General features: G+C 51.6%; 3 protein-coding genes across 3 annotated transcripts; all 3 read left to right on the top strand.

The window, feature by feature from the left end:
- Positions 1 to 4,385: 4,385 nt before the first annotated feature.
- On the top strand, positions 4,386 to 11,068 carry LOC144274894 (uncharacterized). Its single transcript, XM_077833984.1, has 8 exons — positions 4,386 to 4,409; positions 4,930 to 5,056; positions 5,681 to 5,794; positions 6,085 to 7,192; positions 7,268 to 7,637; positions 8,061 to 8,149; positions 8,234 to 8,490; positions 8,911 to 11,068. Exons 1-8 carry the CDS (start codon positions 4,386 to 4,388, stop codon positions 9,255 to 9,257), a joined length of 2,436 nt encoding a protein of 811 aa, XP_077690110.1. The 3' UTR covers positions 9,258 to 11,068.
- A 9,009-nt stretch (positions 11,069 to 20,077) lies between these two features.
- On the top strand, positions 20,078 to 25,793 carry LOC144275276 (uncharacterized). The gene is made up of 3 exons (XM_077834471.1): positions 20,078 to 20,111; positions 20,736 to 20,849; positions 21,137 to 25,793. The coding sequence occupies exons 1-3, from the start codon at positions 20,078 to 20,080 to the stop codon at positions 23,974 to 23,976; spliced, it is 2,988 nt and encodes a 995-aa protein (XP_077690597.1). The 3' UTR covers positions 23,977 to 25,793.
- An 11,529-nt stretch (positions 25,794 to 37,322) lies between these two features.
- LOC144274150 (uncharacterized) lies at positions 37,323 to 66,411 on the top strand. The gene is made up of 4 exons (XM_077832794.1): positions 37,323 to 37,356; positions 37,981 to 38,094; positions 38,384 to 40,283; positions 63,387 to 66,411. Exons 1-4 carry the CDS (start codon positions 37,323 to 37,325, stop codon positions 64,780 to 64,782), a joined length of 3,444 nt encoding a protein of 1,147 aa, XP_077688920.1. The 3' UTR covers positions 64,783 to 66,411.
- The last annotated feature ends 215 nt before the right edge of the window (positions 66,412 to 66,626 follow it).

Genomic DNA, 66,626 nt, shown 5'->3' with positions numbered 1-66,626 from the left:
GTGGGGCCGAGGGATTCGGAGTGTGGGAACTGGCTCAGGACTGGGACAGGGATGAGGTGCAGGGGGTGAGGGCTCTGGATTCAGGTGCGGGCTCTGGGCTGGGGCTGGGGATGTGGAGGTTGACGTGTGAGAGGGGGTTCAGGGCTGGGGCAGAGGGATGGGGTGCGGAGGGTGAGTGCCCTGGCTAGGCATGTGGGGTTGGGACTGGGGATGAGGGGTTTGGGGTTCAGACTGCAGTGGAGAGAGGACTCCCCCAGCTCTCTCTCACCACAGCAGTTTGGGGCCAGGTCAGAGGCAGCTCTCCCCAGCCACGGCGTCCTGGGCCGGACTGAGGGAGGGGTTCCACTCCCTAGCAGCTCCAGTGGACCTGGGCCAAGCCTGGGGAGGGGCTCCTCTTCCTGCCTGCCTCCACGGCCCTCCATAGCCTGCAGTTCAGCTGCGTAGCCTGCCGGGAACACAGTTTCTGACCCCCGACCTCCTGTTAGCAGAGTGATTGCTAGTCCCTGAGTTCCCCCTTTGTGGCCAGGTTGTCTCATTCCCAGATAGTCTCGCATTCCTCTAGGCTGTGCTGAAAAGCATTTAGTGTTTGTACATTTTATCCCTTATGGGCCAGAATTAACTAGATGCTAAAAAGGTGGGAGAAGGGACAGTAAAATGTGGAGTTTTCGCTTCTGTGCTATTTCAGGGCAATGGGGCGAGTGCAAGAGATTCCCTCCTTCCCCTCTCACTGTCACGCTCCTCTCTCCACACAGCAGCCTCTGTCCCAGCCATGGAAAGTTTAACCTGCCTCCGTTCTATCCCTCCATCTCCCACGGTGTCATGTACCACCCTGTCCCCGGCTCTCCATGCTTAGGAGTCACAGCTTTGATGTCTGTGATCTTAGTCAGACTTTGGAGGGCTGGAGAAGGAAGTGTCACAGACCTGGAGTGGGCAGGGAAATTTCAATGAACTTCAAAGCACAGTTGGACCGTCAGATCTTAGAGCCCCGTTTCCATCTATTGGTAAAATTACTTCTCGGCTTTTTCTAGGTTTGGTCCAGATCATTTGTAGATGGGAAGGTTGTTTTCTCTTTCGTTCTCTTTCTTTTATGATGATGCTAAAACTTTTGTAACTAATACAGCTGAATAATGAGGCGAGAAGCAAAGCCGGTTTAGCCACTTCAGAAGAAAATGGGTAAATTTCTTCCCCTGATTTTGAGTCTTAAAGGATTCTCTGAGATTTCCATCAACAGGAAGAAAGGGGTAAACAAAGAAACTTACAATTCATCTGTAGTACAGTGTGTAGGTCACTTATGCCATGGAGTTCCCTGACCCCATGACCAAGCAAAGACTTTTCAAGTATAAAGGACCCGAGTACAAGAAACGGGGAAAGGGCTTCTGGCCCCATCTCTACTCAGGGCAGCAAGATCTCTTGAAAGACAACAGGAGCATCATTGAGCTGGGGAAGTGGTCTGAGCTGGAAGGCTTTCCAATGAGCTTGAACTGCTGAAATCTTTTGGGTGAGAGAAATCCTTTTGCTTGTAAGGGTACGTCAACACTCCAAACTTAAGTTGACCTGTATTAGGTTGACTTATAACCACTCCAGTAATGACTGCGGTAGATGATGTCCACGCTATCCTCCTTGGGTCGGTGGGGTGTGTCCTCACCAGGAGCACTTCCACCGACCTAGGAGGGGATTGTGGGGAACTGAGAGCCCGCTCTGCCAACTCCAGCAGCATCTCTCCCAGCAACGTGGCTGCCCTACCAGCTCTGTGTGAATTGCTCCCCATCTAGGCCCCGTTCCCTGCTGGGCTGCCCCCCCCCCGACTCCCTCTTCCCCATAAAGAGCGAGGGAGGCACCTGGAGCTTCTCCCTCCTCCGCCCCCCCCAGCACCATTCCCCTCCCAGTTTGACACCAGACCATAAATAACTACTCTGAGTGCAGTCTTTAGTTGTGCACCCACTTTACAGTAATTGCATCTCGACCAATGAATTCTTCCCTGCTGGTCAGAACTGAGTCTAACCCACCTGCCCCCTGGTTCCTTCCTCCACCATCGGAAAGCAGAACTTGTCCCTGACGCGTTCCCAGCACTTCTGGCACAGTGGGTGCTGTTAGGGTGGCCAGGTGCCCGGTTTTCAACCATGAAGTCCGGTGGAAAAGGGGACCTGACAGTGTCCGATCACATCTACTGACCAGACAGCCAAAGTCGAGTTACTGCGGGTGGGGAGGCACTGGGTCATCACTCCCATCAGACCCGACTCAGCCAGGGCTGCCTCCTACCTGCACTGGGCAGCTGCAGCACCCAGCCCCGGCTCCACAGACAAGCCCTTCCTGACCTAGGCAGGGAAGGGGGAAAGAGAAGTGCAGGGCGGGTAGGCCCTTGGAGGAAGAGGTGGAGTCGGAGCAGGGCCTTGGAGGGAAGAGGTGGGGCAGGGATGGGACCTTGGGGGGAAGAGGCGGGGCAGGGGAGGTTGCAGCACTCCTACTTGAGTGTCCATTTTTAAAATATTCCCAAATTGGCAACCCGAGTCGCTAGCTGAGAGGTTGTGAAAATTTTTAGCAAACATAGAAATACCCTTTTTCACAGCAGCGGATTTACTAACTGCCAATAAAGAAATTATGATTTTCATGTTTATAGGAGTAAGGGGATTGTTGGTCCCTTACTGAAATTTAATGGGTTGGCCATTAGTTAGCTCGTCTCCAAACCCCAAAAGAAAGGGGAAGGGCCAATGAGAAATGAAGATCCTGAGACTGACAAGGGGCGGGGGGGGCGGGCAATGCTGTAGGTCAGCCTGATTGACAGGGCAGGCAGGCCAATGAGGGAGTCAGCAGCCGGGGTCTTCTCCCTTGTGTCAGCTGGAGCTGGCTGGGCAGAGCAGAGCAGGAGGGGCTAAGGAGAGAGGAGGGCTGGGCTGGGCTGGGCTGGAGGCAGAGGGAAACTGGAGCAGCCAGGAGCAGTGAGCGAAGGGGACCCTGGGCAAAGGTCCCAGGGCAAGGAGAGGCCTTCAACCAAGATGCCTTGCAGGCCAGACTGGGTGGGGGATCATAACCCTGACAGGAAGCAGCTGACGCTAGGAAGAAGGGTCCTACTACCTGGAGCCTGAGGCCAACACCACAGTTAGTGTCCAACCCTGGGCATGCCTGCAGCACAGTCAGGGTCTGGGCAGGAGGCCTGGGACGTGGGAGGGACAGACTGTGAAGTGCCCTGGCATTCCAGAGAGGGTTGTTTGGGGTTCCCCCCCACAGAGCGTGGTGACATGTTTTCCTTTCATCTTTCCCACTTTTCTCCTTATTTTTGTATTACTTGCTGTTTAATAAATTGTATTTGTTCTTAACTCTGTGCAATGATCAAGGAAGCATCCAGAGTGGAGAGAACACCCCAGAATGGGGACAGCTGTCCTGAGTGATCACAAGGTTGGGGGTCGAGCACCTCAGGAGCCCTGGGCCCAGCCTTGGGGTTACGGGTCCAGAGTGGAAGCGGGCGGGGGGGAGGGGTCCTCGAGGTCATGCAGGCCTCTGGGTAAAGGACTCAGATCCTTTTGCTCGCCATTTCCTCTGCGGCTCGGTAGAAGTCAGAAAAGTTCCTCACACTAGGAACTCTGTGCATATTGATTGGTTTCTAGTAAAGTTAATTGGGATTATAGGGGCAAGTGTGAGAGCGGGCACCAGCGAGAGTTGCTGGCCACGCTCTGAGGCCGCCAAATTTGGTGGTGAGAACCCCTGGGCAAGATGCTCATGATGGTCCCTTGTGCCTTGGAGCCTGTGAGTGTAACAGGAGCCGGGCACAGGGCTGCTGATCCTTTGGTGAGTTGATCGCTAGGACCCAGGAGCGGCTGGGGGGCGGCTCTGCGGGGAGGATCGCGGGGCTCAGGCCCGGCCTAGGAAGTGACTCGCAGCCGCTGCGGGGACTCTGGCTCCCAGGCTCCCGGCGAGATCCCCGAGCCCCGGCGGCTGGTGCTGGGAGCCCGGAGCCCGGGCTGCAGCCGGGAGAGGGGAACCTCCAGCCGGGCCCTGCCCGCTGCTCCCCGGGAGCCTCTCCCAGGGCAGAGCCCCCAGCCCGGCCAGGGCCCCTTCCCGGCCCGGCCTCTGCCCCGGGGGCCCCCGCTCGGAGGGAAGGTAAGAGAGACCCTCCCATCCCCCCCTTGCAGCGGGGCCCCCCCCGTCACATCTGGGCTGCAGGGGGAGGAGGATAAAGAGGGGCCGGAGGCGGGTGCAGGGGATGCCGGGGGCAGGCTGGGATGGGGGCAGGGGTGCACGGAAGGGAAGATGGGGCAATGGAGGAGGATCGGGGACTGTGACATGGACACAAGCCCCTTTCTTAACCTCCCTCTCGCCCCGACAGGCTGAGGAATCAGGTCCACGTTTCACTAAAGATCGGCCAGTCTTCCAGAGGAGAGAGAAGGAAAATGGCTGTGATGGAGCCAGCTCAGGTAGGGGAGTCTCAGGGCGCTGCTGGGCGGGGGAGGGAGGAGTCAGGGTTTGATAAACCTACTGATTTACTTAGTAGGCCCATTGTGGCAGGGAAAGGGGAAGGGGACATTCCCCCATTTCTCAAGCAGGATATAACCACCTCGGCAGGGCTGGGAACATTTTCCAGGCTCCCAGTGCTGGAGCCAGACCCCACTTGCCCAGGGCTCCTGTGAAATACGAAGGGAAGCTGTCGGGATTCCTGCCCCTGTCCCCGGCTCAGAGCTCTGCTTCCTGTCCCAGTCTGTGGCTGGCAGGTGTGTGGGAAATGAGAAGATCCTGGCGTGCTCCGTGTGCTGGGGCGGACAGGGAGCTCTCACCTTCTCCACCCCCTGAAGCCTCCTGGCTGCTCTGAGCAGGGTGGGGGTGGGATTCTGCTACTCTGGCCCTCCCACCGCTTCACTTTTTTTTTTTCCTTTCCCATGAGTAGTGGGATTGTGTCTGGGGCAGCAGGTGCTGAGTGGGGGACTCTTGGTGTTTCAGACGCCGGTGACCTTCGAGGAGGTGGCTATTTATTTCACCCAGGGGCAGGGGGCTCTGCTGGACCCCGCTCAGAGAGCCCTCTACAGGGACGTCATGCAGGAGAACTACGAGACGGTGACCTCGCTGGGTAAGGGAGTCCCGTCCCCTCGGTTATTAGAAGCTGTGGGGTCTACGTGTCTTAATGTGGTCAGGTTCTTCCCTGGTCAGTTAGTGCAGAGGCGAATGGGTTCCATAATGCACAGCTGCCATGTGAGAAAAACATGCATTTCGGTGCCCTCTCCACTGGGACACGGGAGTCAAAACCCAATGGACAAGCTAAACCATCCCCACCCCTCCAGCTTTCAAAGGGGCATAAATCCGCATTGTCTTGTGTGTGTTGTTTCTTGGCTGCACATACAATCCCTGTTCATCTCCCGCCTTGGGAATAGCTCCAGGCATGGGGGGTGCTCTGGGCTCTGCAGGTTTAGAAAGTGGCAGGGTCTTAAGTGCAGACCTGTGTGTGAGTCAGCAAGGCCCCCAGAGCGCACAGATCCTGGGAACGCCTAGTGAGGGTGTAGTAATAATTCAACTCACCTCCCCAGACAACGTCCTCTGCGCAAGGGGGCTCAGTGACCCTGTTCCCATCCTCTTGGATTCCACGTTCCTCCAGCAGAGCACAGGGACAGGTTCCACTCACGGAACGTCCTTTGTGACAGATCCTCCACCAATGCTCCATGCACCCTGATCCGGAATCATTTCACCTTCTGCACAGGATTTCCCATTCCCAAACCTGAGCTTATCGCCCGGCTGGAACGAGGGGAAGAGCTGTGGGTGTCCGATCTCCGGGATTTCAGGGACAGAAGGCTTCTGAGATACAGAGGCACAGGTGAGCCCTCACAGAGAAACCATCTAGGGAATGAAGGAAAAGTTGAGAATCCCAAAATATGATGTGAGTAACGCCCTCAGTTCTTCTTCATCTCACCGAGAGCAGGGCTATGGTCAGCAGATATTGCTCACGCCATTCCACCCTTCCCGTCTCTCCTTCCTTGTAAGTGTTAGGGTGGGATGTGGAGGCAGAATCCAATTGCTCAGTCTTTGTGTTGGCTTTTCGCTCAGTGCTATTCCTCTTTCTCCCCAGCACAATGACTCCTCTCTGGATTGTGTCTCTCCCAGCAGGTGCTGAGCGAGGGAGTGAGAAGAAGGAGGGGAATCATCATGAGGCAGTTCCTGGGGAAGTGGAACCACAGGGGACCTTTTTGGGAAGAGCTGAAGGGAATTTTTCCCCTTGCTGGAATCAGGGAGAAGCCTGGGGAAATTGGCACAGGTCAGAGAGGCTTCTGATAAACCAACCCAGGAAGAAAGTGGATGAATCTATTAATGGTGGGGGAGGAGACGAGAATCCCAGAGAGCAGCAGACAAATCGCAAGGAAGAGACACCCTGGCACTGCCTTGAGTGTGGGAAAGGATTCATTGTGAGATCACAACTTGTTACACATCAGACAGTCCATACGGGAGAGAAACCATTTCAATGCTTGGACAGTGGGGAAAGCTTCAATAAGCGCAGAGATCTTAATAACCATGGGAGAAGCCACACTGTAGACAAGCCCATTCAATGTGTTGAATGCGGGAAATGTTTCAGTTCAAAGTCAGCACTAGATTCACATGAGAAAAGCCACACAGGAGAGAGACCCCACAAGTGCTTGGACTGTGGGAAAAGTTTCACTTCGAGTTCAGGCCTTGGTTATCATCAGAAAAGCCACACAGGAGAGAGACCCCACAAGTGCTTGGACTGTGGGAAAAGTTTCACTTCGAGTTCAGGCCTTGGTTATCATCAGAAAAGCCACACAGGAGAGAGACCCCACAAGTGCTTGGAGTGTGGGAAAAGTTTCACTTCGAGTTCAGGCCTTGGTTATCATCAGAAAAGCCACACAGGAGAGAGACCCCACAAGTGCTTGGACTGTGGGAAAAGTTTCACTTCGAGTTCATGCCTTGGTTATCATCAGAAAATCCACACAGGAGAGAGATCCCACAAGTGCTTGGACTGTGGGAAAAGTTTCATAACAAAGTCACACCTTGTTCAACATCAGGCAGTCCACACAGGAGAGAGACCCCACAAGTGCTTTGACTGTGGGAAAAGTTACAAGCGGAAATCAGACGTTGTTCGTCATCAGGTAATCCACACAGGAGAGAGACCCCACAAGTGCTTGGACTGTGGGAAAAGTTTCGTGCAGAAGTCATACCTTCTTAAACATAAAACAATTCACAAAGGAGAAAGATCCCATAAGTGTTTGGAGTGTGGGAATAGTTTCACAGTGAGGTCACACCTTATTAATCATCAGAGAATCCACAGTGGAGAAAGACCCCACAAGTGCTTGGACTGTGGGAAAAGTTTCACTTCGAGTTCAGGCCTTGGTTATCATCAGAAAAGCCACACAGGAGAGAGACCCCACAAGTGCTTGGACTGTGGGAAAAGTTTCACAGAGAGGTCAAACCTTGCTAAACATCAGGCAATCCACTCAGGAGAGAGATCCCACAAGTGCTTGGACTGTGGGAAAAGTTTCATAACAAAGTCACACCTTGTTCAACATCAGGCAGTCCACACAGGAGAGAGACCCCACAAGTGCTTTGACTGTGGGAAAACTTACAAGCAGAAATCAGACCTTGTTCGTCATCAGGCAATCCACACAGGAGAGAGACCCCACAAGTGCTTGGACTGTGGGAAAAGTTTCGTGCAGAAGTCATACCTTCTTAAACATAAAACAATTCACAAAGGAGAAAGATCCCATAAGTGTTTGGAGTGTGGGAATAGTTTCACAGTGAGGTCAAACCTTATTAATCATCAGAGAATCCACAGTGGAGAAAGACCCCACAAGTGCTTGGACTGTGGGAAAAGTTTCACTTCGAGTTCAGGCCTTGGTTATCATCAGAAAAGCCACACAGGAGAGAGACCCCACAAGTGCTTGGACTGTGGGAAAAGTTTCACAGAGAGGTCAACCCTTGCTAAACATCAGGCATACCACTCAGGAGAGAGATCCCACAAGTGCTTGGACTGTGGGAAAAGTTTCATAACAAAGTCACACCTTGTTCAACATCAGGCAGTCCACACAGGAGAGAGACCCCACAAGTGCTTTAATTGTGGGAAAAGTTACAAGCGGAAATCAGTCCTTGTTAGTCATCAGGCAGTCCACACAGGAGCAAGACCCCACAAGTGCTTGCACTGTGGGAAAAGTTTCATGCAGAAGTCATACCTTCTTAAACATAATACAATTCACAAAGGAGAAAGATCCCATAAGTGTTTGCAGTGTGGGAAAGGTTTCACAGTGAGGTCAAACCTTGTTAATCATCAGAGAATCCACAGTGGAGAAAGACCCCACAAGTGCTTGGACTGTGGGAAAAGTTTCACTTCGAGATCAGGTCTTATTTATCATCAGAAAAGCCACACAGGAGAGAGACCCCACAAGTGCTTGGACTGTGGGAAAAGTTTCACTTCGAGATCAGGTCTTATTTATCATCAGAAAAGCCACACAGGAGAGAGACCCCACAAGTGCTTGGACTGTGGGAAAAGTTTCACTTCGAGATCAGGTCTTATTTATCATCAGAAAAGCCACACAGGAGAGAGACCCCACAAGTGCTTGGACTGTGGGAAAAGTTTCACTTCGAGTTCATGCCTTGGTTATCATCAGCAAAGCCACACAGGAGAGAGACCCCACAAGTGCTTGGAGTGTGGGAAAAGTTTCACTTCGAGTTCAGGCCTTGGTTATCATCAGAAAAGCCACACAGGAGAGAGACCCTACAAGTGCTTGGACTGTGGGAAAAGTTTCACTTGGAAATCAGCCCTTGTTTATCATCAGAAAATCCATACAGGAGAGAGACCCCACAAGTGCTTGGACTGTGGGAGAAGTTTCACTTCGAGTTCAGGCCTGGGTTATCATCAGAAAAGCCACACAGGAGAGAGACCCCACAAGTGCTTGGACTGTGGGAAAAGTTTCACTTCGAGTTCAGGCCTTGGTTATCATCAGAAAAGCCACACAGGAGAGAGACCCCACAAGTGCTTGGACTGTGGGAAAAGTTTCAAGCAGAAGTCACAGCTTGTTAATCATCAGGCAATCCACACAGGAGAGAGACCCCATAAGTGCTTGGACTGTGGGAAAAGTTTCACATGGCGGTCACAGCTTGTTAATCATCAGGCAATCCACACAGGAGAAGGACCCCACAAGTGCTTGGACTGTGGGAAATGTTTCACTTGGAAATCAGCCCTTGGTTATCATCAGAAAATCCATACAGGAGAGAGACCCCACAAGTGCTTGGACCGTGGGAAAAGTTTCATACGGACGTCAGACCTCGTTTAACATGGAAGAATCCGCACAAGATGTAAATTTCTGTGACACATGGTAAGAAAGGGTTAAGCAACTTGTATGTAATTGACTGAGATTCAACTTTTAGAGAGAGATTTTAAAAGTGTTTCCACCTTCATGAAGCTAGAGTTTGAAATGTAAACATGTTAAAGACTTGGAAGAGGGGTAACTGTCATGGTCTACGTTTAGCTATATCTTTTTCGAGGTGAAGAATTTATGCAAAGGGTTCCTGTATTCAGAGATTATACCCATCGCCCATGTCACCTGCCCAATTCCAGCTCCCTCTCCTTGAAATCACTGGGGTTAGGGGCTGAAGGATGGAGGGAATGTTTATAGCTGAAATCACCGAAATGTGTTTTGCAAGGTTAATATCAGTGAGATCTGTTCCTCTCTCCTGCTCGGACATTTTCTCTGGGGATCCCGCAGATGGAAAGGAGCAGCTGTTACCATGTTGGGTTCCGATCCCAACGGTGACTGTCTACACTAGTAATTCTGAAACTGTGGGGCACGTCCTCCCAATGGAGGCGCAGGAATATGTCAAGGGAGGCGTGACCTCTGGCTGGGACTCTTGAAGAAGGAACTGGCATATCTGGGAGGTGGGGATAAATGCTCAGGCTCTCAAAAGCCAGGTGGAGCAGCAGGGCAGAAGTCAGGGTGGCAATGGGGTGATAAGTCTGCTGTGAACAGTAATATTGAGGAATATCACTTTTCACTCGGTCACCCTTACTTCTGTGCTGCTGCTGGAGGCCTTCAGAGCTGGGCGCATCGCCAGCAACGACTCTGCCTTTAGAGCTGGGTGGCCATATATGTGCTTGTGAGGGCGGGGGCGGAAATGACCACACACACAAAGAAGGGGGGGCCAGTGAAACACTTCTGAGAACCACTGATCTACAGTCTTATGGCCACCACGTTTACAGAAGGATAAATCTTCTCCAAAGTATGTCTTGTGAAGTTTCATAGGAAAAGTCATTGCCTGCTGAATATTATTGTCCTGTTAAAATGTATCTATCAGCGCTGTCCATGGAGCTCTGATAGTTTGCTGTACGTTTGTTACATGCTGGAAAGCTGGAAAACGCCCACAGACTAGCTCTTTAGAGACAATGGTACCTGCAGACCAGCTAGGTGCTAAGTGGCCATTAATTGCTTAGCTGGCCATTCACCAGCTGTGGAGCTGTGAACAAGAGAGTTACAATTCACCAGAAGAATGGTTGGACGCTCACTTTGGCCACAGACTGATTGTTGCCTGCCCCCTGGCTGGAGCTTGAATCTCAAAGAAGAGAATGGTATAAAAGCAGAAGGGAGAATTGCCTCCATTTTCACCTCTCCTCTCCCATCTTTACAGAAGTCAACAATATGCCTTGAAGGGCCACAGAGGCCTTGGACTGGGGAGGACACACCAAGGCGGGAAGGAAATTCGTCCTGGTTACGAAGTACTGTGAACCGCTTGCAATAGCGGGCGGGGTGCGAAAACCTGCTTGCTTCGCATTTTCCTTAGATTGGTCAAATTTGCGATTTAAAATGCATGTTTTAATTGTATAGATTTAACTAGTTCTGCCCTTTCACATCTTTCTCCCTTGTGATCCCTGAAAACCTCCTTGTTCCAGTTAATAAACTGATTTTAGTGTTTTGTCTGGACCTGTGTGTTTTCCTTGAAGTATTTGGGGGATTTGACTTGAGTGAACAAGGCTATGACCTAATCCGACCCCTTTGTGGGGGGGGATGACCCACTAATTATTGAGTTTGTCCAGCAGAGTGAACAGACTGAGCAGTCCAAGATGCAGATTCCCGGGGTGCAAGGCTGGGAGTAGAAAAGTGGCTGATGTTGCTGAGTCCTTTAGTAACTTCATGAGTGTCTGGCTAGTCACACTCGATACCGTGCAGCCAGTAGTGAGTTTGAATGCTAGTGGCTGTGTGTGAGCAGAGCGTGGAGGGGTTTGTTGTTCACACAGCGATGCAGCAGGGTGGATTTGATTTAAATCATGATTTAAATCACTAGTCTGGAAGACTCGATTTAATCCTGGTATTCTACAGAAAAGTGCATTCTTGGTTTTTATAATCTTAATAGATCATAGAATCCTAGAATATCAGGGTTGGAAGGGACCTCAGGAGGTCATCTAGTCCAACCCCCTGCTCAAAGCAGGACCGATCCCTAATTACATCATCCCAGTGAGGGCTTTGTCAAGCCTGACCTTAGAAACTTCTAAGGAAGGAGATTCCACCCCCTCCCTAGGTAACGCATTCCAGTGTTTCACCACCCTTCTAGTGAAAAAGTTTGTCCTAATATCCAACCTAAATCTCCCCCACTGCAACTTGAGACCATTACTCCTTGTCCTGTCATCTTCTATCACTGAGAATAGTCTAGAACCATCCTCTTTGGAATCACCTCTCAGGTAGTTGAAAGCAGCTATCAAATTCCAGTCTGTAGCAGTGTAGTCTGGCATTTGATAGCTGCCAGTCAGCCTCACCTCAGTCCCCGGAAAAATCATGGAGCAGGTCCTCAAGGAATCAATCCTGAAGCACTTACACGAGAGGAAAGTGATCAGGAACAGTCAGCATGGATTCACCAAGGGAAGGTCATGCCTGTCTAATCTAATCGCCTTCTATGATGACATTATTGGTTCTGTGGATGAAGGGAAAGCAGTGGACGTGGTGTTCCTTGGCTTTAGCAAAGCTTTTGTCACTGTCTCCCACAGTCTTCTTGTCAGCAAGTTAAAGAAGTATGGGCTGGATGAATGCACTATAAGGTGGGTAGAAAATTGGCTAGATTGTCGGGCTCAACGGGTAGTGATCAATGGCTCCATGTCTAGTTGGCAGCCAGTATCAAGCGGAGTGCCCCAAGGGTCGGTCCTGGGGCCGGTTTTGTTCAATATCTTCATTAATGATTTGGAGGATGGTGTGGATTGCACCCTCAGCAAGTTTGCAGACGACACTAAACTGGGGGGAGCGGGTAGATACGCTGGAGGGTAGTGATAGGATACAGAGGGACCTAGACAAATTGGAGGATTGGGCCAAAAGAAATCTGATGAGGTTCAACAAGGACAAGTGCAGAGTCCTGCACTTAGGATGGAACAATGCAATGCACCGCTACAGACTAGGGACCGAATGGCTAGGCAGCAGTTCTGCAGAAAAGGACCTAGGGGTTACAGTGGACGAGAAGCTGGATATGAGTCAACAGTGTGCCCTTGTAGCCAAGAAGGCCAATTTTGGGATGTATAAATAGGGACATTGCCAGCAGATCGAGGGCCCAGATGGGTGCCCATTTTATCGGTCCCCGATCCGAGTACTGTCCTGACACTGATTCCCCAGTCGGCCCGTGGTGTCCTATTGCAGTACCTAGGGGATCGCCCACGCCCCATAGCTTACTATTCCGTACAATTAGACCAGGTCATTCGGGGATTGGTCTCCTGTGTGTGCTCCATTGCCGCTGCAGCCCTTATGGTGGAACGGTCACGCCCTATTGTTCTGGGGCACCCTTTGCCTGTCTGGGTCCCCCACGAAGTTGAGGTTCTCTTAAAGCAGCATACAACGCAAGTGCTGTCTCCGCAGTGGGCCCACAAATACGAGCGGGTTCTGCTGGATTCAACTATTGGGGTCTCGAGACTCCATCAGGACTTCTTGTTTTCTTGTTACTTGGACTTATATTTGTTGTCCTGTTTTGTGCGTGGTACACGGGAGGATGCAAATACTGATATGGGTAGCCTGTGAAATCCCCTCTCTATTCTCGAGTTCATTACACGGATGGGAAGGCAACAGCTTCCTGGATTTAACCCATGCTATAGCACAGGGGGTTAACCGAACACGGTGTTGGGTCTGTATTCATACCCCCACGTACATAGGTCAGGGAATCCCGTTGGTAAGGGAGCCTGTCCCTCTCAACCGAACCCTCCTGGCGGGATTATGGACAGACACTCCATTTAACTGGAATGTTACAATCCAAACTTGGTCTGTTGATATGGTGGCCCAGGGTAGTTATGCTTTATGTGTGTCATGACGTAAGAATTTCGAAAATACAGTTTTTGTGGGTAACTTTGTAGGGTCCAATGATACCACCCGCATTAGCTCTGGTGCGGCAAGTCCCCCCAAGTATTCCAGGGCGCCGTGGCCGGTCCCTGAGGGATCAGGCTGGTTCTGGTTGTGCAACCACACGGCTTATAAGGTCCTCCCGGCAGGTTGGTGTGGTACACGCACCTTAGTACCCGCTGTTACAGTACACCAGGCCCTAGCCCAGGGGGAAATTGGGAACCTGGTATGGAGGAACCGAGGAAATGTCCCATCAAATCCTCTCTCTGAACGGCCTACAGGCTTTCACTCCTTTGTTCGTTGGTTTTTGCCCTGGGTGGGGGTGAGTGAATTGGAAAAGCCTACAGTTAATATTTCTGCAGCCTTAGAATTAATGGCAAATGCCACTGCAGACGCCTTGTCTACCCTTCAAATGGAGGTGACTCAGTTATCTCAGCCCCACACTGCAGAACCCCTTAGCCTTAGACTATCTCCTTGCAAACCAGGGGGCGTTTGTGCTCTTGTTAACTCAAGCTGTTGTGTCTTTGTGAATCAACACAGCAGGGTGGAAGCCGATATCCACAGCCTTATTCAGCAGGCCACCTCACTTCACCTCACTTGACGACACCAGTACCGGATTCCGTGAGGCCTGGAGCTGGCTCACCTCCTGGCTGCCAGACTTGGGGGCTTGGGGAAGGCGTATTTTGTACCTCCTTCTTATGGCTGTTTCTCTTTTTGTATTACTTTTTGTATGCCTACAATGCTGTAGTATGTGCTGCCGGCAAATTTTAATCTTGCATCGAGGTTATTCTGCCCCGATATAGTTTACTGACGTACATAAGAAAAGGAGGGACTGTCAGGGGAAATCAACCTAGTTAGCATATGTGACTCCATTTTGGGTTTCCTCTCGGCCATTAACTAGAAGCGAGCACATCACATACCAAGGGAGGAGGATCCTTCAGGGTGGACAGCTGGACAGTTTCAAGATAAGGGAAACAAAGGAGACAGAAACCAGCCGACATGCCTGAAATAGCTGCTAATTCAGCTTTTTTGCAGGGGGAAGGTGGCTGCAGGGCATTGGTGATAGATAAAGAGAAGGCCTGTTTGTTGGGTTATGCGCCCCGAGGCACACAGGCAGGATGTTTTGCCAACAGTTTATAATCTTTGTGTAACCTGTAATCGGGGTCCCGTTCAGTTTAAGAGAATGGTACCACGCTCGAGCATAATAAACCTACAAACTCTGAGACACTCTGCAGTCTGTCTTTATTTGGTTGCCTCAGCCTAGAAACAAAGTGTAAGTGTCCTAACTGGAATAATTCGTACCAGTTGCTGTGAAATATGAAGGGAAGCTGTCGGGATTCCTGTCCCCATCCCCGGCTCAGAGCTCTGCTTCCCGTCTAAGCCTGTGGCTGGCAGGCATGTGGGAAATCAGAAGACCCTCCCCTTCTCCGTGTGCTAGGGGGACAAGGCGCTCTCACCGTCTCCCAGCCCCTGGAGCCTCCTGGCCGCTCTGAGCAGGTGCCTGTGGGATTCTGCTACTCTGGCCCTTCACTCTTTTCTTTCTTTGCCATGATTACTGGGATTGTGGCTGGGGCAGCAGGTGCTGAGCGGGGGACTCTTGCTGTTTCAGATGCCGGTGACCTTGGAGGAGGTGGCTGTGTATTTCACCCAGGGGCAGGGGGCTCTGCTGGAGCCCGCTCAGCATCGGATGCGTTCTGACCAGTGTTCCCTCCGTTTTTACGTCCAAGTGCGGAATGAATTTGGTTCTACGCACCAGTATGTGACACATCATCTCCATATTGGCGCACAGAACAAAATTCACGGGGTGGGGGTGGGGCCGAGGGATTCGGAGTGTGGGAACTGGCTCAGGACTGGGACAGGGATGAGGTGCAGGGGGTGAGGGCTCTGGATTCAGGTGCGGGCTCTGGGGTGGGGCTGGGGATGTGGAGGTTGACGTGTGAGAGGGGGTTCAAGGCTGGGACGGGGGATGGGGTGCGGAGGGTGAGTGCCCTGGCTAGGCATGTGGGGGTTGGGACTGGGGATGAGGGGTTTGGGGTTCAGACTGCAGTGGAGAGAGGACTCCCCCAGCTCTCTCTCACCACAGCAGTTTGGGGCCAGGTCAGAGGCAGCTCTCCCCAGCCACGGCGTCCTGGGCCGGACTGAGGGAGGGGTTCCACTCCCTAGCAGCTCCAGTGGACCCGGGCCAAGCCTGGGGAGGGGCTCCTCTTCCTGCCTGCCTCCACGGCCCTCCATAGCCTGCAGTTCAGCTCCGTAGCCTGCCGGGAACACAGTTTCTGACCCCCGACCTCCTGTTAGCAGAGTGATTGCTAGTCCCTGAGTTCCCCCTTTGTGGCCAGGTTGTCTCATTCCCAGATAGTCTCGCATTCCTCCAGGCTGTGCTGAAAAGCATTTAGTGTTTGTACATTTTATCCCTTATGGGCCAGAATTAACTAGATGCTAAAAAGGTGGGAGAAGGGACAGTAAAATGTGGAGTTTTCGCTTCTGTGCTATTTCAGGGCAATGGGGCGAGTGCAAGAGATTCCCTCCTTCCCCTCTCACTGTCACGCTCCTCTCTCCACACAGCAGCCTCTGTCCCAGCCATGGAAAGTTTAACCTGCCTCCGTTCTATCCCTCCATCTCCCACGGTGTCATGTACCACCCTGTCCCCGGCTCTCCATGCTTAGGAGTCACAGCTTTGATGTCTGTGATCTTAGTCAGACTTTGGAGGGCTGGAGAAGGAAGTGTCACAGACCTGGAGTGGGCAGGGAAATTTCAATGAACTTCAAAGCACAGTTGGACCTTCAGATCTTAGAGCCCCGTTTCCATCTATTGGTAAAATTACTTCTCGGCTTTTTCTAGGTTTGGTCCAGATCATTTGTAGATGGGAAGGTTGTTTTCTCTTTCGTTCTCTTTCTTTTATGATGATGCTAAAACTTTTGTAACTAATACAGCTGAATAATGAGGCGAGAAGCAAAGCCGGTTTAGCCACTTCAGAAGAAAATGGGTAAATTTCTTCCCCTGATTTTGAGTCTTAAAGGATTCTCTGAGATTTCCATCAACAGGAAGAAAGGGGTAAACAAAGAAACTTACAATTCATCTGTAGTACAGTGTGTAGGTCACTTATGCCATGGAGTTCCCTGACCCCATGACCAAGCAAAGACTTTTCAAGTATAAAGGACCCGAGTACAAGAAACGGGGAAAGGGCTTCTGGCCCCATCTCTACTCAGGGCAGCAAGATCTCTTGAAAGACAACAGGAGCATCATTGAGCTGGGGAAGTGGTCTGAGCTGGAAGGCTTTCCAATGAGCTTGAACTGCTGAAAGCTTTTGGGTGAGAGAAATCCTTTTGCTTGTAAGGGTACGTCAACACTCCAAACTTAAGTTGACCTGTATTAGGTTGACTTATAACCACTCCAGTAATGACTGCGGTAGATGATGTCCACGCTATCCTCCTTGGGTCGGTGGGGTGTGTCCTCACCAGGAGCACTTCCACCGACCTAGGAGGGGATTGTGGGGAACTGAGAGCCCGCTCTGCCAACTCCAGCAGCATCTCTCCCAGCAACGTGGCTGCCCTACCAGCTCTGTGTGAATTGCTCCCCATCTAGGCCCCGTTCCCTGCTGGGCTGCACCCCCCCGACTCCCTCTTCCCCATAAAGAGCAAGGGAGGCCAGCTGGAGCTTCTCCCTCCTCCGCCCCCCCCAGCACCATTCCCCTCCCAGTTTGACACCAGACCATAAATAACTACTCTGAGTGCAGTCTTTAGTTGTGCACCCACTTTACAGTAATTGCATCTCGACCAATGAATTCTTCCCTGCTGGTCAGAACTGAGTCTAACCCACCTGCCCCCTGGTTCCTTCCTCCACCATCGGAAAGCAGAACTTGTCCCTGACGCGTTCCCAGCACTTCTGGCACAGTGGGTGCTGTTAGGGTGGCCAGGTGCCCGGTTTTCAACCATGAAGTCCGGTGGAAAAGGGGACCTGACAGTGTCCGATCACATCTACTGACCAGACAGCCAAAGTCGAGTTACTGCGGGTGGGGAGGCACTGGGTCATCACTCCCATCAGACCCGACTCAGCCGGGACTGCCTCCTACCTGCACTGGGCAGCTGCAGCTCCCAGCCCCGGCTCCACAGACAAGCCCTTCCTGACCTAGGCAGGGAAGGGGGAAAGAGAAGTGGAGGGCGGGTAGGCCCTTGGAGGAAGAGGTGGAGTCGGAGCAGGGCCTTGGAGGGAAGAGGTGGGGCAGGGGAGGTTGCAGCACTCCTACTTGAGTGTCCATTTTTAAAATATTCCCAAATTGGCAACCCGAGTCGCTAGCTGAGAGGTTGTGAAAATTTTTAGCAAACATAGAAATACCCTTTTTCACAGCAGCGGATTTACTAACTGCCAATAAAGAAATTATGATTTTCATGTTTATAGGAATAAGGGGATTGTTGGCCCCTTACTGAAACTTAATGGGTTGGCCATTAGTTAGCTCGTCTCCAAACCCCAAAAGAAAGGGGAAGGGCCAATGAGAAATGAAGATCCTGAGACTGACAAGGGGCGGGGGGGGGGCAGTGCTGTAGGTCAGCCTGATTGACAGGGCAGGCAGGCCAATGAGGGAGTCAGCAGCCGGGGTCCTCTCCCTTGTGTCAGCTGGAGCTGGCTGGGCAGAGCAGAGCAGGAGGGGCTAAGGAGAGAGGAGGGCTGGGCTGGGCTGGAGGCAGAGGGAAACTGGAGCAGGCGGGAGCAGTGAGCGAAGGGGACCCTGGGCAAAGGTCCCAGGGCAAGGAGAGGCCTTCAACCAAGATGCCTTGCAGGCCAGACTGGGTGGGGGATCATAACCCTGACAGGAAGCAGCTGACGCTAGGAAGAAGGGTCCTACTACCTGGAGCCTGAGGCCAACACCAGAGTTAGTGTCCAACCCTGGGCATGCCTGCAGCACAGCCAGGGTCTGGGCAGGAGGCCTGGGACGTGGGAGGGACAGACTGTGAAGTGCCCTGGCATTCCAGAGAGGGTTGTTTGGGGTTCCCCCCCACAGAGCGTGGTGACATGTTTTCCTTTCATCTTTCCCACTTTTCTCTTTATTTTTGTATTACTTGCTGTTTAATAAATTGTATTTGTTCTTAACTCTGTGCAATGATCAAGGAAGCATCCAGAGTGGAGAGAACACCCCAGAATGGGGACAGCTGTCCTGAGTGATCACAAGGTTGGGGGTCGAGCACCTCAGGAGCCCTGGGCCCAGCCTTGGGTTTACGGGTCCAGAGTGGAAGCGGGCGGGGGGCAGGGGTCCTCGAGGTCATGCAGGCCTCTGGGTAAAGGACTCAGATCCTTTTGCTCGCCATTTCCTCTGCGGCTGGGTAGAAGTCAGAAAAGTTCCTCACACTAGGAACTCTGTGCATATTGATTGGTTTCTAGTAAAGTTAATTGGGATTATAGGGGCAAGTGTGAGAGCGGGCACCAGCGAGAGTTGCTGGCCACGCTCTGAGGCCGCCAAATTTGGTGGTGAGAACCCCTGGGCAAGATGCTCATGATGGTCCCTTGTGCCTTGGAGCCTGTGAGTGTAACAGGAGCCGGGCACAGGGCTGCTGATCCTTCCGCGAGTTGATCGCTAGGACCCGGGAGCGGCTGGGGGGCGGCTCTGCGGGGAGGATCGCGGGGCTCAGGCCCGGCCTAGGAAGTGACTCGCAGCCGCTGCGGGGACTCTGGCTCCCAGGCTCCCGGCGAGATCCCCGAGCCCCGGCGGCTGGTGCTGGGAGCCCGGAGCCCGGGCTGCAGCCGGGAGAGGGGAACCTCCAGCCGGGCCCTGCCCGCTGCTCCCCGGGAGCCTCTCCCAGGGCAGAGCCCCCAGCCCGGCCAGGGCCCCTTCCCGGCCCGGCCTCTGCCCCGGGGGCCCCCGCTCGGGGGGAAGGTAAGAGAGACCCTCCCATCCCCCCTTGCAGCGGGCCCCCCCCCCCGTCACATCTGGGCTGCAGGGGGAGGAGGATAAAGAGGGGCCGGAGGCGGGTGCAGGGGATGCCGGGGGCAGGCTGGGATGGGGGAAGGGGTGCACGGAAGGGAAGATGGGGCAATGGAGGAGGATCGGGGACTGTGACATGGACAGAAGCCCCTTTCTTATCCTCCCTCTCGCCCCGACAGGCTGAGGAATCAGGTCCACGTTTCACTAAAGATCGGCCAGTCTTCCAGGGGACAGAGAAGGGAAATGGCTGTGATGGAGCCAGCTCAGGTAGGGGAGTCTCAGGGCGCTGCTGGGCGGGGGAGGGAGGAGTCAGGGTTTGATAAACCTACTGATTTACTTAGTAGGCCCATTGTGGCAGGGAAAGGGGGAGGGGACATTCCCCCATTTCTCAGGCAGGATATAACCACCTCGGCAGGGCTGGGAACATTTTCCAGGCTCCCAGTGCTGGAGCCTGACCCCACTTGCCCAGGGCTCCTGTGAAATACGAAGGGAAGCTGTCGGGATTCCTGCCCCTGTCCCCGGCTCAGAGCTCTGCTTCCTGTCCCAGTCTGTGGCTGGCAGGCGTGTGGGAAATGAGAAGATCCTGGCGTGCTCCGTGTGCTGGGGCGGACAGGGAGCTCTCACCTTCTCCACCCCCTGAAGCCTCCTGGCTGCTCTGAGCAGGGTGGGGGTGGGATTCTGCTACTCTGGCCCTCCCACCGCTTCACTTTTTTTTTTTCCTTTCCCATGAGTAGTGGGATTGTGTCTGGGGCAGCAGGTGCTGAGTGGGGGACTCTTGGTGTTTCAGACGCCGGTGACCTTCGAGGAGGTGGCTATTTATTTCACCCAGGGGCAGGGGGCTCTGCTGGACCCCGCTCAGAGAGCCCTCTACAGGGACGTCATGCAGGAGAACTACGAGACCGTGACCTCGCTGGGTAAGGGAGTCCCGTCCCCTCGGTTATTAGAAGCTGTGGGGTCTACGTGTCTTAATGTGGTCAGGTTTTTCCCTGGTCAGTTAGTGCAGAGGCGAATGGGTTCCATAATGCACAGCTGCCATGTGAGAAATACATGCATTTCGGTGCCCTCTCCACTGGGACACGGGAGTCAAAACCCAATGGACAAGCTAAACCATCCCCACCCCTCCAGCTTTCAAAGGGGCATAAATCCGCATTGTCTTGTGTGTGTTGTTTCTTGGCTGCACATACAATCCCTGTTCATCTCCCGCCTTGGGAATAGCTCCAGGCATGGGGGGTGCTCTGGGCTCTGCAGGTTTAGAAAGTGGCAGGGTCTTAAGTGCAGACCTGTGTGTGAGTCAGCAAGGCCCCCAGAGCGCACAGATCCTGGGAACGCCTAGTGAGGGTGTAGTAATAATTCAACTCACCTCCCCAGACAACGTCCTCTGCGCAAGGGGGCTCAGTGACCCTGTTCCCATCCTCTTGGATTCCACGTTCCTCCAGCAGAGCACAGGGACAGGTTCCACTCACGGAACGTCCTTTGTGACAGATCCTCCACCAATGCTCCATGCACCCTGATCCGGAATCATTTCACCTTCTGCACAGGATTTCCCATTCCCAAACCTGAGCTTATCACCCGGCTGGAACGAGGGGAAGAGCTGTGGGTGTCCGATCTCCAGGATTTCAAGGACAGAAGGCTTCTGAGATACAGAGGCACAGGTGAGCCCTCACAGAGAAACCATCTAGGGAATGAAGGAAAAGTTGAGAATCCCAAAATATGATGTGAGTAACGCCCTCAGTTCTTCTTCATCTCACCGAGAGCAGGGCTATGGTCAGCAGATATTGCTCACGCCATTGCACCCTTCCCGTCTCTCCTTCCTTGTAAGTGTTAGGGTGGGATGTGGAGGCAGAATCCAATTGCTCAGTCTTTGTGTTGGCTTTTCGCTCAGTGCTATTCCTCTTTCTCCCCAGCACAATGACTGCTCTCTGGATTGTGTCTCTCCCAGCAGGTGCTGAGCGAGTGAGTGAGAAGAAGGAGGGGAATCATCATGAGGAAGTTCCTGGGGAAGTGGAACCACAGGGGACCTTTTTGGGAAGAGCTGAAGGGAATTTTTCCCCTTGCTGGAATCAGGGAGAAGCCTGGGGAAATTGGCACAGGTCAGAGAGGCTTCTGATAAACCAACCCAGGAAGAAAGTGGATGAATCTATTAATGGTGGGGGAGGAGACGAGAATCCCAGAGAGCAGCAGACAAATCGCAAGGAAGAGACACCCTGGCACTGCCTTGAGTGTGGGAAAGGATTCATTGTGAGATCACAACTTGTTACATATCAGACAGTCCATACGGGAGAGAAACCATTTCAATGCTTGGACAGTGGGGAAAGCTTCAATAAGCGCAGAGATCTTAATAACCATGGGAGAAGCCACACTGTAGACAAGCCCATTCAATGTGTTGAATGCGGGAAATGTTTCAGTTCAAAGTCAGCACTAGATTCACATGAGAAAAGCCACACAGGAGAGAGACCCCACAAGTGCTTGGACTGTGGGAAAAGTTTCACTTCGAGTTCAGGCCTTGGTTATCATCAGAAAAGGCACACAGGAGAGAGACCCCACAAGTGCTTGGACTGTGGGAAAAGTTTCACTTCGAGTTCAGGCCTTGGTTATCATCAGAAAAGCCACACAGGAGAGAGACCCCACAAGTGCTTGGAGTGTGGGAAAAGTTTCACTTCGAGTTCAGGCCTTGGTTATCATCAGAAAAGCCACACAGGAGAGAGACCCCACAAGTGCTTGGACTGTGGGAAAAGTTTCACTTCGAGTTCATGCCTTGGTTATCATCAGAAAATCCACACAGGAGAGAGATCCCACAAGTGCTTGGACTGTGGGAAAAGTTTCATAACAAAGTCACACCTTGTTCAACATCAGGCAGTCCACACAGGAGAGAGACCCCACAAGTGCTTTGACTGTGGGAAAAGTTACAAGCGGAAATCAGACGTTGTTCGTCATCAGGCAATCCACACAGGAGAGAGACCCCACAAGTGCTTGGACTGTGGGAAAAGTTTCGTGCAGAAGTCATACCTTCTTAAACATAAAACAATTCACAAAGGAGAAAGATCCCATAAGTGTTTGGAGTGTGGGAATAGTTTCACAGTGAGGTCACACCTTATTAATCATCAGAGAATCCACAGTGAAGAAAGACCCCACAAGTGCTTGGACTGTGGGAAAAGTTTCACTTCGAGGTCAGGCCTTGGTTATCATCAGAAAAGCCACACAGGAGAGAGACCCCACAAGTGCTTGGACTGTGGGAAAAGTTTCACAGAGAGGTCAAACCTTGCTAAACATCAGGCAATCCACTCAGGAGAGAGATCCCACAAGTGCTTGGACTGTGGGAAAAGTTTCATAACAAAGTCACACCTTGTTCAACATCAGGCAGTCCACACAGGAGAGAGACCCCACAAGTGCTTTAATTGTGGGAAAAGTTACAAGCGGAAATCAGTCCTTGTTAGTCATCAGGCAGTCCACACAGGAGCAAGACCCCACAAGTGCTTGCACTGTGGGAAAAGTTTCATGCAGAAGTCATACCTTCTTAAACATAATACAATTCACAAAGGAGAAAGATCCCATAAGTGTTTGCAGTGTGGGAAAGGTTTCACAGTGAGGTCAAACCTTGTTAATCATCAGAGAATCCACAGTGGAGAAAGACCCCACAAGTGCTTGGACTGTGGGAAAAGTTTCACTTCGAGATCAGGTCTTATTTATCATCAGAAAAGCCACACAGGAGAGAGACCCCACAAGTGCTTGGACTGTGGGAAAAGTTTCACTTCGAGATCAGGTCTTATTTATCATCAGAAAAGCCACACAGGAGAGAGACCCCACAAGTGCTTGGACTGTGGGAAAAGTTTCACTTCGAGATCAGGTCTTATTTATCATCAGAAAAGCCACACAGGAGAGAGACCCCACAAGTGCTTGGACTGTGGGAAAAGTTTCACTTCGAGATCAGGTCTTATTTATCATCAGAAAAGCCACACAGGAGAGAGACCCCACAACTGCTTGGACTGTGGGAAAAGTTTCACTTCGAGTTCATGCCTTGGTTATCACCAGCAAAGCCACACAGGAGAGAGACCCCACAAGTGCTTGGAGTGTGGGAAAAGCTTCACTTCGAGTTCAGGCCTTGGTTATCATCAGAAAAGCCACACAGGAGAGAGACCCTACAAGTGCTTGGACTGTGGGAAAAGTTTCACATGGCGGTCACAGCTTGTTAATCATCAGGCAATCCACACAGGAGAAGGACCCAACAAGTGCTTGGACTGTGGGAAAAGTTTCACTTGGAAATCAGCCCTTGTTTATCATCAGAAAATCCATACAGGAGAGAGACCCCACAAGTGCTTGGACTGTGGGAGAAGTTTCACTTCGAGTTCAGGCCTGGGTTATCATCAGAAAAGCCACACAGGAGAGAGACCGCACAAGTGCTTGGACTGTGGGAAAAGTTTCACTTCGAGTTCAGGCCTTGGTTATCATCAGAAAAGCCACACAGGAGAGAGACCCCACAAGTGCTTGGACTGTGGGAAAAGTTTCAAGCAGAAGTCACAGCTTGTTAATCATCAGGCAATCCACACAGGAGAGAGACCCCATAAGTGCTTGGACTGTGGGAAAAGTTTCACATGGCGGTCACAGCTTGTTAATCATCAGGCAATCCACACAGGAGAAGGACCCCACAAGTGCTTGGACTGTGGGAAATGTTTCACTTGGAAATCAGCCCTTGGTTATCATCAGAAAATCCATACAGGAGAGAGACCCCACAAGTGCTTGGACCGTGGGAAAAGTTTCATACGGACGTCAGACCTCGTTTAACATGGAAGAATCCGCACAAGATGTAAATTTCTGTGACACATGGTAAGAAAGGGTTAAGCAACTTGTATGTAATTGACTGAGATTCAACTTTTAGAGAGAGATTTTAAAAGTGTTTCCACCTTCATGAAGCTAGAGTTTGAAATGTAAACATGTTAAAGACTTGGAAGAGGGGTAACTGTCATGGTCTATGTTTAGCTATATCTTTTTCGAGGTTAACAATTTATGCAAAGGGTTCCTGTATTCAGAGATTATACCCATCGCCCATGTCACCTGCCCAATTCCAGCTCCCTCTCCTTGAAATCACTGGGGTTAGGGGCTGAAGGATGGAGGGAATGTTTATAGCTGAAATCACCGAAATGTGTTTTGCAAGGTTAATATCAGTGAGATCTGTTCCTCTCTCCTGCTCGGACATTTTCTCTGGGGATCCCGCAGACGGAAAGGAGCAGCTGTTACCATGTTGGGTTCCGATCCCAACGGTGACTGTCTACACTAGTAATTCTGAAACTGTGGGGCACGTCCTCCCAATGGAGGCGCAGGAATTTGTCAAGGGAGGCGTGACCTCTGGCTGGGACTCTTGAAGAAGGAACTGGCATATCTGGGAGGTGGGGATAAATGCTCAGGCTCTCAAAAGCCAGGTGGAGCAGCAGGGCAGAAGTCAGGGTGGCAATGGGGTGATAAGTCTGCTGTGAACAGTGATATTGAGGAATATCACTTTTCACTCGGTCACCCTTACTTCTGTGCTGCTGCTGGAGGCCTTCAGAGCTGGGCGCATCGCCAGCAACGACTCTGCCTTTAGAGCTGGGTGGCCATATATGTGCTTGTGAGGGCGGGGGCGGAAATGACCACACACACAAAGAAGGGGGGGCCAGTGAAACACTTCTGAGAACCACTGATCTACAGTCTTATGGCCACCACGTTTACAGAAGGATAAATCTTCTCCAAAGTATGTCTTGTGAAGTTTCATAGGAAAAGTCATTGCCTGCTGAATATTATTGTCCTGTTAAAATGTATCTATCAGCGCTGTCCATGGAGCTCTGATAGTTTGCTGTACGTTTGTTACATGCTGGAAAGCTGGAAAACGCCCACAGACTAGCTCTTTGGAGACAATGGTACCTGCAGACCAGCTAGGTGCTAAGTGGCCATTAATTGCTTAGCTGGCCATTCACCAGCTGTGGAGCTGTGAACAAGAGAGTTACAATTCACCAGAAGGATGGCTGGACGCTCACTTTGGCCACAGACTGATTGTTGCCTGCCCCCTGGCTGGAGCTTGAATCTCAAAGAAGAGAATGGTATAAAAGCAGAAGGGAGAATTGCCTCCATTTTCACCTCTCCTCTCCCATCTTTACAGAAGTCAACAATATGCCTTGAAGGGCCACAGAGGCCTTGGACTGGGGAGGACACACCAAGGCGGGAAGGAAATTCGTCCTGGTTACGAAGTACTGTGAACCGCTTGCAATAGCGGGCGGGGTGCGAAAACCTGCTTGCTTCGCATTTTCCTTAGATTGGTCAAATTTACGATTTAAAATGCATGTTTTAATTGTATAGATTTAACTAGTTCTGCCCTTTCACATCTTTCTCCCTTGTGATCCCTGAAAACCTCCTTGTTCCAGTTAATAAACTGATTTTAGTGTTTTGTCTGGACCTGTGTGTTTTCCTTGAAGTATTTGGGGGATTTGACTTGAGTGAACAAGGCTATGACCTAATCCGACCCCTTTGTGGGGGGGGATGACCCACTAATTATTGAGTTTGTCCAGCAGAGTGAACAGACTGAGCAGTCCAAGATGCAGATTCCCGGGGTGCAAGGCTGGGAGTAGAAAAGTGGCTGATGTTGCTGAGTCCTTTAGTAACTTCATGAGTGTCTGGCTAGTCACACTCGATACCGTGCAGCCAGTAGTGAGTTTGAATGCTAGTGGCTGTGTGTGAGCAGAGCGTGGAGGGGTTTGTTGTTCACACAGCGATGCAGCAGGGTGGATTTGATTTAAATCATGATTTAAATCACTAGTCTGGAAGACTCGATTTAATCCTGGTATTCTACAGAAAAGTGCATTCTTGGTTTTTATAATCTTAATAGATCATAGAATCCTAGAATATCAGGGTTGGAAGGGACCTCAGGAGGTCATCTAGTCCAACCCCCTGCTCAAAGCAGGACCGATCCCTAATTACATCATCCCAGTGAGGGCTTTGTCAAGCCTGACCTTAGAAACTTCTAAGGAAGGAGATTCCACCCCCTCCCTAGGTAACGCATTCCAGTGTTTCACCACCCTTCTAGTGAAAAAGTTTTTCCTAATATCCAACCTAAATCTCCCCCACTGCAACTTGAGACCATTACTCCTTGTCCTGTCATCTTCTATCACTGAGAATAGTCTAGAACCATCCTCTTTGTATCACCTCTCAGGTAGTTGAAAGCAGCTATCAAATTCCAGTCTGTAGCAGTGTAGTCTGGCATTTGATAGCTGCCAGTCAGCCTCACCTCAGTCCCCGGAAAAATCATGGAGCAGGTCCTCAAGGAATCAATCCTGAAGCACTTACACGAGAGGAAAGTGATCAGGAACAGTCAGCATGGATTCACCAAGGGAAGGTCATGCCTGACTAATCTAATCGCCTTCTATGATGACATTATTGGTTCTGTGGATGAAGGGAAAGCAGTGGACGTGGTGTTCCTTGGCTTTAGCAAAGCTTTTGTCACTGTCTCCCACAGTCTTCTTGTCAGCAAGTTAAAGAAGTATGGGCTGGATGAATGCACTATAAGCTGGGTAGAAAGTTGGCTAGATTGTCGGGCTCAACAGGTAGTGATCAATGGCTCCATGTCTAGTTGGCAGCTGGTATCAAGCGGAGTGCCCCAAGGGTCGGTCCTAGGGCTGGTTTTGTTCAATATCTTCATAAATGATCTGGAGGATGGTGTGGATTGCACTCTCAGCAAATTTGCGGATGATACTAAACTAGGAGGAGTGGTAGATATGGTGGCAGGTAGGGATAGGATACAGAGGGACCTAGACAAATTGGAGGATTGGGCCAAAAGGAATCTGATGAGGTTCAATAAGGATAAGTGCAGGGTCCTGCACTTAGGATGGAAGAATCCAATGCACCGCTACAGACTAGGGACCGAATGGCTAGGCAGCAGTTCTGCGGAAAAGGACCTAGGGGTGACAGTGGACGAAAAGCTGGATATGAGTCAGCAGTGTGCCCTTGTTGACAAGAAGGCCAATGGCATTTTGGGATGTATAAGTAGGGGCATAGCCAGCAGATCGAGGGACGTGATTGTTCCCCTCTATTCGACATTGGTGAGGCCTCATCTGGAGTACTGTGTCCAGTTTTGGGCCGAACACTACAAAGAGGATGGTTCTAGACTATTCTCAGTGGTAGAAGATGACAGGACAAGGAGTAATGGTCTCAAGTTGCAGTGGGGGAGGTTTAGGTTGGATATTAGGAAAAACCTTTTCACTAGGAGGGTGATGAAACACTGGAATGCGTTGCCTAGGGAGGTGGTAGAATCTTGTTCCTCAGAAGTTTTTAAGGTCAGGCTTGACAAAGCCCTGGCTGGAATGATTTAATTGGGGATTGGTCCTGTTTGAGCAGGGGGTTGGACTCAATGACCTCCTGAGGTCCCTTCCAACCCTGATATTCTATGATTCTATACTTCTATGATTCTAATGCTCCTATCCTATCCTTTGAAAAAGCGAAAACCGGGCCTATATGGGCGCCCATTTTATCGGTTCGTTCAAGATCTGCGTGGGATAAATAGTTATAACCCCCCCACCAAGTGGTCCCTGATCCGAGTACTATCCTGACACTGATTCCCCAGTCGGCCAGTGGTGTCCTATTGCAGTACCTAGGGGATCGCCCATGCCCCATAGTTTACTATTCAGAACTTTACTATCCTAGGAACCACAGGCCAGTCAGCCTCACCTCAGTCCCCGGAAAAATCATGGAGCAGGTCCTCAAGGAATCAATCCTGAAGCACTTACACGAGAGGAAAGTGATCAGGAACAGTGAGCATGGATTCACCAAGGGAAGGTCATGCCTGACTAATCTAATCGCCTTCTATGATGACATTATTGGTTCTGTGGATGAAGGGAAAGCAGTGGACGTGGTGTTCCTTGGCTTTAGCAAAGCTTTTGTCACTGTCTCCCACAGTCTTCTTGTCAGCAAGTTAAAGAAGTATGGGCTGGATGAATGCACTATAAGGTGGGTAGAAAATTGGCTAGATTGTCGGGCTCAACGGGTAGTGATCAATGGCTCCATGTCTAGTTGGCAGCCAGTATCAAGCGGAGTGCCCCAAGGGTCGGTCCTGGGGCCGGTTTTGTTCAATATCTTCATTAATGATTTGGAGGATGGTGTGGATTGCACCCTCAGCAAGTTTGCAGACGACACTAAACTGGGGGGAGCGGGTAGATACGCTGGAGGGTAGTGATAGGATACAGAGGGACCTAGACAAATTGGAGGATTGGGCCAAAAGAAATCTGATGAGGTTCAACAAGGACAAGTGCAGAGTCCTGCACTTAGGATGGAACAAGGCAATGCACCGCTACAGACCAGGGACCGAATGGCTAGGCAGCAGTTCTGCAGAAAAGGACCTAGGGGTTACAGTGGACGAGAAGCTGGATATGAGTCAACAGTGTGCCCTTGTAGCCAAGAAGGCCAATGCCATTTTGGGATGTATAAATAGGGACATTGCCAGCAGATCGAGGGCCCAGATGGGTGCCCATTTTATCGGTCCCCGATCCGAGTACTGTCCTGACACTGATTCCCCAGTCGGCCCGTGGTGTCCTATTGCAGTACCTAGGGGATCGCCCACGCCCCATAGCTTACTATTCCGTACAATTAGACCAGGTCATTCGGGGATTGGTCTCCTGTGTGTGGTCCATTGCCGCTGCAGCCCTTATGGTGGAACGGTCACGCCCTATTGTTCTGGGGCACCCTTTGCCTGTCTGGGTCCCCCACGAAGTTGAGGTTCTCTTAAAGCAGCATACAACGCAAGTGCTGTCTCCGCAGTGGGCCCACAAATACGAGCGGGTTCTGCTGGATTCAACTATTGGGGTCTCGAGACTCCATCAGGACTTCTTGTTTTCTTGTTACTTGGACTTATATTTGTTGTCCTGTTTTGTGCGTGGTACACGGGAGGATGCAAATACTGATATGGGTAGCCTGTGAAATCCCCTCTCTATTCTCGAGTTCATTACACGGATGGGAAGGATTTAACCCATGGATTTAACCCATGCTATAACACAGGGGGTTAACCGAACGCGGTGTTGGCTCTGTATTCATACCCCCACGTACATAGGTCAGGGAATCCCGTTGGTAAGGGAGCCTGTCCCTCTCAACCGAACCCTCCTGGCGGGATTATGGACAGACACTCCATTTAACTGGAATGTTACAATCCAAACTTGGTCTGTTGATATGGTGGCCCAGGGTAGTTATGCTTTATGTGTGTCATGACGTAAGAATTTCGAAAATACAGTTTTTGTGGGTAACTTTGTAGGGTCCAGTGATACCACCCGCATTAGCTCTGGTGCGGCAAGTCCCCCCAAGTATTCCAGGGCGCCGTGGCCGGTCCCTGAGGGATCAGGCTGGTTCTGGTTGTGCAACCACACGGCTTATAAGGTCCTCCCGGCAGGTTGGTGTGGTACACGCACCTTAGTACCCGCTGTTACAGTACACCAGGCCCTAGCCCAGGGGGAAATTGGGAACCTGGTATGGAGGAACCGAGGAAATGTCCCATCAAATCCTCTCTCTGAACGGCCTACAGGCTTTCACTCCTTTGTTCGTTGGTTTTTGCCCTGGGTGGGGGTGAGTGAATTGGAAAAGGCTACAGTTAATATTTCTGCAGCCTTAGAATTAATGGCAAATGCCACTGCAGACGCCTTGTCTACCCTTCAAATGGAGGTGACTCAGTTATTTCAGCCCACACTGCAGAACCCCTTAGCCTTAGACTATCTCCTTGCAAACCGGGGGCGGGGTTGTGCTCTTGTTAACTCAAGCTGTTGTGTCTTTGTGAATCAACACAGCAGGGTAGAAGTCGATATCCACACCCTTATGCAGCAGGCCACCTCACTTCACCGTGTCACCCTTGACGACACCAGTACTGGATTCCATGAGGCCTGGAGCTGGCTCACCTCCTGGCTGCCAGACTCGGGGGCTTGGGAAGGCGTATTTTGTACCTCCTTCTTATGGCTGTTTCTCTTTTTGTATTACTTTTTGTATGCCTACAATGCTGTAGTATGTGCTGCCGGCAAATTTTAATCTTGCATAGAGGTTATTCTGCCCCGATATAGTTTACTGACGTACATAAGAAAAGGAGGGACTGTCAGGGGAAATCAACCTAGTTAGCATATGTGACTCCATTTTGGGTTTCCTCTCGGCCATTAACTAGAAGCGAGCACATCACGTTCCAAGGGAGGCGGATCCTTCAGGGTGGACAGCTGGACAGTTTCAAGATAAGGGAAACAAAGGAGACAGGAACCAGCGGAGGTGCCTGAAATAGCTGCTAATTCAGCTTGTTTGCAGCGTGAAGGTGGCTGCAGGGGATTGGTGATAGATAAGGAGAAGGCCTGCTTATTGGTTTAGGCCTCCCCCCCCACCCCCCGCCCCGAGGCACACAGGCAGGATGTTTTGCCAACAGTTTATAATCTTTGTGTAACCTGTAATCGGGGTCCCGCTCTGCTTAAGAGAACGGTACCACGCTCGAGCGTAATAAACCTACAAACTGTGAGACACTCTGCAGTCTGTCTTTATTTGGTTGCCTCAGCCTAGAAACGAACTGTACGTGTCCTAACAGGAATAATTCGTAACAGTTGCTGTGAAATATGAAGGGAAGCTGTCGGGATTCCTGTCCCCGTCCCCGGCTCAGAGCTCTGTTTCCCGACTCAGCCTGTGGCTGGCAGGCGTGTGGGAAATGAGAAGACCCTCCCCTTCTCCGTGTGCTAGGGGGACAAGGCGCTCTCACCGTCTCCCAGCCCCCGGAGCCTCCTGGCCGCTCTGAGCAGGTGCCTGTGGGATTCTGCTACTCTGGCCCTTCACTCTTTTCTTTCTATGCCATGATTAGTGGGACTGTGGCAGGGGCAGCAGGTGCTGAGCGGGGGACTCTTGCTGTTTCAGATGCCGGTGACCTTGGAGGAGGTGGCTGTGTATTTCACCCAGGGGCAGGGGGCTCTGCTGGACCCCGCTCAGCATCGGATGCGTTCTGACCAGTGTTCCCTCCGTTTTTACGTCCAAGTGCGGAATGAATTTGGTTCTACGCACCAGTATGTGACACATCATCTCCATATTGGCGCACAGAACAAAATTCACGGGGTGGGGGTGGGGCTGAGAGATTCGGAGTGTGGGAACTGGCTCAGGACTGGGACAGGGATGAGGTGCAGGGGGTGAGGGCTCTGGATTCAGGTGCGGGCTCTGGGATGGGGCTGGGGATGTGGAGGTTGACGTGTGAGATGGGGTTCAGGGCTGGGACAGAGGCATGGGGTGAGGAGGGGTGAGTGGTCTGGCTAGACATGTGGGGGTTGGGACTGGGGATGAGGGGTTTGGGGTTCAGACTGCAGTGGAGAGAGGACTCCCCCAGCCCTCTCACACCACAGGAGTTTGGGGCCAGGTCAGAGGCAGCTCTCCCCAGCCACGGCGGCTCCTGTGGTCCTGGGCCGGGCTGAGGGAGGGGTTCCACTCCCCAGCAGCTCCAGTGGACCTGGGCCAAGCCTGGGGAGGGGCTCCTCCACGGCCCTCCATAGCCTGCAGTGCAGCTGCGTAGCCTGACAGGAACACAGTTTCTGACCCCCGACCTTCCATTAGCAGAGTGATTGCTAGTCCCTGAGTTCCCCCTTTGGGGCCAGGTTGTCTCATTCCCCGATAGTCAAGCATTTACTGCTTCTACATTTTATCCCTTATGGGCCAGAATTAACCAGATGCTAAAAAGGCGGGAGAAGGGACAGTAAAATGTGGAGTTTTCGCTTCTGTGCTATTTCAGGGCAACGGGGTGAGTGCGAGAGATTCCCTCCTTCCCCTCTCACTGTCACGCTCCTCTCTCCACACAGCAGCCTCTGTCCCAGCCATGGAAAGTTTAACCTGCCTCCGTTCTATCCCTCCATCTCCCATGGTGTCACGTACCACCCTGTCCCTGGCTCTCCATGCTTAGGAGTCACAGCTTTGATGTCTGTGATCTTAGTCAGACTCCGGAGGGCTGGAGAAGGAAGTGTCACAGACCTGGAATTGGCAGGGAAATCTCAATGAACTTCAAAGCACAGTTGGACTTTCAGATCTTATAGTCCCGTTTCCATCTATTGGTAAAATTACTTCCTGGCTTTTTCTAGGTTTGGTCCAGATCATTTGTAGATGGGAAGGTTGTTTTCTCTTTCATTCTCTTTCTTTTATGATGATGCTAAAACTTTTGTAACTAATACAGCCGAATAACGAGGCGAGAAGTGAAGCCGGTTTAGCCACTGGAGAAGAAAATGGGTAAATTTTCCTCCCCCTGATTTTGAGTCTTAAAGGATTCTCTGAGATTTCCACCAACAGGAAGAAAGGGGTAAACAAAGAAACTTACAATTCATCTGTAGTGCAGTGTGTAGGTCACTTATGCCACGGAGTTCCCTGACCCCATGACCCAGCAAAGACTTTTCAAGTATGTAGGATCCGAGTACAAGAAGCGGGGAAAGGGGTTCTGGCCCCATCTCTACTCAGGGCAGCAAGATCCTTTGAAAGACAACAGGAGCATCATTGAGCTGGGGGAGTGGTCTGAGCTGGAAGGCTTTCCAAAGAGCATGGACTGCTGAAAGCTTTTGGGTGAGAGAAATCCTTTTGTTTGTAAGGTCAACACTGCAAACTTAAGTTGACCTGTATTAGATTGACTTATAACCACTGCAGCAATGACTGCGGTAGATGATGTCCCCACTGTCCTCCTTGGGTCGGTGGGATGTGTCCTCACCAGGAGCACTTCCACCGACCTGGGAGGGGCAATGTGGGGAACTGAGAGCCCGCTCTGCCAACTCCAGCAGCATCTCTCCCAGGAACGTGGCTGCCCTACCAGCTCTGTGTGAATTGCTCCCCATCTAGGCCCCGTTCCCTGCTGGGCTGCCCCCCCCACTCCCTCTTCCCCATAAAGAGCGAGGGAGGCCACCTGGAGCTTCTCCCTCCTCTGCCCCCCCCGGCACCATTCCCCTCCCAGTTTGACACCAGACCATAAATAACTACTCTGAGTGCAGTCTTTAGTTGTGCACCCACTTTACAGTAATTGCATCTCGACCAATGAATTCTTCCCTGCTGGTCAGAACTGAGTCTAACCCACCTGCCCCCTGGTTCCTTCCTCCACCATCGGAAAGCAGAACTTGTCCCTGACGCGTTCCCAGCACTTCTGGCACAGTGGGTGCTGTTAGGGTGGCCAGGTGCCCGGTTTTCAACCATGAAGTCCGGTGGAAAAGGGGACCTGACAGTGTCCGATCACATCTACTGACCAGACAGCCAAAGTCGAGTTACTGCGGGTGGGGAGGCACTGGGTCATCACTCCCATCAGACCCGACTCAGCCGGGGCTGCCTCCTACCCGCACTGGGCAGCTGCAGCTCCCAGCCCCGGCTCCACAGACAAGCCCTTCCTGACCTAGGCAGGGAAGGGGGAAAGAGAAGTGGAGGGCGGGTAGACCCTTGGAGGAAGAGGTGGAGTCAGAGCAGGGCCTTGGAGGGAAGAGGTGGGGCAGGGATGGGACCTTGGGGGGAAGAGGCAGGGCAGGGGAGGTTGCAGCACTCCGACTTGAGTGTCCATTTTTAAAATATTCCCAAATTGGCAACCCGAGTCCCTAGCTGAGAGGTTGTGAAAATTTTTAGCAAACATAGAAATAGCTTGGCACCGCTGGAATCGAGAGATGCGAGGAGGGTAAGAAGCACCCACACCTGATCACCTATCTTTAGTGTACACATATTTTGAAATAGAGCTCTATACTTTGTTTTCTTTCTTTGGGATTGTGGTTCCAGTTTTGTAACTTGTTTGTGTGTGTAACATCTCTACATTTAAATAAGTAGGCACTAGCAATTTTGTAACCACATGATTAGAATCTAGTTTAATAAATTTTGGTAACCATTTGTGCATAAGCCTGACTTGTTTCTCTGGTTTACTGTAAAGCAGCCAACACAATTAAAGAACCTCAGCCGTTTTGGCTATAAAGCCTGGCCTTTAGGTAAGAGAACTAAGAGCCTAGTGTTGAGTTGTGCCGCCTCCACGGGGCAAACTCTTGGGGCGCCTGTCAGTCAATCCTGACTGCCCACTGCGAGCTCTGAGCTCTAGCAGTTAAAGTCACGGGTGTTTAGGTCCTTGGGGCATCCGTCAGCCTAGCCCGGGCTGCCCGCCGCGAAGGGACAGTGCGTCCTAGCGGTTAAAGTCACGGATGGTATAAAACGGGCATAGCTGGCACCTCACCAAACATCCTTGGCCATCGACTAACAAAGGGCCAATGAGAAATAAAGATCCTGAGACTGACAAGGGGCGGGGGGGGCAATGCTGTGGGTCAGCCTGATTGACAGGGCAGGCAGGCCAATGAGGGAGTCAGCAGCTGGGGTCCTCTCCTTTGCGTCAGCTGGAGCTGGCTGGGCGAGAGCAGAGCAGGAGGGGCTAAGGAGAGAGGAGGGCTGGGCTGTGCTTGAGGCAGAGGGAAACTGGAGCAGCAGGGAGCAGTGAGCGAAGGGGACCCTGGGCAAAGGTCCCAGGGCAAGGAGAGGCCTTCAACCAAGATGCCTTGCAGGCCAGACTGGGTGGGGGATCATAACCCTGACAGGAAGCAGCTGACGCTAGGAAGAAGGGTCCTACTACCTGGAGCCTGAGGCCAACACCACAGTTAGTGTCCAACCCTGGGCATGCCTGCAGCACAGTCAGGGCCTGGGCAGGAGGCCTGGGACGTGGGAGGGACAGACTGTGAAGTGCCCTGGCATTCCAGAGAGGGTTGTTTGGGGTTCCCCCCCACAGAGCGTGGTGACATGTTTTCCTTTCATCTTTCCCACTTTTCTCCTTATTTTTGTATTACTTGCTGTTTAATAAATTGTATTTGTTCTTAACTCTGTGCAATGATGAAGGAAGCATCCAGAGTGGACAGAACACTGGGGACAGCTGTCCTGAGTGATCACAAGATTTGGGGTCGAGCACCTCAGGAGCCCTGGGCCTAGCCTTGGGGTTAGGGGGGTCCAGAGTGGAAGCGGGCAGGGAGGGGTCCTCGAGGTCATGCAGGCCTCTGGGTAAAGGACTCAGATCCTTTTGCTTGCCAGTTCCTCTGGGGCTTGGTAGAAGCCAGAAAAGTTCCCCACACTAGGAGGAGTGTTCCCTCCTCTTACCTCTGTGCATATTGATTGGTTTCTAGTAAAGTTAATTGGGATTATAGGGGCAAGTGTGAGAGCGGGCACCAGCGAGAGTTGCTGGCCACCCTCTGAGGCCGCCAAATTTGGTGGTGAGAACCCCTGGGCAAGATGCTCATGATGGTCCCTTGTGACCTCGGAGCCTGTGAGTGTAACAGGAGCCGGGCACAGGGCTGCTGATCCTTTGGTGGGTTGATCGCTAGGACCCAGGAGCGGCTGGGGGGCGGCTCTGGGGGGAGCGATCGCGGGGCTCAGCCCGGCCCAGGAAGTGACTCGCAGCCGCTGCGGGGACTCTGGCTCCCGGCGAGATCCCCGAGCCCCGGCGGCTGGTGCTGGGAGCCCGGAGCCCGGGCTGCAGCCGGGAGAGGGGAACCTCCAGCCGGGCCCTGCCCGCTGCTCCCCGGGAGCCTCTCCCAGGGCAGAGCCCCCAGCCCGGCCAGGGCCCCTTCCCGGCCCGGCCCCTGCCCCGGGGGGCCCCGCTCGGGGGGAAGGTAAGAGAGACCCTCCCATCCCCCCCTTGCAGCGGGCCCCCCCCGTCACATCTGGGCTGCAGGGGGAGGAGGATAAAGAGGGGCCGGAGGCGGGTGCAGGGGATGCCGGGGGCAGGCTGGGATGGGGGCAGGGGTGCACGGAAGGGAAGATGGGGCAATGGAGGAGGATCGGGGACTGTGGGGCTGAGGGGAGCGAGGTCGGGAATGGGGGAAGACGTGAGTGGGGGGCACAGCGAGGGAAAGGGGGGATGTGGGGAGGCGGGCGGAGAGAAGCTCTTCTCAGCTTTGGGAGTGATCAGGGGACTAACCCCTCAGGGTGCAGCAGCTACACGGAAAAAAACCCAAACCCCCCTCAACCCCCCACCCCCACGACAAACACACCCGGCTCTGAGTGTGTTATTGTCAGACACCCCTGTGGTGGTGGGGTCCTTGTGCCCTGAGTGTTGGGGGCTGCCCAGGGCCCTGGTCTGATTTCCCTGTAGGGTTCAGATCTCAACTACACCAGAGTCAGACCGGAGTCACTGCTGGCTCAGGCAGGGGGGTGCACGGATGGATCAATGGGATCAGCCTCTTCCTGCCTGTCCCTGCGGGCTGCCGGGGGAGTCCAGGGCAGCTCAATCTTCAGGTGATGCCACCAGAGGGCTCCAGGTATTGCTAAGGGAGAGGGGTTTACACTGCAATGGGGGGAAATCTCCCAAAGTGGCCCTTTTGATTTTTCCCTTTTCTTTAGCATTTGGCTCAGAGATGCTGTTACTGGGAGGGTGTGAAGAGTCTGGGGGGAATCGGAGTGTGACAGGATAGAAGCCCCTTCTGTAACCTCCCTCTCGCCCCGACAGGCTGAGGAATCAGGTCCACGTTTCACTAAAGATCGGCCAGTCTTCCAGAGGAGAGAGAAGGGAAATGGCTGTGATGGAGCCAGCTCAGGTAGGGGATTTTCAGGGAGCTGCTGGGCAGGGGAGGGAGGAGTCAGGGTTTGATAAACCTACTGATTTACTAAGTAGGCCCATTGTAGCAGGGGAAGGGGAAGGGGACATTCCCCCATTTCTCAGGCAGGATATAACCACCTCGGCAGGGCTGGGAACATTTTTCAGGCTCCCAGTGCTGGAGCCTGACCCCACTTGCCCGGGGCTGCTGTGAAATACGAAGGGAAGCTGTCGGGATTTCTGTTCCTGTCCCCGGCTCAGAGCTCTGCTTCCTGTCCCAGTCTGTGGCTGGCAGGCGTGTGGGAAATGAGAAGATCCTGGCGTGCTCCATGTGCTGGGGCGGACAGGGAGCTCTCACCTTCTCCGCCCCCTGAAGCCTCCTGGCTGCTCTGAGCAGGGTGGGGGTGGGATTTTGCTCCTCTGGCCCTCCCAGAGCTTCACATTTTTTTTTCCTTTCCCATGAGTAGTGGGATTGTGGCTGGGGCAGCAGGTGCTGAGTGGGGGACTCTTGGTGTTTCAGATGCCGGTGACCTTCGAGGAGGTGGCTATTTATTTCACCCAGGGGCAGGGGGCTCTGCTGGACCCCGCTCAGAGAGCCCTCTACAGGGACGTCATGCAGGAGAACTACGATACCGTGACCTCACTGGGTAAGGGATTCCCGTCCTCTCAGTTATTAGAAGCTGTGGGATCTGCATGTCTTAATGTGGTCAGGTTCTTCCCTGGTCAGTTCGAGCAGAGGCGAATGGTTTCCGTAATGCACAGCTGCCATATGAGAAATACATGCATTTCGATGCCCTCTCCACTGGGACATGGGAGTCAAAACCCAATGGACAAGCTAAACCATCCCCACCCCTCCATCTTTCAAAGGGACATAAATCCGCATTGTCTTGTCTGTATTGTTTCTTGACTGCCCATACAATCCCTGTTCATCTCCCTCCTTGGGAATAGCTCCAGGCATGAGGAGGGCTCTGGGCTCTGCAGGTTTAGAAAGAGGCAGGGTCTTAAGTGCAGACCTGTGTGTGAGTCAGCAAGGCCCCCAGAGCGCACAGATCCTGGGAACGCCTAGTGAGGGTGTAGTAATAATTCAACTCACCTCCCCAGACAACGTCCTCTGTGCAAGGGGGCTCAGTGACCCTGTTCCCATCCTCTTGGATTCCACGTTCCTCCAGCAGAGCACAGGGACAGGTTCCACTCACGGAACGTCCTTTGTGACACATCCTCCACCAATGCTCCATGCACCCTGATCTGGACTCATTTCACCTTCTGCACAGGATTTCCCATTCCCAAACCTGAGCTTATCGCCCGGCTGGAACAAGGGGAAGAGCTGTGGGTGTCCGATCTCCAGGATTTCAAGGACAGAAGGCTTCGGAGATGCACCAGCACAGGTGAGGCCTGACAGAGAAATTCCATCTAGGGAATGAAGGAAAAAGTTGAGAATCCCAAAATATGATGTGAGTAACGCCCTCAGTTCTTCTTCATCTCACCGAGAGCAGGGCTATGGTCAGCAGATATTGCTCACGCCATTGCACCCTTCCCGTCTCTCCTTCCTTGTAAGTGTTAGGGTGGGATGTGGAGGCAGAATCCAATTGCTCAGTCTTTGTGTTGGCTTTTCCCTCAGTGCTATTCCTCTTTCTCCCCAGCACAATGACTCGTTCTGGATTGTGTCCTTCCCAGCAGGTGCTGAGCGAGGGAGTGAGAAGAAGGAGGGGAATCATCATGAGGCAGCTCCTGGGGAAGTGGAACCACAGGGGACCTTTTTGGGAAGAGCTGAAGGGAATTTTTCCCATTGCTGGAATCAGGGAGAAGCCTGGGGAAATTGGCACAGGACAGAGAGGCTTCTGATAAACCAACCCAGGAAGAAAGTGGATGAATCTCTTAACGGTGGGGGAGGAGACGAGAATCCCAGAGAGCAGCAGACAAATCGCAAGGAAGAGACACCCTGGCACTGCCTTGAGTGTGGGAAAGGATTCATTGTGAGATCACAACTTGTTACACATCAGACAGTCCATACGGGAGAGAAACCATTTCAATGCTTGGACAGTGGGGAAACCTTCAATAAGCGCAAAGATCTTAATAACCATGGGAGAAGCCACACTGTAGACAAGCCCATTCAATGCGTTGAATGCGGGAAATGTTTCAGTTCAAAGTCAGCTCTAAATTCACATGAGAAAAGCCACACAGGAGAGAGACCCCATAAATGTTTGGACTGTGGGAAAAGTTTCACATGGAGGTCGGCACTTGTTAATCATCAGGCAATCCACACAGGAGAGAGAACCCATAAGTGCTTGGACTGTGGGAAAAGTTTCATACAGCGGTCAACCCTTGTTAAACATCAGGCAATCCACACAGGAGAGAGACCCCACAAGTGCTTGGACTGTGGGAAAAGTTTCACTTGGAGATCAGCCCTTGGTTATCATCTGAAAATCCATACAGGAGAGAGACCCCACAAGTGCTTGGACTGTGGAAAAAGTTTCATATGCAAGTCAGATCTTGCTGATCATCAGGCAATCCACACAGGAGAGAGACCCCACAAGTGCTTGGACTGTGGGAAAAGTTTCATACGAAGGTCACGCCTTATTCAACATCAGGCAATCCACACAGGAGAGAGACCCCACAAGTGCTTGGATTGTGGGAAAAGTTTCATACGAAGATCACGCCTTGTTCAGCATCAGGCAGTCCACACAGGAGAGAGACCCCACAAGTGCTTGGACTGTGGGGAAAGTTTCATTTGCAAGTCAGATCTTGCTGATCATCAGGCAATCCACACAGGAGAGAGACCCCACAAGTGCTTTGACTGTGGGAAAAGTTTCAAGCGGAAATCAGTCCTTATTTGTCATCAGGGAATCCACACAGGAGAGAGACCCCACAAGTGCTTTGACTGTGGGAAAAGTTTCAAGGAGAGGTCAGACCTTGTAAAACATTGGGCAGTCCACACAGAAGAGAGACCCCACAAGTGCTTGGACTGTGGGAAAAGTTTCATACGAAGGTCACGCCTTGTTCGTCATCAGGCAATCCACACAGGAGAGAGACCCCACAAGTGTTTGGATTGTGGGAAAAGTTTCATAAGAAAGTCACACCTTGTTAAACATCAGGCAGTCCACACAGAAGAGAGACCCTACAAGTGCTTGGACTGTGGGAAAAGTTTCAAGCAGAGGTCATACCTTGTAAAACATCGGGCAGTCCACACAGAAGAGAGACCCCACAAGTGCTTTGACTGTGGGAAAAGTTTCAAGCAGAGGTCATACCTTGTAAAACATCGGGCAGTCCACACAGAAGAGAGACCCCACAAGTGCTTTGACTCTGGGAAAAGTTTCATGCAGAGGTCACACCTTGTTAAACATCAGGCAATCCACAAAGGAGAGAGACCCCACAAGTGCTTTGACTGTGGGAAAAGTTTCATGCAGAGGTCACACCTTGTTCAACATCAGGAATTCCACACAGGAGAGAGACCCCACAAATGCTTGGATTGTGGGAAAAGTTTCATAAGAAAGTCACACCTTGTTCAACATCAGGTAATCCACACAGGAGAGAGACCCCACAAGTGCTTGGACTGTGGGAAAAGTTTCATACGAAGGTCAGAGCTTGTTTATCATAAGGCAATCCACACAGGAGAGAGACCCCACAAGTGCTTGGACTGTGGGAAAAGTTTCATACAGAGATCAGCGCTGGTTAAACATCAGAGAATCCACACAGGATTGAGACCCTATAAGTGCTTGGACTGTGGGAAAAGTTTCACATGGAGACCAGCACTGGTTAAACATCAGAGAATCCACACAGGAGAGTGACTCTATAAGTGCTTGGACTGTGGGAAAAGTTTCAGACAGAGATCATACCCCATTAAAAATGGGAGAATCCACACAGGATGAACGTGGTCCACTTCCAATGACTGATGAGGAGGGGTCAATACCAAGAGAGGGAAAATTGCTTTTGTAGTGAGCCAGCCACTCCCAGTCCCTATTCAGGCCCAAATTGTTGGTTTTAAGTTTGCAAATGAATTGTAGCTCTGGAGTTTCTTTCTGAAGTCTGTGTGTGAAGTTTTTTGGTTGAAGGATGGCTACTTTTAAATCTGTTATTGAATGTCCAGGGAGATTGAAATGTTCTGCTACTGGCTTTTGTGTGTTACCGTTCCTGATGTCGTATTGGTGTCCATTTATTCTTTTACATAGAGACTGTCCGGTTTGGCCAATGTACGTGGCAGAGGGGCATTGCTGGCCCATGATGGCATACATCACATTGGTAGATGTGCACGTGAATGTGCCCCTGATGACATGGCTGATATGGTTAGGTCCTATGATGGTGTTGCTAGAGTAGATATGGGGACAGATTTGGCAATGGGATTTATTGCAGGGATTGGTTCCTGGGTTAGTGTTTCTGTGGTGTGGTGTGGTGCTGGTGAGTATTTCCTTCAGATTGGGAGCTGTCTGTAAGGGTGGACTGGCCTGCCTCCCATGATCTGTGAGAATGAGGAATGCTTTTCCAGGATAGGTGGTAGATCGTTGATGATGTGCTGGAGAGGTTTTAGCTGGGGGCTGTACATGATGGCCAGTGGTGTTCTGTTATTTCCCTTGTTGGGCCTGTCCTGTAGAAGGTGACTTCTGGGTATCTATCTTGCTTTGTCAGTCTGTTTCCTCAGGAGCTGAGGCATGTAGGTAAGTATGGAGGTCAGTAGGTTTCCAGTATCGGGTGGTATTTATGTGACCATCACTTATTTGCACTATAGTGTCCAGGATCTCTTGTGTGGACTGGTCCAGGCTGAGGTCGATGCTGGGGTGGAAATTGTTGAAATCCAGGTGGAATTCTTCAAGGGCCTCCTTCCCATGGGTCCATATGATGAAGATGTCATCAATGTAGTGCAAATAGAGGAGGGGGCGCTAGGGGACGAGAGCTGAGGAAGCGTTGTTCTAAGTCAGCCATAAAGATGTTGGCATGCTGTGGGGCCATGCGGGTACCCCTAGCAGTCCCGCTGACTTGAAAGTATAAATTGTCCCCAGGTCTGAAATGGTTGTGGGTGAGGACAAAGTCAGAAAGCTCAGCCACCAGGTGTGCCGTGGCCTCATCAGGGATAATGTTCCTGACAACTTGTAGCCCATCCTCATGTGGAATATTGGTGTAAAGAGCTTCTACATCCATGGTGGCCAGGATGGTGTTTTCAGGAAGATCACCAATACGTTGTAGTTTCCTCAGGAAGTTGGTGGTGTCTCGAAGATAGCTGGGAGTGCTGGTAGCATAGGGTGTGAGGAGAGAGTCCACATCGCCAGATAATCCTGCTGTAAGAGTGCCGATGCCTGAGATGATGGGGTGTCCAGGATTTCCAGGTTTATGGATCTTGGGTAGCAGATAGAATACCCCTGGTCGGGGCTCTAGGGGAGGGTCTGTGTAGATTTGTTCCCGTACTGTAGCAGGGAGTTTCTTGAGCAGTTGGTGTAGTTTCTTTTGGTACTCCTCAGTGGGATCGGAGGACAGTGGCCTTTAGAATATGGTAGAATTCTAGAATTCTAGAATATGAGGGTTGGAAGGGACCTCAGGAAGTCATCTAGTCCAACCCCCTGCTCAAAGCAGGACCGATCCCCAATTAAATCGTCCCATCCAGGGCTTTGTCAAGCCTGACCTTAAAAACTTCTAAGGAAGGAGATTCCACCACCTCCCTAGGTAACGCATTCCAGTGTTTCACCGCCCTTGTAGTGAAAAAGTTTTTCTAATATCCAACCTAAACCTCCCCCACTGCAACTTGAGACCATTACTCCTTGTCCTGTCATCGCTACCACTGAGAATAGTCTAGATCCATCCTCTTTGGAACCACCTTTCAGGGAGTTGAAAACAGCTATCAAATCTCCCCTCATTCTTCTCTTCTGTAGACTAAATAATCCCAGTTCCCTCAGCCTCTCCTCGTAAGTCATGTGTTCCAGTCCCCTAATCATTTCTCTTGCCCTCCGCTGGACACTCTCCAATATTTCCACATCCTTCTTGTAGTGTGGAGCCCAAAACTGGACACAGTACTCCAGATGAGGCCTCACCAACGTTGAATAGAGGGGAACGATCACGTCCCTCGATCTGCTGGCAATGCCCCTACTTATTCATCCCAAAATGGCATTGGCCTTCTTGGCTACAAGGGCACACTGTTGACTCATATCCAGCTTCTCGTCCACTGTAACCCCTAGGTCCTTTTCTGCAGAACTGCTGCCTAGCCATTCGGTCCCTAGTCTGTAGCAGTGCATTGCATTGTTCCGTCCTAAGTGCAGGACTCTGCACTTGTCCTTGTTGAACCTCATCAGATTTCTTTTGGCCCAATCCTCCAATTTGTCTAGGTCCCTCTGTATCCTATCGCTACCCTCCAGCGTATCTACCTCTCCTCCCAGTTTAGTGTCGTCTGCAAACTTGCTGAGGGTGCAGTCCACACCATCCTGGAGATCATTAATGAAGATATTAAAGAAAACCGGCCCGAGGACCGACCCTTGGGGCACTACGCTTGATACCGTCTGCCAACTAGACATGGAGCCATTGATCACTACCCGTTGAGCCCGACAATCTAGCCAATTTTCTACCCACCTTCTAGTGCATTCGTCCAGCCCATACTTCTTTAACTTGCTGACAAGAATACTGTGGGAGACCGTGTCAAAAGCTTTACTAAAGCCAAGGAACACCACGTCCACTGCTTTCCCTTCATCTACAGAATCAGTTATCTCGTCACAGGAAAGTTGTAGGAAAGGTGCCTGGCAACCTCCTGTTCATAATTGTTAGGGGAAATTAACCTAGTTAGCATATGTGACTCCATTTTGGGTTTCCTTTCGGCCATTAACTAGAAGCGAGCACACCACGTACCAAGGAAGGAAGGAAGGATCCTTCAGGGTGGACAGCTGGACAGTTTCAAGAGAAGGGAAACAAAGGAGACAGGAACCAGCCGACATGCCTGAAATAGCTGCTAATTCAGCGTTTTTGCAGGGGGAAGGTGGCTGCAGGGGATTGGTGATAGATAAGGAGAAGGCCTGTTTGTTAGGTTATGCGCCCCAAGGCACACAGGCAGGATGTTTTGCCAACAGTATAGAATCTTTGTGTAACCTGTAATTGGGGTCCCGTTCAGCTTAAGAGAATGGTACCACGCTCGAGCGTAATAAACCTACAAACTGTGAGACACTCTGCAGTCTGTCTTTATTTGGTTGCCTCAGCCTAGAAACGAACTGTACATGTCCTAACTGGAATAACTCGTAACAGTTTGGGACTCTAGGCTCGCCCTCGTAAGCGAAGACGCACTCCTTCCCTCGGATAACTCCAGCCGGCACTGGGTGAGTTCACCTTCGAGAACTCGGAGGAACGGGTGTGTGGGCTGTCGTTTAGGCGATAGGCTGGCACCTTAGGCGTTTTTTTGGTAGCCCTAGAATGGGCTCTGGGCAGAGTGTGAGCAGGGGAATCCCTTTGGCTGAGATTTTCGGGAATTGGAAAAATATTTCTGGCACCCATGGGTTAGGTGAAAGGAGAACTGTAATTTTGTATAAAGTCTAGTGGCCAGCGCTGACTATTCAGACGCCCTTTGGATGGCCACCCGACGGAACTTTTGCACAGGATGAATTAACCTGCCTTAGACAACAGCTGGAGGACAAGCATCCAGCTGAAATGGATTATTGGTATGTATGGGATAATTGGGCATACGCCCGAGATAAGAGGCGCCCCTCGACTTTGGGCTCTGGTACCAGATCTAAAGTTTGCATGCCGCTTGCAGGTTCCGCTCCGCCCTATGCTGCTTTCCCTCCTCCGTCTCTTCCCGCTACTCCTCCTCCTGTTGCCCCTCTATACCCGTCTCTAACCCTACCCCCAGTTGCGCTTCAAGCACCCGATACAACAACCCATTGCGACGAGCAATGACCGTGTCACTATGGTCACGGTCCACCGCCCTTTTGGGCCTGGGGACCTGGTCACCTGGCAGTCACAGATGCCGAGGTTGCGCGACGATCCGGAAAGAGTCCTACAGACTATCCGTTCAGTCCTTACGGCATTTAACCCTAACTGGGCAGACGTCCAGGCTATTTTGCAAACCCTATTTACCCCTGACGAGAAGTACTCTATTTTAGACGCCAATCGGCGTTGAGCGGGGGATGCTGAGAATCGCACCCCTTGGCCCGAAGCCGATCCAAGTTGGGATCCTAACGACCTCAATGGCCGGGCCAGCCTCTCAGCTGCCCGGGAAGGGCTCCTGGAGAGCATCCGTAGGGTGGGTAATAAGACGGCAAATTGGTCACAAATTAGAGAGTGCCAGCAAGACCTAAACGAGCATCCGTCTGCATGTTTGGCCCGCTTGTTTAAGCAGGTTAGAATGTATGGGGGAGGGGTGGAGCCAGAAGCCGAGGTTAGCCGCATGATGATGGTCTCTTACTTTGTCGATCAAGCGGCACCGGACATAAAGAAGTATTTAACTAAACATGTTCCCGATTGGCCAGGGAAAGCCCTAAGCGAAGTAGTTCACCTGGCCACTTTTGTATTTAATGGTAGGGGCAAGGAGAAAGCTAAGGAAAAACGTAAGCAAAAGGAGAGGAAGTAAGTATGTTGGCAGCCGGGATGCAGCACTGACAGGGACACGGGAATACAAGGGGGAGGTGATGCGGATGTGGGACAGGATGTGGAGGAGGCTGTGGTGGGACAAGGAACGGGAACTGTAATTATTGTAAGCAACCGGGGCACTGGAAGAGGGAATACCCCCTGCTTGCACGAGGGGCTCCTTGGGAGAATCAGCCGGCGACCGGTTCCTCCTTTCCCCCTAACGCTCCCCAGGACTTCGCTAATCCCCAGTGACTAGAGGCAGAGATTTTGGAAGCCGTGGGAGAGTTGGAATGGAATCTTCGATTGCAGTCGCATATTTACTTGTAAATTGGGGAACGGTTTGTACCCTTTTTGGTGGATACCAGAGCCACCCTTTCCACTTTAACTTTTGTTCCGGGCTCTCTTTTTAATACCAAGATCTGGGTGCAGGATATTGAGGGCGACCCGTGGCCGGCTCCGCTATCCTGCCCCGTCCGTCCCTGTGGAGCTGGGTTCTTTAAAGTTGTCACACAGATTTGTTGTTATGCCAGAAGGCCCCGCTAACCTTGGGTGGGATATGCTTAGCAAGCTGGGAGCCCACATATTTTGTGCCCCTGAGGGGCTTCACATGTCCATCCCGGACTTGGCGGTTGCTTCTCTTATGGCTTCGGTTACCCCGATTCCCAATCTCCCCACAGAATTGTCCAGATTCCCACCCAATTTGTGGAGCATGAGTTCCACCGACGTGGGCCTCCTTAAATCAGCCACTCCAGTCAGTCTGCAGGTAAGGGATGGGCCGCCTCCCTCTGTAAAACAATATCCCTTGCCGAAGGAGGCAGAGGAAGGTATTTCCCTTCTTATCTCTAGCTACTTAAGCCAGGAGGTCTTGGTTCCATGCAGTTCTCCTTTCCCTGGGCAACACAGCATGGGGAGGAGGTGACCAGCCCTCAGTGGAGAAAGAAGTGGTTAGGGACTATTTAGAAAAGCTGGACGTGCACAAGTCCATAGGGCTGGATGCGTTGCATCCGAGAGCGCTAAAGCAGTTGGCGGCTGTGATTGCAGAGGCATTGGCTATTATCTTTGAAAACTCGTGGCGAACGGGGGAAGTCCCGGACGACTGGAAAAAGGCTAATGTAGTGCCAATCTTTAAAAAAGTGAAGAAGGAGGATCCTAGGAACCACAGGCCAGTCAGCCTCACCTCAGTCCCCGGAAAAATCATGGAGCAGGTCCTCAAGGAATCAATCCTGAAGCATGTAGATGAGAGGAAAGTGATCAGGAACAGTCAGCATGGATTCACCAAGGGAAGGTCATGCCTGACTAATCTAATCGCCTTCTATGATGAGATTACTGGTTCTGTGGATGAAGGGAAAGCAGTAGATGTATTGTTTCTTGACTTTAGCAAAGCTTTTGACAAGGTCTCCCACAGTATTCTTGTCAGGAAGTTAAAGAAGTATGGGCTGGATGAATGCACTATAAGCTGGGTAGAAAGTTGGCTAGATTGTCGGGCTCAACAGGTAGTGATCAATGGCTCCATGTCTAGTTGGCAGCTGGTATCAAGCGGAGTGCCCCAAGGGTCGGTCCTGGGTCCGGTTTTGTTCAATATCTTCATAAATGATCTGGAGGATGGTGTGGATTGCACTCTCAGCAAATTTGCGGATGATACTAAACTAGGAGGAGTGGTAGATACGGTGGCAGGTAGGGATAGGATACAGAGGGACCTAGACAAATTGGAGGATTGGGCCAAAAGGAATCTGATGAGGTTCAACAAGGATAAGTGCAGGGTCCTGCACTTAGGATGGAAGAATCCAATGCACCGCTACAGACTAGGGACCGAATGGCTAGGCAGCAGTTCTGCGGAAAAGGACCTAGGGGTGACAGTGGACGAAAAGCTGGATATGAGTCAGCAGTGTGCCCTTGTTGACAAGAAGGCCAATGGCATTTTGGGATGTATAAGTAGGGGCATAGCCAGCAGATCGAGGGACGTGATTGTTCCCCTCTATTCGACATTGGTGAGGCCTCATCTGGAGTACTGTGTCCAGTTTTGGGCCGAACACTACAAAGAGGATGGTTCTAGACTATTCTCAGTGGTAGAAGATGACAGGACAAGGAGTAATGGTCTCAAGTTGCAGTGGGGGAGGTTTAGGTTGGATATTAGGAAAAACCTTTTCACTAGGAGGGTGATGAAACACTGGAATGCGTTGCCTAGGGAGGTGGTAGAATCTTGTTCCTCAGAAGTTTTTAAGGTCAGGCTTGACAAAGCCCTGGCTGGAATGATTTAATTGGGGATTGGTCCTGTTTGAGCAGGGGGTTGGACTAGATGACCTCCTGAGGTCCCTTCCAACCCTGATATTCTATGATTCTATACTTCTATGATTCTAATGCTCCTATCCTATCCTTTGAAAAAGCCAAAACCGGGCCTATATGGGCGCCCATTTTATCGGTTCGTTCAAGATCTGCGTGGGATAAATAGTTATAACCCCCCCCACCAAGTGGTCCCTGATCCGAGTACTATCCTGACACTGATTCCCCAGTCGGCCAGTGGTGTCCTATTGCAGTACCTAGGGGATCGCCCATGCCTCATAGTTTACTATTCAGAACAATAGGACCCGGTCATTCGGGGATTGGTCTCCTGTGTGCGGTCCATTGCCGCTGCAGCCCTTATGGTGGAACGGTCACGCCCTATTGTTCTGGGTTACCCTTTGACTGGGTCCCCCACGAAGTTGAGTTTCTCTTAAAACAGCATACAACGCAAGCGGTCTCTCCGCAGTGGGCCCACAAATACGGACGGGTTCTGCTGGATTCAACTATTGGGGTCTCGAGACTCAATCAGGACTGTTTGTTTTCTTGTTACTTGGACTTATATTTGTTGTCCTGGTTTGTGCGTGGTACACGGGAGGATGCAAATACTGGTATGGGAGGCCTGTGGAATCCCCTCTCTATTTTTGAGTTCGGTACACAGATGGGAAGGCAACAGCTTCCTGGATTTAACCCATGCTATAGCACAGGGGGTTAACCGAACACGGTGTTGGCTCTGTATTCATACCCCCACGTACATAGGTCAGGGAATCCCGTTGGTAAGGGAGCCTGTCCCTCTCAACCGAACCCTCCTGGCGGGATTATGGACAGACACTCCATTTAACTGGAATGTTACAATCCAAACTTGGTCTGTTGATATGGTGGCCCAGGGTAGTTATGCTTTATGTGTGTCACGACCTAAGAATTTCGAAAATACAGTTTTTGTGGGTAACTTTGTAGGGTCCAGTGATACCACCCGCATTAGCTCTGGTGCGGCAAGTCCCCCCAAGTATTCCAGGGCGCCGTGGCCGGTCCCTGAGGGATCAGGCTGGTTCTGGTTGTGCAACCACACGGCTTATAAGGTCCTCCCGGCAGGTTGGTGTGGTACACGCACCTTAGTACCCGCTGTTACAGTACACCAGGCCCTAGCCCAGGGGGAAATTGGGAACCTGGTATGGAGGAACCGAGGAAATGTCCCATCAAATCCTCTCTCTGAACGGCCTACAGGCTTTCACTCCTTTGTTCGTTGGTTTTTGCCCTGGGTGGGGGTGAGTGAATTGGAAAAGGCTACAGTTAATATTTCTGCAGCCTTAGAATTAATGGCAAATGCCACTGCAGACGCCTTGTCTACCCTTCAAATGGAGGTGACTCAGTTATCTCAGCCCCACACTGCAGAACCCCTTAGCCTTAGACTATCTCCTTGCAAACCGGGGGGGGTTTGTGCTCTTGTTAACTCAAGCTGTTGTGTCTTTGTGAATCAACACCGCAGGGTGGAAGCTGATATCCACAGCCTTATGCAGCAGGCCACCTCACTTCACCGTGTCACCCTTGACGACACCAGTACCGGATTCCATGAGGCCTGGAGCTGGCTCACCTCCTGGCTGCCAGACTTGGGGGCTTGGGGAAGGCGTATTTTGTACCTCCTTCTTATGGCTGTTTCTCTTTTTGTATTACTTTTTGTATGTCTACAATGCTGTAGTATGTGCTGCTGGCAAATTTTAATCTTGCATCGAGGTTATTCTGCCCCGATATAGTTTACTGACGTACATAAGAAAAGGAAGGACTGTCAGGGGAAATCAACGGAGTTAGCATATGTGACTCCATTTTGGGTTTCCTCTCGGCCATTAACTAGAAGCGAGCACATCACGTACCAAGGGAGGAGGATCCTTCAGAGTGGACAGCTGGACAGTTTCAAGATAAGGGAAACAACGGAGACAGGAACCAGCCGGGGTGCCTGAAATAGCTGCTAATTCAGCTTTTTTGCAGGGGGAAAGTGGCTGCAGGAGACTGGTGATAGATAAGGAGAAGGCCTGTTTATTGGGTTATGTGCCCCGAGGCACACAGGCAGGATGTTTTGCCAACAGTATATAATCTTTGTGTAACCTGTAATCGGGATCTCCTTCTGCAGTCTGTCTTTATTTGGTTGCCTCAGCTTAGAAACGAGCTGTACGTGTCCTAACTGGAATAATTCATAACAGTTGCTGTGAAATATGAAGGGAAGCTGTCGGGATTCCTTTCCCCGTCCCCGGCTCAGAGCTCTGCTTCCCGTCTCTTCCCGTCTGTGGCTGGCAGGCGTGTGTGAAATGAGAAGACCCTCCCCTTTCCGTGTGCTAGGGGGACAAGGCGCTCTCACCGTCTCCCAGCCCCCGGAGCCTCCTGGCCGCTCTGAGCAGGTGCCTGTGGGATTCTGCTACTCTGGCCCTTCACTCTTTTCTTTCTTTGCCATGATTAGTGGGACTGTGGCAGGGGCAGCAGGTGCTGAGCGGGGGACTCTTGCTGTTTCAGATGCCGGTGACCTTGGAGGAGGTGGCTGTGTATTTCACCCAGGGGCAGGGGGCTCTGCTGGAGCCCGCTCAGCATCGGATGCGTTCTGACCAGTGTTCCCTCCGTTTTTACGTCCAAGTGCGGAATGAATTTGGTTCTACGCACCAGTATGTGACACATCATCTCCATATCGGCGCACAGAACAAAATTCACGGGGTGGGGGTGGGGCCGAGGATTTGGAGTGTGGGAACTGGCTCAGGACTGGGACAGGGATGAGGTGCAGGGGGTGAGGGCTCTGGATTCAGGTGCGGGCTCTGGGGTGGGGCTGGGGATGTGGAGGTTGACGTGTGAGAGGGGGTTCAGGGCTGGGACAGAGGCATGGGGTGCGGAGGGGTGAGTGCCCTGGCTAGGCATGTGGGGGTTGGGACTGGGGATGAGGGGTTTGGGGTTCAGACTGCAGTGGAGAGAGGACTCCCCCAGCCCTCTCTCACCACAGCAGTTTGGGGCCAGGTCAGAGGCAGCTCTCCCCAGCCACGGCGTCCTGGGCCGGACTGAGGGAGGGGTTCCTCTCCCCAGCATCTCCAGTGGATCTGGGCCAAGCCTGGGGAGGGGCTCCTCTCCCTGCCTGCCTCCACAGCCCTCCATAGCCTGCAGTGCAGCTGCGTAGCCTGACGGGAACACAGTTTCTGAACCCCGACCTCCCGTTAGCAGAGTGATTGCTAGTCCCTGAGTTCCACCTTCGGGGCCAGGTTGTCTCATTCCCAGCTAGTCTCGCATTCCTCCAGGCTGTGCTGAAAAGCATTTAGTGTTTGTACATTTTATCCCTTATGGGCCAGAATTAACTAGATGCTAAAAAGGTGGGAGAAGGGACAGTAAAATGTGGTGTTTTCGCTTTTGTGCTATTTCAGGGCAATGGGGTGAGTGCGAGAGATTCCCTCCTTCCCCTCTCACTGTCACGCTCCTCTCTCCACACAGCAGCCTCTGTCCCAGCCATGGAAAGTTTAACCTGCCTCCGTTCTATCCCTCCATCTCCCACGGTGTCACATACCACCCTGTCCCCGGCTCTCCATGCTTAGGAGTCACAGCTTTGATGTCTGTGATCTTAGTCAGACTTTGGAGGGCTGGAGAAGGAAGTGTCACAGACCTGGAGTGGGCAGGAAAATCTCAATGAACTTCAAAGCACAGTTGGACTTTCAGATCTTAGAGCCCCGTTTCTATCTATTGGTAAAATTGCTTCCCAGCTTTTTCTAGGTTTGGTCCAGATCATTTGTAGATGGGAAGGTTGTTTTCTCTTTCGTTCTCTTTCTTTTATGATGATGCTAAAACTTTTGTAAGTAATACAGCTGAATAATGAGGCGAGAAGCAAAGCCGGTTTAGCCACTTCAGAAGAAAATGGGTAAATTTCTTCCCCTGATTTTGAGTCTTAAAGGATTCTCTGAGATTTCCATCAACAGGAAGAAAGGGGTAAACAAAGAAACTTACAATTCATCTGTAGTACAGTGTGTAGGTCACTTATGCCATGGAGTTCCCTGACCCCATGACCCAGCAAAGACTTTTCAAGTATAAAGGACCCGAGTACAAGAAGCGGGAAAGGGGTTCTGGCCCCATCTCTGCTCAGGGCAGCAAGATCTCTTGAAAGACAACAGGAGCATCATTGAGCTGGGGGAGTGGTCTGAGCTCGAAGGCTTTCCAATGAGCTTGGACTGCTGAAAGCTTTTGGGTGAGAGAAATCCTTTTGCTTGTAAGGGTACGTCAACACTGCACTTCCACCGACCTAGGAGGGGATTGTGGGGAACTGAGAGCCCGCTCTGCCAACTCCAGCAGCATCTCTCCCAGCAACGTGGCTGCCCTACCAGCTCTGTGTGAATTGCTCCCCATCTAGGCCCCGTTCCCTGCTGGGCTGCCCCCCCCCCCACTCCCTCTTCCCCATAAAGAGCGAGGGAGGCCAGCTGGAGCTTCTTCCTCCTCCCCCCCCCGGCACCATTCCCCTCCCAGTTTGACACCAGACCATAAATAACTACTCTGAGTGCAGTCTTTAGTTGTGCACCCACTTTACAGTAATTGCATCTCGACCAATGAATTCTTCCCTGCTGGTCAGAATTGAGTCTAACCCACCTGCCCCCTGGTTCCTTCCTCCACCATCGGAAAGCAGAACTTGTCCCTGACGCGTTCCCAGCACTTCTGGCACAGTGGGTGCTGTTAGGGTGGCCAGGTGCCCGGTTTTCAACCATGAAGTCCGGTGGAAAAGGGGACCTGACAGTGTCCGATCACATCTACTGACCAGACAGCCAAAGTCGAGTTACTGCGGGTGGGGAGGCACTGGGTCATCACTCGCATCAGACCCGACTCAGCGGGGCTGCCTCCTACCTGCACTGGGCAGCTGCAGCTCCCAGCCCCGGCTCCACAGACAAGCCCTTCCTGACCTAGGCAGGGAAGGGGGAAAGAGAAGTGGAAGGCGGGTAGACCCTTGGAGGAAGAGGTGGAGTCGGAGCAGGGCCTTGGAGGGAAGAGGTGGGGCAGGGATGGGACCTTGGAGGGAAGAGGCGGGGCAGGGGAGGTTGCAGCACTCCTACTTGAGTGTCCATTTTTAAAATATTCCCAAATTGGCAACCTGAGTCGCTAGCTGAGAGGTTGTGAAAATTTTTAGCAAACATAGAAATTGCATTTTTCACAGCAGCAGATTTACTAGCTACCAACAAAGAAATTATGCTTTTCATGTTTATAGGAGTAAGGGGATTGTTGGCCCCTTACTGAAACTTAATGGGTTGGCCATTAGTTAGGCCGTCTCCTAACACCAAAAGAAAGGGGAAGGGCCAATGAGAAATGAAGATCCTGAGATTGACATGGGGCAGGGGGCGGGCAGTGCTGTAGGTCAGCCTTATTGACAGGGCAGGCAGGCCAATGAGGGAGTCAGCAGCCGGGGTCCTCTCCTTTCTGTCAGCTGGAGCTGGCTGGGCAGAGCAGAGCAGGAGGGGCTAAGGAGAGAGGAGGGCTGGGCTGGGCTGGAGGCAGAGGGAAACTGGAGCAGTCGGGAGCAGTGAGCGAAGGGGACCCTGGGCAAAGGGCCCAGGGCAAGGAGAGGCCCTCAGCCAAGAAGCCTTGCAGGCCAGACTGTGGGGGGGATCATAACCCTGACAGGAAGAGGCTGACGCTAGGAAGAAGGATCCTACCACCTAGAGCCTGAGGGCGTGTGGCCAACACCAGAGTTAGTGTCCAACCCTGGGCATGCCTGCAGCACAGCCAGGGCCTGGGACGTGGGAGGGACAGACTGTGAAGTTCCCTGGCATTCCAGAGAGGGTTGTTTGGGGTTCCCCCCCCACAGAGCGGGGTGACATGTTTTCCTTTCATCTTTCCCACTTTTCTCTTTATTTTTATATTACTTGCTGTTTAATAAATTGTATTTGTTCTTAACTCTGTGCAATGATGAAGGAAGCATCCAGAGTGGAGAGAACACCCCAGAATGGGGACAGCTGTCCTGAGTGATCAAAAGATTGGGGGTCGAGCACCTCAGGAGCCTTGTGCCTAGCCTTGGGGTTACGGGGGTCCATAGTGGAAGCAGGCGGGGGGGAGGGGTCCTCGATGTCATGCAGGCCTCTGGGTAAAGGACTCAGATCCTTTTGCTCGCCAGTTCCTCTGGGGCTCGGTAGAAGCTAGAAAAGTTCCCCACACTAGGAGTGTCCTCCCTCTTACCTCTGTGCATATTTATTGGTTTCTACTAAAGTTAATTAGGATTTTAGGGGCAAGTGTCAGAGCGGGCACGAGCGAGAGTTGCTGGCCACCGTCTGAGGCCACCAAATTTGGTGGTGAGAACCCCTGGGCAAGATGCTCATGATGGTCCCTTGTGACCTCGGAGCCTGTGAGTGTAACAGGAGCCGGGCACAGGGCTGCTGATCCTTTGGTGAGTTGATCGCTAGGACCCAGGAGCGGCTGGGGGGCGGCTCTGGGGGGAGCGATCGCGGGGCTCAGCCCTGCCCAGGAAGTGACTCGCAGCCGCTGCGGGGACTCTGGCTCCCGGCGAGATCCCCGAGCCCCGGCGGCTGGTGCTGGGAGCCCGGAGCCCGGGCTGCAGCCGGGAGAGGGGAACCTCCAGCCGGGCCCTGCCCGCTGCTCCCCGGGAGCCTCTCCCAGGGCAGAGCCCCCAGCCCGGCCAGGGCCCCTTCCCGGCCCGGCCCCTGCCCCGGGGGGCCCCGCTCGGAGGGAAGGTAAGAGAGACCCGCCCATCCCCCCCTGCAGCGGCCCCCCCCCGTCACATTTGGGCTGCAGGGGGAGGAGGATAAAGAGGGGCCGGAGGCGGGTGCAGGGGATCCCGGGGGCAGGCTGGGATGCGGGCAGGGGTGCACTGGACGGAAGATGGGGCAATGGAGGAGGATCGGGGACTGTGGGGCTGAGGGGAGCGAGGTCGGGAATGGGGGAAGACGTGAGTGGGGGGCACAGCGAGGGAAAGGGGGGATGTGGGGAGGCGGGCGGAGAGAAGCTCTTCTCAGCTTTGGGAGCGATCAAGGGACTAACCCCTCAGGGTGCAGAAGCTACAAGGAAACCACCCCTCTCCCCCCCCCGACACACTCGGCTCTGAGTGTGTTATTGACAGACACCCCTGTGGTGGTGGGGTTTGTGTGCCCTGAGTGTTGGGGGCTGCCCAGGGCCCTGGTCTGATTTCCTTGTAGAGTTTAGATCTCAGCCACACCAGAGTCAGACCGGAGTCACTGCTGGCTCAGGCAGGGGGATGCACGGATGGGCCAATGGGATCAGCCTCTTCCTGCCTGACCCTGGGGGCTGCCGGGGGAGTCCAGGGCAGCTCAATCTTCAGGTGATGCCACCAGAGGGCTCCAGCTATTGGTAAGGGAGAGGGGTTTACACTGCAATGGGGGGAAATCTCCCAAAGTGGCCCTTTTGGTTCTTCCCTTTTTTTAGCATTTGGCTCAGAGATGCTGTTACTGGGAGGGTCTTGTTGCCTGCACCCAGTGCCAGAGGCAAGCAACAGCGGTAGGGGAGGGGTTCGCTACCTGGTGTGCTTCACCCAATCATCACAACGGGGTGGAGAAAAGCAGAAAAGTTTATTTGAAGCGTTAAAAAGGTACAGGGAGAATAGAATCTCAAATCCTGTACACAGAGCAGGAAGTTACAGAGGCTTTTATACATCCTTTCTTCAGCATACTTATCCAATAGCAAGCTGCCCTAAGTATCCATATAGCCAGCCAATCCAGTTCCCAGCTAGTTTCCTTGTTTTTTGTATCATTTGTTAAACTATACATAAAGCTGCTTTATTCAGCATTGTTCATCCATATCTGCCCCGTTTGGCCTTGTTTAGTTTCAGGCAGTCTGACTCTGCAACATATTGTTGCAGGTCCTCAGCATATCTGCTGCGAGTGCCTCCTGGCCGGGGTGGGGGGGCAAGGACACTTGGGCCCTGACACATGAGACTGCACAGCATAACACTGGTAATACAAGCAATACAGGAAAAAGAAGTTTCAATAACAGACTAAATAAACCACCAAGCCAAAACGACAAACCCCAGCCTGAAAACAAGGTTTGCAACCAATCGCTCTCGGGGGCAGTATAGGCAACCTATGCTCCGGCTCGGGCATGGGCCTCAGCCTGTACCACCTTTTCATAGATCTCATAACTGCTATCATTTATATATACACACCATCGGGGCGCGACGAGGGCACAGAGCCCTCCTTGGGATGCCAAGATAGTCCAAAGCCAGCCTGTTTAGGAGGGAAAACGTCCTGAGCTGCTGTACCTCTTTATTTAATGTTTTTACTGCTGACCCTAAATCACTAACCGAGTCCTTTAACTCTAAGTCAACTTTCTCAAGTACCATTTGCAGCCTCACAGTATAGCGGCCTGTGCATGCCATGGCTGGCCCGGTAAACAGTGGCGCTATTCCCAGTACAGAGCACCCTACGAGCTTCTCGGTTGTGAGGGAATTTTTTTATATTGCCCTCCAATGCCATAGTCAGTCGCCGCAGGGTCTTTTTCGTGACTCAACAGAGGTGTCTCGGGCATTTCCAATCTTTCCTTTAGGCAGTGTGGCAGTTATGGAAAGATGAGGAACTCCACGAGCTATATAACAGCTACCTGTCCAATTGGCCAGCAGCACCTTGTAAGCCTTTCAGCCACATACAAAATAGTGACCCTGTAGGGCCCAGTAAGGACTGTTTCTTAAGGGGATTCCTGGGATATTTAAGGCTGCTTTGGCTGTTTTTCCAAACAGTTCATATGCCCCTAAGGGGGCATCCCATCCTCCTGATTGGGTACAAGTGAGGGCGTTTCTAATTGTGCCGTTCAAATTACACTCGCCATAGGAACCACTACAAACCCACCATTGGCTTACTACTTTGGAGATATTAACTGGACGGGAAGTTATATTTTCAAACCCTTTTTTTGTGCTAAGATTATGTGTAAGAGTTTCCCTAAAAGGGGAGGAACCATTACACCCACACTGCTGGCCTCTCCTTTTGGTCTTTATCCAATACGCATCAGCCCGCTGTGTAACAACACAGGAGCTTTTTCCCACAGGACGCCCATAGTGATCAGATTGGTTTCGGGTAAAACATAACACTCCCTCAGTGAGTACTGCAACTGAATACTCCTGGTCCTGATAGGTGGCTTGCTGTAAAGAGGTCTTATTCCAGAACGGCGAGTCCGTTCTTTCCTGCTCTTTGGTGGCAGCTAATTCTGCTAGGGTCAAGGGCAGCATGTCAAGGGGCATTCCCGTTTTGGGGGACAGTGGAGTTGGAGCACATACCCAGCAATCAGTCTGGTTTGTTAAAGTAGCAATATGGCGCGCGAGCAAAACAAAGGAGTTATGCTCCCGATATGCACAGTTTGAAAATACCAGTACAGAAAATAACAATGTTACCCAATTAATTATCACCAGAGTCTTTTCAACCCAGGGTCTTTAGTACCTGGGTGGGCCCATTTTAGCATTAAGGTGCCCGCTATTTGTGTCTTTTAAACAGTAGCTTTAGCCCGAGCTTGTTACTAGATGAGGAGTCAGCAGGTTGGACGGTCCACTGTTCTGCTGACGAGGGGGCGGGTACTGCCTTCAGACGAGAGTGAGGGCTCCAGTTCTTGTGTCCCTCGATCTTTGCTGCTGTATGGGAGACCAGCAGGACGGTCCTTTCCACTTTTCCTGGAGAGTCTCGTCTTTCCAGGTACGAACAAGCATGGAGTCACCGGGCTGTAAGGAGTGGACGGGAGAGTCCAAGGGGAGAGGCTTGGAATCCTTGGTATACCTGTGAAGAGACAAGAGAACAGCAGACAGGGAACACATATACTGAGACAAAAGACCATTACCCATCTCCCATTCCCCTGACAGAACCGGGGTGCCATTCATAGGCCATGCCCTTCCAAACATAATTCAAAGGGACTAAGCCCTAATCTACCCTTTGGGAGAACGTGGATACGGAGTAGGATGAGGGGCAAAGCATCAGGCCATCGCAGTGAGGCTTCTTGGCACACTTTTGAGAGATGCCGTTTAAGGGTCTGATTGGTACGGTCCACGACACCACTGGCTTGCGGTCTCCAGGGCGTATGGAGTTTCCAGGGGATCTGTAAGGCATTTGAGATGCTTTGGATGATTTTTGACGTGAACTGTGTCCAGTGGTCAGATTCCATCCACAGGGGGAGTCCAAAGCGAGGAATGATCCATTAACAAACTTGAGGGCCACTGTTCTGGCAGTGCAATTAAAGCATGGGAAGGCTTCTGGCCATCCGCTGAACCGATCCACTATGACAAGGAGATATTTGAACCCCTGGGTCCGGGGAAACTCAGTAAAGTCTATTTGCCACACTTGTCCGGGGCCCGGAGTGGGTTCTAGGGCAGCTGGTGGCACAGGATGTCCCGGTCGGGGGTTATTCTTTTGGCAGACTAAGCAGTCCGCTTGTACCTGGGCAGCCAGGGGTCGGAGTCCGGAAGTGATAAAGTATTTTCCCATTAGTTGGATAAGTGCTTCCCTGCCAGCATGAGTGGTTTGATGTAGTTTCTGTAGCACCAGCCGGATCAGGCCCTTTGGTAAGAGGACCTTCCCTTCTGGGGAATGGAGCCATCCCTCCTTTTCCCGGAGACCGAGTTTGTCAGTTAGCTGTCTCTCCTCCCCAGAGTACTGAGGGGTTGGAAGCTCCCCTACTGATGGGATAAGGGCATGCATATGGGCGTTCTCAGTCTGAAGGGATGGCAGGGTGGCAGCATGCTTAGCCTCTCTATCCGCCCGGGCGTTACCTCTGGCCACATTTTGATCTTCTCTTTGATGAGCTTTACAGTGTACCACCGCCACTTCCAAGGGAGTTGTACGGCTTCTAGGAGCCGGAGGATTTGGGGCCCGTACTTGACTGGGGAGCCTTGGGCTGTCAGCATTCCCCTTTGCTTCCATAGGCCAGCATGAGCGTGGAGCACACCAAAAGCATACTTTGAATCAGTAAAAATGTTGACCCGATTTCCTTTTGACAGTTCAAGTGCACGGGTCAGGGCTATTAGTTCGACAAGCTGGGCAGAGGTCCCAGCAGGCAAACCTTCAGCTTCTACAGTGTCGTGGAGGGTCACAACAGCATAACCCGCCCTCCTTTGCCCATCTATTACAGTACTGCTACCATCAGTGTACCACTCATAATCTGCATTTTGGAGGGGTACATCCTTTAAATCCGGACGGCTGGAGTAGTGGGCATCTATGATCTCTAAACAGTCATGTTTCTGTTCCTCTGTTTCTGGCAAGAGGGTGGCTGGGTTAAGGGAGGGGCAAGGCCGTAAGATGACTTCAGAGTTTTCTAACAACTTAGCCTGATACCGAGCAATCCAAGCCTGGGTGAGCCAAAGCCCTCCCTTTGCATCCAATAAGGCTGGGACCATATGGGCAGTATAGATTTGCATAACCCCTCCCAATGTTAGCGTCTCAGCTTCCTCAAGCACTAGGGCAGTAGCTGCGACCGCCCAGAAACATGCCGGCCAACCCTTTGCAACCTGATCCAGTTGCTTAGAGAAATAAGCCACGGGACGTCTCCGTGCTCCTAACAGCTCTGTGAGCAATTCTAGGGCCACCCCCTTTCGTTTATGTACATACAACTGAAACGGCTTAGAGAGATCCGGCAGGCCCAGAGGCGTTAACTTTTTGTTCAGGATTTCAAATGCCCTGTCAGCCTCTGGGGTCCAATAGAAGGGGTCATGATCTGCTCCTTTTACACAGTCGTACAGGGGTTTAGCCCATAGTCCAAACTCTGGGATCCATATCCTGCAAAAGCCTGCCATACCCAGAAATGCCCTGAGCCGTTTATGAGTGCTTGGGGTAGGGACTTGACAGATAACTTCCTTTCTTTCGCTTGAAAGCTGACACTCCCCTTGCCTTAGATGTAACCTGATCCCTCTCCACCTCAGACAACAGGGTTCTCAGGAGGATATTACAGTCGTCCCAATCCGGCTTGTGACGACTGAGGCACCCCTCAAAGACTGAAATAAACCGGCTTGGGTTCATGGAGAATTCCCCAGCCTGTGTTTTAGAAGCTGCTAGGTCTATTGGATTGAATGGCACATGGGTGTAAACTTGCATGGTGGTAGCCTGACATCCATCTGCCCCTGGGCAAGTCACAACAGTCTCGGTAAGCAAAGGGTAGAGTCCCACCGAGGGGGCAATCTCTGTAACCTGAGGCATCCTACCCTTATAAGGTGGGGGTGTGGGGGCCGAAGGGGACACCTCCTCTGCCATTACAGTGGGGGTGGGGGTCTGGGGACTAACATTAGCTACTAACGAACCAGTCAGAGTCAAATTAGAGTGCTGTAAAATATCTGGTCGAGTACATAAAGCCAGAAACAAATGCACATACATATGTTCATTCCACTTTCTTGTTCTCTGACAGAACAGGAGTAACTGGAGGATCGTGTTGTAATTAATTGACCCTCCTGGTGGCCACCACTCCTGGTCCTCTAGTTGATATTGAGGCCAGCCAACTGTACAGAATCGTTTTAATTGGCTCTTAGTCATCGGATCCGCACTAAATACCTTCCAGTTTGCTAGAATGTATTCTAGGGGCGTACACTGTGCCCTAACCCCCGAGCTCTGTCCCTGTCCGATACCTACAGGGTAACTCTGGGCGTCCCCAGGTTTCAACAGAGCATACAATCCGGATTTCAAAGGTTCCTACCTTATCCAAGGGACCGGTTCCTCACTGTCGCCCACAGCTGCTTCTCCACTATATGAGTGCGTTGTGCCCTCCAGGCTCGATCAAATCGCGTCTCCTCCGAGGCCCCCGATGAACTCACGGGTGAGCGCTGGGCGTCGGTTCTCGCTGCAATCCTCGACCTCCAGGAGGGGTCCGGGCAAGGCTAAATAGCAGCCTCGTCGCCCACCCAGGGACGCCAAAAGCTGTTCCTGGCACCCAGTGCCAGAGGCGAGCAACAGCAGTGGAGAGGGGGTTCGCTACCCGGTGTGCTTCACCCAATAATCACAACGGGGTGGAGAAGCAGAAAAGTTTATTTGAAGCTTCAAAAAGGTACAGGGAGATGAGAATCTCAAATCCTGTACACAGAGCAGGAAGTTACACAGGCTTTTATACATCCTTTCTTCAGCATACTTATCCAATAGCAAGCTGCCCTAAGTATCCATATAGCCAGCCAATCCAGTTCCCAGCTAGTTTCCTTGTTTTTTGTATCATTTGTTAAACTATACATAAAGCTGCTTTATTCAGCATTGTTCATCCATATCTGCCCCGTTTGGTCTTGTTTAGTTTCAGGCAGTCTGACTCTGCAACATATTGTTGCAGATCCTCAGCATAACTGCTGTGAGTGCCTCCTGGTCGGGGAGGGCGGGGGCAAGGACACTTGGGCCTAGTGCGAGGGGGCTTCATTGACACTCGTGGTCTTCCATCCACTCGAGTTACCTAGTGGCCATGCCCCAGTGTCCCCAACAGTCTGAAGAGTCTGGGGGGAATTGGGGTGTGACATGGACATGGACATGGACAGAAGCCCCTTCTGTAACCTCCCTCTCGCCCCGACAGGCTGAGAAATCAGGTCCACGTTTCACCAAAGATCGGCCAGTGTTCCAGGGGACAGAGAAGGGAAATGGCTGTGATGGAGCCAGCTCAGGTAGGGCATTTTCAGGGACCTGCTGGGTGTGGGAGGGAGGAGTCAGGGTTTCATAAACCTACTGATTTACTAAGTAGGCCCATTGTGGCAGGGTAAGGGGGAGGGGACATTCCCCCATTTCTCAGGCAGGATATAACCACCTCGGCAGGGCTGGGAACATTTTCCAGGCTCCCAGTGCTGGAGCCTGACCCCACTTGCCCGGGGCTGCTGTGAAATACGAAGGGAAGCTGTCAGGATTCCTGTTCCTGTCCCCGGCTCAGAGCTCTGCTTCCTGTCCCAGTCTGCGGCTGGCAGGCGTGTGGGAAATGAGAAGATCCTGGCGTGCTCCGTGTGCTGGGGCGGACAGGGAGCTCTCACCTTCTCCACCCCTTGAAGCCTCCTGGCTGCTCTGAGCAGGGTGGGGGTGGGATTCTGCTACTCTGGCCCTCCCACTGCTTCACATATATTTTTTCCTTTCCCATGAGTAGTTGGATTGTGTCTGGGGCAGCAGGTGCTGAGAGGGGGACTCTTGGTGTTTCAGATGCCGGTGACCTTCGAGGAGGTGGCTATTTATTTCACCCAGGGGCAGGGGGCTCTGCTGGACCCCGCTCAGAGAGCCCTCTACAGGGACGTCATGCAGGAGAACTACGAGACGGTGACCTCGCTGGGTAAGGGATTCCTGTCCCCTCAGTTATTAGAAGCTGTGGGGTCTGCGTGTCTTAATGTGGTCAGGTTCTTCCCTGGTCCGTTGGAGCAGAGGCGAATGGGTTCCATAATGCACAGCTGCCATGTGAGAAAGACATGCATTTCGGTGCCCTCTCCACTGGGACATGGGAGTCAAAACCCAATGGACAACTTAAACCATCCACAACCCTCCAGCTTTCAAGGAGGCATGAATCCGCATTGTCTTGTCTGTGTTGTTTCTTGGCTGCACATAAAATCTCTGTTCATCTCCCTCCTTGGGAATAGCTCCAGGCATGGGGAGAGCTCTGGGCTCTGCAGGTTTAGAAAGAGGCAGGGTCTTAAGTGCAGACCTGTGTGTGAGTCAGCAAGACCCCCAGAGCGCACAGATCCTGGGAACGCCTAGTGAGGGTGTAGTAATAATTCAACTCACCTCGCCAGACAACATCCTCTGCACAAGGGGGCTCAGTGACCCTGTTCCCATCCTCTTGGATTCCACGTTCCTCCAGCAGAGCACAGGGACAGGTTCCACTCACGGAATGTCCTTTGCGACAGATCCTCCACCAATGCTCCATGCACCCTGATCCGGACTCATTTCACCTTCTGCACAGGATTTCCCATTCCCAAACCTGAGCTTATCACCCGGCTGGAACGAGGGGAAGAGCTGTGGGTGTCCGATCTCCAGGATTTCAAGGACAGAAGGCTTCTGAGATGCACCAGCACAGGTGAGGACTGACAGAGAAACCATATAGGGAATGAAGGAAAAAGTTGAGAATCCCAAAATATGATGTGAGTAATGCCCTCAGTTCTTCTTCATCTCACCGAGAGCAGGGCTATGGTCAGCAGATATTGCTCACGTCATTCCACCCTTTCCGTCTCTCCTTCCTTGTAAGTGTTTGGGCGGGATGTGGAGGCAGAATGCAATTGCTCAGTCTTTGTGTTGGCTTTTCCCTCAGTGCTATTCCTCTTTCTCCCCAGCACAATGACTCTTCTCTGGATTGTGTCTTTCCCAGCAGGTGCTGAGCGAGGGAGTGAGAAGAAGGAGGGGAATCATCATGAGGCAGTTCCTGGGGAAGTGGAACCACAGGGGACCCTTTTGGGAAGAGCTGAAGGGAATTTTTCCCCTTGCTGGAATCAGGGAGAAGCCTGGGGAAATTGGCACAGGTCAGAGAGGCTTCTGATGAACCAACTCAGGAAGAAAGTGGATGAATCTCTTAACGGTGGGGGAGGAGACGAGAATCCCAGAGAGCAGCAGACAAATCCCAAGGAAGAGACACCCTGGCACTGCCTTGAGTGTGGGAAAGGATTCATTGTGAGATCACAACTTGTTACACATCAGAAAGTCCATACGGGAGAGAAACCATTTCAATGCTTGGACAGTGGGGAAAGCTTCAATAAGCGCAAAGATCTTAATAACCATGGGAGAAGCCACACTGTAGACAAGCCCATTCAATGCGTTGAATGTGGGAAATGTTTCAGTTCAAAGTCAGCACTAAATTCACATGAGAAAAGCCACACAGGAGAGAGACCCCACAAGTGCTTGGACTGTGGGAAAAGTTTCATACGAAGGTCAACCCTTGTTCAACATCAGGCAGTCCACACAGGAAAGAGACCCCATAAGTGCTTGGAGTGTGGGAAAAGTTTCACATGGAGAGCAGGCCTTTTTTATCATCAGAGAATCCACACAGGAGAGAGACCCCATAAATGCTTGGACTGTGGGAAAAGTTTCATATGGAGGTCAGACCTTGTTATTCATGAGGCAATCCACACAGGAGAGAGACCCCATAAATGCTTGGATTGTGGGAAAAGTTTCATACACAGGTCACACCTTCTTAAACATCAGGCAATCCACACAGGAGAGAGACCCCATAAATGCTTGGATTGTGGAAAAAGTTTCATACATAGGTCAGACCTTGTTAGACATCTGTCAATCCACACAGGAGCAAGACCCCACAAGTGCTTCCAGTGTGGGAAAAGTTTCAAGCGGAAATCAGACCTTGTTAGTCATCAGGCAATCCACACAGGAGAGAGACCCCACAAGTGCTTGGACTGTGGGAAAAGTTTCATGCAGAGGTCATACCTTCTTAAACATAAAACAATTCACAAAGGAGAAAGATCCCATAAGTGCTTGGACTGTGGGAAAAGTTTCACAATGAGGTCAAACCTTGTTAATCATCAGAGAATCCACAGCGGAGAAAGACCCCACAAGTGCTTGGACTGTGGGAAAAGTTTCACTTCGAGATCAGCCCTTAGTTATCACCAGAAAAGCCACACAGGAGAGAGACCCCACAAGTGCTTGGACTGTGGGAAAAGTTTCACTTCGAGATCAGCCCTTGGTTATCATCAGAAAAGCCACACAGGAGAGAGATCCCACAAGTGCTTGTACTATGGGAAAAGTTTCAAGCAGAGGTCACACCTTGTTAAACATCGGGAAGTCCACACAGGAGAGAACACCCACAAGTGCTTGGACTGTGGGAAAAGTTTCACAGAGGGGTCAACCCTTGCTAAACATCAGGCAGTCCACACAGGAGAGAGACCCCACAAGTGCTTGGACTGTGGGAAAAGTTTCACATGGAAATCAGCTCTTGGTTATCATCAGAAAATCCATACAGGAGAGAGACCCCACAAGTGCTTGGACTGTGGGAAAAGCTTCACAGAGAGGTCAACCCTTGTTAAACATCAGGCAATCCACACAGGAGAAAAACCCCACAAGTGCTTGGACTGTGGGAAAAGTTTCAAGCGGAAGTCACACGTTGTTAATCATCAGGCAATCCACACAGGAGAAAGACCCCATAAGTGCTTGGACTGTGGGAAAAGTTTCACATGGCGGTCACAGCTTGTTAATCATCAGGCAATCCACACAGGAGAAAGACCCCACAAGTGCTTGGACTGTGGGAAAAGTTTCACTTGGAAATCAGCCCTTGGTTATCATCAGAAAATCCATACAGGAGAGAGACCCCACAAGTGCTTGGACTGTGGGAAAAGTTTCATACGGACGTCAGACCTCGTTAAACATGGAAGAATCCACACAAGATGTAAACTTCTGTGACTCATGGCAAGAAAGGGTTAAGCAACTTGTATGTAATTGACTGAGATTCAACTTTTAGAGAGAGATTTTAAAAGTGTTTCCATCTTCATCAATCTAGAGTTTGAAATGTAAACATGTTAATGTAATGTAAATGTAAACATGTTGGAAGAGGGGTAACTTTCGTGGTCTATGTTTAGCTATATATTTTTAGAGGTTTACAATTTATGCAAAGGGTTCCTGTATTCTGTTAATTCAGAGATTATACCCATCGCCCATGTCACATGGCCAATTCCAGCTCCCTCTCCTTGAAATCACTGAGGTTAGGGGCTGAAGGATGGAGGGAAGGTTTATAGCTGAAATCACCTAAATGTGTTTTGCAAGGTTAATATCAGTGTGGTCTGTTCCTCTCTTCTGCTCGGACATTTTCTCTGGGGATCCCGCAGACAGAAAGGAGCAGGTGTTACTATCTTGGGTTCCGATCCCAATGGTGACTGTCTACACTAGTAATTCTCAAACTGTGGGGCATGTCCTCCCAATGGAGGCACAGGAATATGTCAAGGGAGGCGTGACCTCCGGCTGGGACTCTTGAAGAAGAAACTGGCCGATCTGGGAGGTGGGGATGAATGCTCAGGCTCTCAAAAGCCAGGTGGAGCAGCAGGGCGGAAGTCAGGGTGGCAATGGGGTGATAAGTCTGCTGTGAACAGTGATATTGAGGAATATCACTTTTCACTCGGTCACCCTTACTTCTGTGCTGCTGCTGGAGGCCTTCAGAGCTGGGCGCATCGCCAGCAACGACTCTGCCTTTAGAGCTGGGTGGCCATATATGTGTTTGTGAGGGCGAGGGCGGAAATGACCACACACACAAAGAAGGGGGGGCCAATGAACCACTTTTGAGAACCACTGGTCTACACTCTTATGGTCACCACGATTACAGAAGGATAAATCTTCTCCAAAGTATGTCTTGTGAAGTTTCATAGGAAAAGTCATCGCCTGCTGAATATTATTGTCCTGTTAAAATGTGTCTATCAGCGCTGTCCATGGAGCTCTGAGAGTTTTCTGTATGTTTGTTACATGCTGGAAAGCTGGAAAATGCCCACAAACTAGCTCTTTAGAGACAATGGTACCTGCAGACTAGCTAGGTGCTAAGTGGCCCTTAATTGCGTAGCTGGCCATTTACCAGCTGTGGAGCTGTGAACAAGAGAGTTACAATTCCCCAGAAGGATGGCTGGACGCTCACTTTGGCACAGACTGATTGTTGCCTGCCCCCTGGCTGGAGCTTGAACCTCAAAGAAGAGAATGGTATAAAAGCAGAAGGGAGAATTGCCTCCATTTTCACCTCTCCTCTCCCATCTTTACAGATGTCAAGGATATGCCTTGAAAGGCCACAGGGGCCTTGGACTGGGGAGGACGCACCGAGGCGGGAAGGAAATCCCTCCTGGGTACGAAGAACTGTGAACCGCTTGGAATAGCGGGCGGGTGCGAAAACCTGCTTGCTTCGCATTTTCCTTAGATTGGTAAAATTTACGATTTAAAATGCATGTTTTAATTGTATAGATTTAACTAGTTCTGACCTTTCACATCTTTCTCCCTTGTGATCCCTGAAAATGTTCTTGTTCCCGTTAATAAACTGATTTTAGTGTTTTGTCTGGACCTGTGTGTTTTCATCGAAGTGTTTGGGGGATTTGACTTGAGACAACAAGGCTGTGGCCTAATCCGACCACTTTGTGGCGGGGGGATGACCCACTAATTATTGAGATTTTCCAGCAGAGTGAACAGACTGAGCAGTCCAAGATGCAGATTACCAGGGTGCAAGGCTGATGAGTAGAAAAGTGGCTGATGTTGCTGAGTCCTTTAGTAACTTCATG

The sequence above is a fragment of the Eretmochelys imbricata genome, chromosome 14 (genome assembly GCF_965152235.1).
Source record: "Eretmochelys imbricata isolate rEreImb1 chromosome 14, rEreImb1.hap1, whole genome shotgun sequence".
NCBI lineage: Eukaryota > Metazoa > Chordata > Testudines > Cheloniidae > Eretmochelys > Eretmochelys imbricata.
The sequence above is the reverse complement of the archived record's forward strand: the minus strand, read 5'-3'. Positions and strand labels throughout refer to the sequence as shown.

What these genes read in the sequence shown, in the direction of transcription:
- LOC144274894 (XM_077833984.1), top strand. Translation starts at nt 4,386, where the DNA reads ATGGCTGTGATGGAGCCAGCTCAG. An exon ending in CTGTGATGGAGCCAGCTCAG is followed by an intron (nt 4,410 to 4,929) that starts GTAGGGGAGTCT and finishes TTGGTGTTTCAG; the next exon opens with ACGCCGGTGACCTTCGAGGA. An exon ending in AAAGGAGAAAGATCCCATAA is followed by an intron (nt 7,193 to 7,267) that starts GTGTTTGGAGTG and finishes CAGTGGAGAAAG; the next exon opens with ACCCCACAAGTGCTTGGACT.
- LOC144275276 (XM_077834471.1), top strand. Translation starts at nt 20,078, where the DNA reads ATGCAGGAGAACTACGAGACCGTGACCTCGCTGG. An exon ending in CGAGACCGTGACCTCGCTGG is followed by an intron (nt 20,112 to 20,735) that starts GTAAGGGAGTCC and finishes CCTTCTGCACAG; the next exon opens with GATTTCCCATTCCCAAACCT. An exon ending in TCTGAGATACAGAGGCACAG is followed by an intron (nt 20,850 to 21,136) that starts GTGAGCCCTCAC and finishes TGTCTCTCCCAG; the next exon opens with CAGGTGCTGAGCGAGTGAGT.
- LOC144274150 (XM_077832794.1), top strand. Translation starts at nt 37,323, where the DNA reads ATGCAGGAGAACTACGATACCGTGACCTCACTGG. An exon ending in CGATACCGTGACCTCACTGG is followed by an intron (nt 37,357 to 37,980) that starts GTAAGGGATTCC and finishes CCTTCTGCACAG; the next exon opens with GATTTCCCATTCCCAAACCT. An exon ending in TCGGAGATGCACCAGCACAG is followed by an intron (nt 38,095 to 38,383) that starts GTGAGGCCTGAC and finishes TGTCCTTCCCAG; the next exon opens with CAGGTGCTGAGCGAGGGAGT.